This window comes from Magnolia sinica, chromosome 4 (genome assembly GCF_029962835.1).
Source record: "Magnolia sinica isolate HGM2019 chromosome 4, MsV1, whole genome shotgun sequence".
Lineage (NCBI taxonomy): Eukaryota > Viridiplantae > Streptophyta > Magnoliopsida > Magnoliales > Magnoliaceae > Magnolia > Magnolia sinica.
Window position 1 is genome coordinate 25,377,563 of NC_080576.1, and position 72,089 is coordinate 25,449,651.

Sequence of the window (72,089 nt, forward strand, 5' to 3'; positions counted from 1 at the left end):
GTACTGACCGGCTTCGCTACATTCATATTGAACCGCTTTAGGACTTTCTCAATATACCGTTCTTGTGACAGCCAAAGCTTCCTGCTGCTTCTGTCACGGGTTGTTCCATTCCTAAGATCTGTTTAGCCGGGCCCAAGTCTTTCATCACAAACGACTTGCCCAGCTCTTGTTTTAGCCTGTCGATCTTCTTGATGTCTTTTCCCATGATGAGCATGTCATCAACGTATAACAACAGAACTAAGAAATCACCATATGAGAACTTATACATGAACACACAGTGGTCCGACTCCGTTTTGTCATACCCATGCTATAACATGAATGAGTCGAACTTCTTGTACCATTGTCGTAGAGCTTATTTCAGCCCATACGAGCTCTTCCTCAGCCTACACACCATATGCTCCTTGCCTTTGACTTCGAACCCCTCTAGTTGATGCGTGTAGATCTCTTCTTCCAGGTCACCATGAAAAAAGGTAATTTTAACATCTAACTGCTCTATCTTCATATCCATGCTAGCCACACACCCAAGCAACACCCGTATGGATGTCATGTTTACCACTGGTGAGAATATCTCCTCGAAGTCTATACCTTTTCTCTGACTAAACCCTTTCACCACAAGTCTGGCTTAAACCTCGTCTGTGAATTCTTCTGCTCAACCTTCTTTCTAAATACTCACTTGTTGCTCAAAGTTTTCTTGCCCTTAGGCAATTTCACTATATTATAGGTATGGTTCTTATGCAAGGATTCCATCTCCTTTTGCATAGTTTTCAACCACTCCCCCTTATGCTGGTTAGCTAGGGCCTCAGAATAATTTTTTGGCTCTCCCCCATCAGTCAACATAATGTACTCATGCAACGAGTACCTCTTGGACAACTATATGTCCCTAGATGACCTCCTCACCTGTGGCTCAACAGGTGGATGAAGTGGGGGCTGCTTCCTTGGTCCATCTTCTAAAGGAACTCCCTCGTCCTCTGCACCTTACTGTACTCCCCCGTCATTAGGCACTAGGGAGGAATAATCAGATACATGTCCTCTAGCTCACTTGAACTAGGTTGGTTCTTCTCTGGCTTACCAATGTCTTTTATACACTGATCTTCAAAGAAAACCGCATCTCTGCTCCTGACAAGCTTCTTCTCGGTCGAATCCCACAATCTGTAACCGAACTTTTCATCACTATACCGCAAGAACACACACTGCCTGATCTTCATATCGAGCTTGGACTTCTCGTCCGTTAGTACATGAACGGATGCCCTGCATCTAAACACCCTAAGATGATTGTACGATGGATCCTTTCCAGTCCACACCTTCTCAGGCACTTCTCCATTTAATGGGGCTGATGGAGACCTGTTTATTAAATACACTGCTATATGCATTGCTTCTCCCCAGAACATCTTAGGTAATTTCGCATAGGATAACATGCATATAATTCTCTCAACAATGGTACGATTCATTCGCTCAGCTACACTATTATGCTGGGGGTCTTGGGAACCGTCTGTTCATGCCATATACCCAGGGACTTACAATACTCGTGGAAATCACCGATGTATTCACCACCATTGTCAGTGTGGATGCACTTCAATGATCTACCCGTCTCTCTCGAACATAGCATGAAATAATTTAAACACACCAAAGACCATGTCCTTGGATTTCAAAGCATAAACCCAAACCCTCCTAGATGCATCATCTATAAAAATAACAAAATACAATACCCCACCCAAGATTTTTGTCCTCATAGGACCACAAACATCAAAATAAACCAAATCTAATGCATGCACTTTATTAACGTGAGAAACAGATTTAACAAATGAAACTCTATGTTGTTTCCCTGATAAACAATCAATACAGGTTTTTCACTCATGTGACCTAAACACCTGTGCCACATGTCAATAGCTGAATCTTCCACTGCGTTCAACCCATCCTTGCACACATTGACACTTACCTTGTAAAGGGTGCAACACTTCTTTCCTCTGGCTGCGATCAACAAACCCTTGATGAGCTTCCAGCGCCCACCAGCAAACCGGCTTTTATAGCCATCATCATCCAACCTTCCCGTCGACATCAAGTTGAGGTGAAGGTCTGGAATGTGCCTCACATCCCTGAGAACCAATGTGCAGCCCACATCGGTCTTCACACAAATATCACCGACCCCTACGATCTTTAATACACCAAAATTTTCCATCTTCACGGTCCCAAAGTCACCTGACTTGTAGCTTGTGAAGAAGTCTTTACGTAGAGTCGCATAAAATGAAGCTCCCAAGTCTATCACCCAATCGGTGTCCTGACTCGTAGCCATGAGACAAACATTATGATTTACTGAAAGAATAATTACAATGTTACTATTTGAAGCAACCGCAGTGGAGTTTGATTAATCTTCATTCTCCTTTCCTTTTCCTTTCTTATCATTCTTCTTCTAATGACATTCATGCTTATAGTGGCCTTCTTGCAACAATTTTAACATTTAATATCCTTCCTGGTACTCGACTTGTCTCTTAATTTATCTCGGGCCTTGCTGTCCTTTCTGTTCTTTCCTCTCCCTCGATCTTGTATCACAAGGGCCTCTTGTTGAGTAGACCCTTGAGACTTCCTCCTTATCTCCTCATTGAAGAGACAACTAGTTACCTATTTCATGGACACATTTCCATTTAGCGCGAAGTTACTCAGAGACATTACCAATGTCTCCCAACTGTCAGGCAATGAGCTAAGCAATAGCAAACCCTGTAATTTATCGTCTAAGACCATCTTTATAGCGGAGAGCTGGTTCAATATATTGCTGGCCTCATTCATGTGCTTACCCACAGAACTACCTTCTTTGAACTTGAGATTCACAGGTCATCTCATTAGAAATATCTTATTATCGGCTGTCTTCCTCTCATACAACCCTTGCAATTTCAATTATAGGCTAGCAGCTGTGGTCTCCGTAGACACATGGTGGAATACGGAATCGTTCAGCCATTATCTAATAAACCTCACCGCCTTTCGGTCCAACTTCTTCCAATCATCATCAGACATATCTTTGGATTTTGCTAATATGCCTAAAATTGAAGAATATAAGTCCTTGCAATAAAGCAAGTCCTCCATCTTAGCCTCCCATATGGTCCATTTAGAACCATTGAGGCTGATCATCCTTGATGAGCCACCTTCCATAATTCAAAACTTATCCCACTCTGTTCAATGAACCTGGCGTTTTGATACCACTTTGTTGGGGGCCTTGCACAAAACCTTAGGATCTAGCCTCCCAAAACAAACTAAAATTATGGGATAATAAAGCAATGAAATAAATCAAAGCATAAACCACACCACACAAGAGATTTTTACATGAAAAACCCTTAAAAGAGGTAAAAACCACGGGACCTCATCCAGATCAACAATCCACTATCAAGTAGAATGTTACAACCGATCACAAGCACACACCGCTTGGATCAAACCTTCTTCACTTACGCAGGAGTGGATAAACAATAAGAGAATAAAAGAAAAACGGAGAGATCTCACCAATCACGAGGACGTAGAAGCGCTGAGATTGTTAATTGCACAGTAGATCACCTCCACGAGCATAACCTCTCTTCTACAAGCTCCTCTATCTTTCTCTCTCTCTCTCTCTCTCACATTTAATAGCCCTAAACTCTTTAGTAAACCCCTGCAAAGCTTTAGGAAACCCTCTTGCATTCCCTCTTGCATTGCCTAGAAAGGCCCTAGGCACCCATATTTATAAATTTGGAAACCGCCTCTAATTTCCGTAGACTGCACAAGATCCGGACTCAAATTTGCGTAAGCTCGACTAGTCGAGCAGTGTCCTCGACTGGTCGAGTGGCCCACTCGATTGGTCGAGCACCACAGGAAATAATAACTCAAAGTCGCTGGACTTTGAGTCAAGTCAGGGCTCAACTGGTCGAACACCACCCTCGACCGGTCGAGCCTGGGAGGAAATCCCATCACTAAAACCTTAAAAGCCTCATGAAAATAGGAGCTTCTTTCTTCTCTCCACCAGAGTTGACTTCGAAGGAAAAATAAAATGGTTCGCAGTCTAAAAAACGTTAAGAAGATGAAGTGTAAGAACTGAGTACGTCCTCTGCAATTTACTCTTCCCTACTCTCGCTTTCCTCATTTGCCCCTCTCTTACGCCCTTTTTTTCATCTTTGTTATTCCTTACCCATCTTATTTTGTACAGGCCCCGAAGATGGAAGAAAGTCCCTCCAACCCTGCCAAGGTATACAAATTTCAAAAAAGCCCATATCTTCCTTTTTTATTTCCGATTTTACCATTTTAGGTCTTTTATTTTTATTGAGAATTTTGGCAAGATAGGTATGGCAATTGAGCATAGACAAATTAGAAGAGGGTGAAGTGCTTCAATTTGATACTTTGGCTTAGAATTCTCTCCATGGCTTCCATATCGAGTGGCCCTGCTTAAGGTAGAATTTTCTCATTCTCTTTTTTAATATTTAACTTCCTGCCATTTCATTGATTTTTTTTTTTTTTTAAATTTTTTGCCTTTTGTTGTGTATGTAATTCGATTCTACAGCTTCGACATAGCTAATGATTCACTGGGATTAGTACAGACGGAGTTCCCATATTCGGTGTACTGCATCACTAGGACTCGGGTAGGAGAGGTTGAATTGTATTTGTTTCTTATTAGTATTAGAAGATCCAATTTCTGGTGTGATTTTGATTGACTGGATTTTTTTTTTGAGTGGGCCTCCTAATTAGGATCGTTAGTTGATTTTTAATTTCAGGTATGGATGTTTGTCAACTAGTGGATTGGAATTCATTTGATTGACATGCAAGGAACAAACTTCTGCATGGCGGATGTGGATTACCTGCAAGCGGGGGTTGTAGGGGATTCCTGCATCCCCAAGCACTGTGGGCCCCATGGTGATATTTGTGTTGTATCCATGCTATCTATCCGTTTTGCCAGCTCATTTTACGACATGGTCACAAACATGAGGGAGATCTATAACTCAAGTGGGCCACACCACAAGGAACATCGGGGAATGATTGCCCACCATTAAAACCTTATTGAGGGCCACAAAAGTTTTGGATCAGGCTGATATTTGTGTTTTCCATAGTTCATGAGGTGATTCCCACCTGCATGAAAGGAAAACACAAATATCAGGCTGATAGGTAGTTATCCCACCAACCTTTAAGCTGACCAGTAAATCCGAGTACAAGGAGTCGGGCAGCAGTAAAATCATCATTACTTGATTTGGTTTTATAGGCAGAGGCTATCATAGTCATTTCCTGAGCTTGGTTGAGAATCTGCTATTCAAACATACCATAAATGTTCCATTTATAAATTGATCCACCACTATATGTACATTATATAAATTGTCCGCGTTCTTCGAATTGTAGATCAATAGGAGTAAGTCTAGGATAATAATTTCTGGTTGTAGTTAAATGGGTATATTTTTTTATTTAAATTATTTAATGTAGTAGTATTTTCAACACATTGGTGCGTTACAAGCACCCCCACATGCATGCATGCCCATACATACATGCATGGTTATTTAGACTCACATGACACCATGTCATAGGTGCAAGAGATCTGCTGATACGTGGCAAATAGAACTTTTAGGTTTGCAAATGGGCCGAGTTAGCTTGCCGAGAACGAAGATCAGAAAAAATACCGGACCATCATCAAATAGGCTAGATTTGGAACCTCTTGAAGTTGTTTAAAACAAGCCCACCTTGGACTAACCCATCTTTAAAATCCCTCGATTTAGGGCATCTTGTTGCACTTAATCAGTCTAATTTGGTTCAAAATGACATGAAATGGATAGTTCGTGTACAAGAAAAGGATCAATCATTGAGCTGGACCACAGTTTGATTGGCTCAATCTCTCAAGAAACTATTCTGACCACATGCTAGGAAATAGATGTTCCAGATTAATTGTATTAGAAAATGTCCATTCACTACTCAAGACCATTCATCATAAAGTTCCCACAATCGATTGACCATCATGACTTGCAACACCTTGATCCAATAATTTTAACCATCCAATATGCGAGCAGGATAATAGATAAATTGGATAGATTATACTTGAAAATATGTAATACATGGCCTTAATTGGGTGATTGCTAATTAGAAGTTTATGATAAGTAGAGAATTAGAAATTAAGAGTCTGAATCCTCCTATGCCAGACCTGACCCATGCTTGACCTAGATCCAACTTGGTTGGACCAAGACCCAACCTAAAATCTAGACTTAATTATTGAACGCCCGGTTTGGAACTTCTCCGACTCACCCAACCTAGATGCACCACACACACACACACACACACACACACACACAAACTATATCATGACAGGCGATCTTCAGTGGGTCCTACAGTTTGCATGGTATGGATGCCTGACGTAGAGATGAACGTGATGAGGTTGATCACCGTCTTGATAACTACTCTGAATCCAAGGAGCTTCTCTAGACTCCTCATAGAGACTTCTCGAATCCACTGGAAAATAAAGCAAGAAAATAGAGATAAATGCTAATAAATTCGTAACTTGATTGATGAATGAATTAAACGAGTTCACAACCCTTTAAATAGGGATACCAAGCAATGGGAGAGAAATCAGAATAAAACTACAACTAAAACTCCTAGAATTCATAACTTACTATAAATAGTAAACTTATTATTTATAGATGGTCGTGATGTCTACTAGTGCGCAAGGTTTTCAGCCAAAAATAGTAATTGTCCTATTTGGCTTCACCAAGATGTTCTCCTAATTAGTCTAAGCACTTCTCGCGTTGTTCACAACTCCTAAAGCCTAATGGATGAAGAGTTATAATCAAACTAAAACTTACTATTTATAGCAAAAATGAAATTAAAATAGGGAAACAACCATCGATCTGGTGGTATTTCACAAATCCGGCTTACCCAACCCAAGGTTGGGTGGCTAAAGTAGCTTGTTCTACCCCAAAATCATATATTTTACGTCCGATAATTCATTCCGGATTACGATATACGCCTAATTTAGGGTCCGACGGTCCGGATCATTTCTGTCGTCGACCGAGCCTTTTTTGATCCATCTTGGCCATGAAATTGTCCACGACTCACTCTACATCAATGCCCTACCCCTGTTGGTGGGAAAGATGTTCTCGACTCAACTAGATTTTACCAAGGCTAGAGAAAAAAAATCAAACTGGTCCTAACTTGATCAAAACTAGAGAAAAACCTGACTCAACGAGAGTCAGGGAAAAAAAATGATAAATAACAACTTAACACTTCTTGACATTATTTATACTTTTAAATATTTAATAATATTGGAAAAATGGAGAAAAACTCATGTGAGTTTTTTAGCTGAGTTGGCTCAACTAGGTTTTGAGTTTAGTTTGAGTTTTCGTGTACTGCATGACGAGTTATTGTGCATGCAGCTGTAGGAGATAAGTTCTCCAAAATGTATTATGGTCCATTGTAATTGGATTAATGTGTACTCAATGTACTTCAAACATGTATTAGGTATTCACACAACCAATTGTCACCTCCTATGAGAAGTGTTGTTTGTACCAAAATCCATATGGATGAGATAAACAGAACAAATTTAGCCATGTGGCACATAAGATATTGGAGAAGCATGCATTGGGGAGATTAGCTCATCTTTTCAATGGTATTTTTGGTATTTTGGTTTTCTCCGAATAAAGACAAGCAATTGTTTCAGCCACATTAGCCCTAAAGCATGTTATAAGCATACAACGAAGATAAGATCATGGTTAATAAAATATAATCGCTCTTTCTCTAGCTGGTAACACACAAAGGCGCCACATAGACAAACGATTGTTCTCCTATCATTCTTGAAATACTATAAATAAGAAAAACATATACGTAGAAGAGGCCGGTCAAATAACTCCCACACCTGAATAATAAACTAGTCCGTCAAAGCCTCTATCCAGTGCAATGCTATGTATCTAGGTTTACACATCCAATACTATTTATAAGAAGCGGACCCTTAGGATAAGTGTAATTACAATAAGTCCATGCGCTTATGCCGAACCGACTTTTAATTGTAGCCAGTAACTGTAATTCTCTTTTATCTACATTTGTGAACCGGATCTAAAGGAGGAGCTTCGCTTAGGAACCCGTACACTTATGTTCATACGTTGAGCCGACCGTAGTTGTAATTCTTGGCATTTCTATTACCTCGCTCATCAACATGCTACTCATTGAAGCATCCTATTGCTCTCAGCGAGGCCAGTGATCCCGCTATAGTTGTAAGTCATATACAATTTTCTGTCAGCCAATTTTCTACACTTTTTTCATTCAACTAGTTTTGAAAGTTTTTCAATTTTCAAGGTAAACAAGCGCTCATTTAAAGGACGAACTATTACCTTTGCTGGTCACCTAAGTGAAACAAGCGAGTGATAGTTGGCTAAGTAGATGAATGGTCGAGCCACGACCGAGCATCACTCTTCCCATACGTCAGGGTCGGTGGTTTTAACATGCCGACAAGCCTTGCACATATTCCGCGGAGCAGGATTCGAGACCAACTAGTGACTACTGTCGAAATGGCATAGCCCGCTTCTTTCACAGTGTATACACGTTACGGTTCACGTTTCCCAAGCCTACTGCTTATCAGTTCACGCTCTGTCAACTTCTTCTACGAGTGGTTCTAGTCACATTCACGACTATGGTGGCAATGATGGTCCCATTCTTCAACTCGATCGTGGGTTTGAACGGTTCGATCTCCTTCTGGCCACTCTAAATATCCCATGCGCATGTACATGTTCCAAATGAATTAGGTCAACAAAATGAGCCAAAAATGGTTGTCTTTGCAGTGTCTGAGCATGCATGGTTTCTTCGTCAGTTACAGCGGTTGCAGCTGTTGGGTCGGTTGCAGACATATGTAAGAATCTTACGAATGTTAAGTTCTTTTAAAAGATGTAATTCTATGAGGATTATTAACTGCACGTGGTCATCAGATCGTGTGGCATCCAAGCACCATAAATCACTACACTATGAAACTGGGACACTCAAAAAATCAGGCCGATCCAATCATCAAGTGGTCCACACAATAGATACTAGAGAACCATCTGATGTGCGACAAACATTAATTTAGAACTTGTTGGATGGCTTCCTATTGTTTTATATGGTGTGGTCCACTTGATGATTAGATCCACCTAATTTTTAGGTTGTCCCATTTTTATGGTAGGGCAATCCTACTGAATCAGTCGGATGCCATACACACTCCAAGGTGGGCCCCACTAACAGCTAATTGCACAAAATTCTCATTTACAAAAGTTGCAGGAGAAATACTCCATTGGTAGGTAGTCTAAATTGACTATTTAGTGGCCCGGTTTTAGTGTTCATTTGTAAGCACAAAAAATGTAAGGTAGAAATTTGTTCGTACTAGATGTAAGGGAAGATCTGAGCCGTGCAAATGACACGCTCGAAGCTTAGATGGCACTTTATTCATAGTCCGATGATATCGTTGGACTTTAAATGATGGTTTTGAATGAGAATTTTGATCATGATCTGCATTCAACCGGTGGCGGCAATGGATCGGTGCAGGGCTGGCAAAAGGACAGGGCCTAACGGCCCGACTCTTTTCCCTGCATTCAACAGATAGAAGTCCATGTATGCATTGGCTATGATACTGCAGTCTGATCAGTTCCAAGGTGGCCACAAATTGGATGGTCTTGATCAACAGATTTTGCTAATTGTACGATGGAGATGGAGCTGGGAAGCAGATTGGCTGGTGTACCACACACCAGCTATATAGCTGGTGTAGATACGTGTCGTGCGAAGACGAGCGCCGACGCTCCTCCAGCTCCGAGTTGTACGAATGGTTCAAAGGAGATCAAAGTTATATGGGCCCCACAATGATGTATTTATTATATCCACACCGTTCATCCATTTTTCGAGATCATTTTGGAGCATTAAATAAAAAAATGAATCATATCCAAATCTCAAATGGACCACACCAAAAATAGCAGCGAGGATAATGATTTTCACCGTTAAAAATTTGTATGGCCCACCATAACGTTTATTTTCCATCCAATCTGTTAATAAGGTCACAAATACATGGATGAAGAGGAAAAACAAATTTCATATTGATCCGAAACTTTTGTGACCCTAAAAGGCTTTCAATGGTAGACGTTCAATCCCCCACTGCTTTTTAAAGTGTGGTCCACTTGATCTTTATATCTGTCTTATTTTTCGGCTCAAGCCTTAAGACGCCAAATGGATGGAGGGTTTAGATATAACACATACCTTATGATGGGACCCACAGACCTTGCTGACCTTAATGCACCAGCTATATATATAGCTGGTGTGTGGTACACCAGCCAATCCGCTTCCATGGAAATGAGTATCCACCTTTTGGTTTTGGACTCTATCATCAACTAAGATGATGAGCGGTTACTTTTGCCACACGATCTCTGCATGTGGGCCACACATTCTTGCAATCTAAGTTGTGACACAGGCAAAACAAACTCCAACAGCCCGGATTTCCTGCGGAAGCCTTTGTCATAAAGTTTCTGCACTATCAACCTAGATAAGGCCCACCATAATGTTTGTTAGAAATCCGCCCCGTCCATCCATTTTGTGAGCTTATTTTAGGATAAAATATCAAAATGGGAAAGGATCAAAGACTCAAGTGGGCGGTACTAGAAGAAAAGGTGGTCAGGGAAATCTCGACTGTTGAAACCTCCCTAAGGTCGACATTGATGTTTACATGCCATCCGTACCGTTCATAGCATCATTACTACTTGGATGAATTGAAAACACAAATATTAGTATGATTCAAAACTTCTATGGCCCCACGAATATTTCAACTGTGTACATTCAATCCTCACGTTTACAACCCACTCGAGTATTGGATCCGTTTCAATTTTGGCCTCATGTCCTAACATGAACTCACAGAACGGATGAACGCAGTGGATTTCTCAGCGCATGAACTTCACGCAAAAGTCTTTTCGCAGGAAATCCGCGTCCTTCCAAGGCTACCCCCACTAACAAGCGTTGGAATCAGCAACGTTCCGTTTCGGGACTCCACCCAGTTTCCGTTTACTGGAAACGGATTGGCTACTCCCCCTGACACCTGCCCCGGAGCTGATGGTCAGTGCCTTGTGGGCCCATCATGATGTATGTCTTTCATCCATTCCGTCCATCTATTTTTCTAGATCAATTTATAGTAATATAAAATAAAAGAGATATATCCCAGTCTCAAGTGGACCACATTACAGGAAACTGTGTTGAATGAACTTCGACCGTTAAAAATTTTTTGGAGGCCACAAAAGTATTGGATCAAGTTGATCTTTGTTTCCTACCTTCATCTGGGTCTTTATGACCTAATCAACGGATTGGATTTCAAATAAACAGTACATCGGGGCTTAGGGGCATTTAAAAGATGGATATCCAATCACTATTGTTTTCCTGTGGTGTTATCCACTTGAGAATTATATCCCTCTCGTTTTGGGAGAAAGATATAAAATAATATTTAACAATGGATGAACTGAATGGATGAAACACATACATCATGGTGGGGCCCACAGAGCACCGACCATCAGCTCCGAGGCTGGTGTCAGGGGGAGTAGCCAATCCGTTTCCCAGTTTACTGAGTGCGGAAACGGTGAGCGGCTGAATCCAGCTATAAGTGCCACGTCATCAGTCTCTTTTATCAAATATATTAAAATAGCTACATTTCACGGAAAGTCTAACGGTAACTGTAGACAGTTTCCGTTTGGAAATCGGATTACGTACCGTGTTCAGTACGCTCTTATTGTGCTGAGTAAACACAGTTGAGCCCACCTTGTATGTATGTGGTCTATCCACGCCGTCCATCCGTTTTTCCATCTAATTTAAGGGTTTGAGCCCAAAATTGAAGTATATCCAAATATCAAGTGGATCATACCACAGTAAATAGTTGGGATAATTATTTCCACCATTGAAACCTTGCTAGGCCCCACAGTGATGTTTATTTGTCATCCAACCTGTTCATAAGATCATACAAACATGGATGAAGGGAAAACACAATTATAGGATTGATCCAGAACTTTTGTAGTGCCCGTGAAAGTTTCGACGGTAAACGTTCAATTCAACTGTTTCATATGGTGTGGTCCATTTGAACATTGTATATGCTTCAATTTTTTATCTCAAGCCTTAAAATTATCTGGTAAAATTAATGGACAGACTAGATAAAATACATAAATCATGGTGCACCCCACATAGTTTACTCGGTACACTAAATTACTCACCACGCAGGCCGCTTCCTTCCATTTGAGGATTCAGCACGTCAGTTGAGTAGCGAGACTTGCTACTAAAGTGATGTCACCTAGTTATGTGGGTCTCACTATGATATATGTTTTGTATCCACCCCGTCCATCCATTTAGAGAGATCATTTTGCGGCATGAGCCAAAGAATGAATCAGATCCAAAACTCGAGTGGATCCCACCATAGAAAATAGTGGAGAGAGTCATGCCCACCATTAAAAACTTCCAAGGGTCACAAGCATTTTCGATCAAGCTTACGTTTGTGTTTCCCTTCTTTAATATCTATGTTAACTTATGAACAGGTTGTATTTCAAATAAAAATCACAGTGGACCTTAGGAAGGCTTCGACGGTGGACGTCACCCTCCTCACTATTTTCTGTGGCGGGGTCCATTCCAGCTTTGGATCTGCCTCATTCTTTTGATCATGTCCTAAATGATCTCTCCAAATGGATGGACAGTGTGGATACAACACATACATCATGGTGGGCCCCACATAACTTGGTGACGTCACTTCAGTAGCGAGGCTAGCTACTCAACCTCATGTTGGTAGCTAAGTAGCTAATCCGCCTCCAAGTTCTTTCTTTTAAAATTTAATTAGGTCACATCATATCATGTCAATTTTATAAGAAAAAAAATATTTACAAAATCTACATGATTAAAAAGGAATATTAGCTGCGACCCAGGATGAGTGATGTCTGTAGGATCCTCACTATGTGCTCACCTTGATCTAGGTTAACACATGTGTAATCATTTAGGCCCGAATCCAAAAATAAAAATAAAAATTAGTTAACATAAGATTCATGTGAGCCACACCAAATAAAATATTTGGAACAGAGATATCCATCCTTGAAACTTATAGGACGTACCATGATGATTATATAAAATGGACACATTAGGTTATCTAATGAAGCCCTATCATTTCATCTAATGGAACCCTATCACATTGTCAAATGAACCTGCCACTTTGTCTATTGAAACTCTGTCATTTTATTTGACTAGCCGCCACTTTATCTAGTGAAATCTTGTCACATTGCGGAATAACATCGTCACTTTGTCTAGTGGAACCAAGTTACTTTATTCGAAAACTCGTTATTTTATCAAGCAAAACCCTATCAATCTGCCTAGCAACCCCATCACTTTATTTGGTGGAATATCATCACTTTATCTAATGGAATCCTGTTACTTTGACAAATTAGATTACGTATAATATCGATAGCACATGCATATCTAAAGCGTTCATTTAAAACCATAATAGATGTATTAATTTCATCGCATGTTCAAATATTTGAATTTAAATCCAATCCATCAATCATTTATAAAGAATCAAAATCAATAAGAGAAATCAACCATATTAAGCAATCAATGAGATAATGAACGAAGATAAATAAACAAAGATAGCAATCAAGATGTAGGAAAGCTTGAAGGGTGATCCTCACCTTAGAGTTGAATTATCTCTTAATGTTGTTAGAGTTGAATGTTCGCACTTTAAGATTGACATCTCTCCTTCTTCATTTTTCTTCCTTCCTCTTCTAGATTAAAATTCCTTTGCCTAAACAATCCAATAACAATGCTGGAAATTCGGCGCCAAAATGGATGATTGAGTCGACTTGGTAGACTGGAAATCCCTTTCATCTTCTCTCTCTCTCTCTCTCTCTCTCTCTCTCTCTCTCTCTCTCTCTTCTCTCTTCTATTTCCAAACTTCTTGGGCCACATTAGAAGTAGTGGTAATAATGATTGTCATTATCACTACTACTTCTAGTGTGACCTATTTGAGCTTTAGATCTACTTATTTTTGGGCTAAAACCCTAAAATGATTTGAAAAAATTGAATGGGCGGCATGGATAAAACCCATACATTACGGTGGGCCCAACATAGCCCTTGCCTAGAGGGAATATGGTATATGTGGGGGCAAGATGTAATCTACTTTTCCGTAGAGTTTACTCAGCACATTATACTAGTTAGCAATACAATGTCCATGATTTAGAGCCCCAACCTCTATTTATGTGAGGGCAACCTTTGATGTAGACCCTACATTATATAGGGCACAATTCAACGTGAGCCTTAAATCATGTGGAGCCACTGACAATATAAACCATCCATTGTTGATAATTTTTTTCTTAGTCATTAAACAAAGTGATGGGGTTTAGTGGACAAAGTGACAGGGTTATTAGACGAAGTGACAGAGTTATACTAAACGTAGTGACAAGGTTGCCCGACAAAGTAACATAATTCCACTAAACAAAGTAATAAGGTTAAATGAGACAAAACAAATAGGGTTCCAGTAAACAAAGTTACAGATTGTCGGAAAAAGTGACGAGGCTGAAAGACAGTGACTGGGTTCCACTAAACAAATTGATAAGCTTGCTGGACAAAGTGATGAGGCTGTTGGACGAAGTGATGAGGTTTACTAGATAAAGTGATAAGGTTCTAGACAAAGAGACTATGTAGTAGGATAAAGTGATAAAGCTCTATTATATCAAGTGACGGGGTTCTGCTAGACAAAGAGTGATGAGGTTGTTGGACAAAGTGATGGGATTTCACTAAATAAAGTGAAAGGGGTGCTAGACAAAGTAACAAGGTTCTACTAGACAAAGTGACATAATTATTGGACAGAGTAACATGGTTCCATTAGAGAAAGTGACGATGTTCCACTAAATAAAGTAATGGGGTTGCCAGCCAAATTGATAGGGTTTTGCTTGATAAAATGACGAGTTTTTGAATAAAGTGACTTAATTCCACTAGACAAAGTGACGATGTTACTGTGCAAAGTGATATAATTTCACTAGATAAAGTAGCGACTTGTCAAATTAAATGACAAGGTTTCAATAGACGAAGTGACGAGTTCATTTGACAAAGTGATAGGGTTCCATTAGACAAAATGATGGGATTCCATTAGATATACTAATGTGTCCATTTTATATAATCATCATAGTGGGTCCTATAAATTTCAAGGGTGGATGTCTCTCTTCCAAATATTTTCTTTGGTGTGGCTCACATGAATCTTATGTTAACCTTTTTTTTTTTCTTTTTTTTTTAAAATAAATTCGGGCTTAAATGATTACGTATTTAATTGTCAGAATGGATTTTGCATACATATCTATAACATCCTGGATTTTCACTATTTTGGATTCCAAAAATCTTTAAAATTTATTTTTGTGTAATTAAATTATAATGTCACTTACTGACCATTAGCACTCAATGTTAGTTTAAACACGGGTGGAACCAGTAAAGAACTGCACAAGTCTGTTTAATTAACCGTAGGAAGCCAATGAATCCGTCGATCATTTGAACATCAAGTTTAGCCCCATGATTTACTTATATAGGGCCCAAATCTAATTGACCCATCGCTAACTAATCAAGACAAGCATAACTAAATTAAAGATCTAACCGAAGCTGAGTCAGATATGGTCCAGATCTTAACTAATAGACCAAATCAATCATGTTACTCTTTTGGCGTAAAACCGACGGTTTAGAGTAATCATGATCAAATCTCCACTTTCACTAGTTATAAATAGGCCACACTATGAACATAGTTAATCTAAACCCTAATCATTGTCCACGAGAAATCTCACTACCAAATTCATTCCAAAAATGTCCCGATTTTTCAAATAATCTCTAGACCGCTTGTTAGTGGGCCACTAATTCCAAAACTATAGAATAATGTCCTTCTTACTGGGCTTGGCGTCCATCACGGGAGTCGGACCTGGGTACTGTCCAGAACCGCTTAACTTGAGCCAAAGGATGAGTGAATGTGAAGTGAAAATACCCCAAGAGAAGAAGCTGAAACTTAAGTGAATTGGGTCGTCCACTCTTATGCAAAGTTGTGGATTTCGGACCGTCGGTTTATGACCAAACTTCACACATGGAGTAAGGATATTTCCCTGCTCATATCCATATAGCCGCGGCCCCGATCGACCATCGGTAACCGTTGAATAGACTTCTAATCATATATGTCGATCAACGCATCCAAATGGCGGGCCGAACATGTCCATACGTAGATCATCATTAGGGCTAACTATTTTACAGTGCATATCAATATGTACACCCCGTAGTGGGCTCTAAAGATTAAAAAGACCCTCCCATAGGGCTAATATAGTAAAAACCTAACCCATGAGGCCATTTACACCAAATCTGGCATTATAAAAGGGCTTCATTTGGGCACCCCCTTCTCCCATACGAATTTCATGCCCTACTTTAGGGGAGGAGAAGAGAAAGAAAAAGAGAGATGGAAAGAAGATGAAGAGAAAGATAAGCGAGAGAGTGTTTGTGTGGGTGAGGAAAATCTTAATGCTTGTAGGGTTGGTATTTCCTCAACCAAACTGTTGGCTACTACAAAACCTCCACCAAACCCACCCATGCCAAGAAGCGGAGGTAAGAGTGATATATTTTCCCTTCAATAGAGCAACCTAGTGTAGATTTATAGGAATTAATGTTGTCTTTCTTGATTTGATTTAGGAATCGGCAGTTTTACCCAAATCTCCAAACCCTAAGATCTCAAAGAATGGAAATCTCCTCTTAAGGTGCGGACTATTATCCTTAGGTGGCCTAACACCAATTTTAGTATGAGTCTAATGATTTTGATTGCGTGGATGATGTATTTAGAGGATCTAGAGAGAATCTAGGAAAGACCTTACCTTGATCCATTCAATCAACATGGAATAGTTATGGAATGTTTTTTGTTACTCACATGATTGGGTATAAATTATTGATTGCATGTCCATATCTTGTTTGATTCATATATCCTCTCAATCAACATAGAATAGTTATGGAATGTTTGTTGTCTCTCACATGATTGGGTATAAATTTGATGTTTGCATGTTCATGACTTGTTGATTCGTGTATGGTGTTACAGTATAGCATGTATGATTCATTAACCCTTATGTATTTTGTTGCTATGACACATATATGAAATGCTTAGCTTCCTCACTAACCCACACAACACACATGCACCTTTATTTCATAACATTGTTAGCTTTGCTGGGTAGAAAAATCTGAGTTTTATGTTGAGGAGTATGAATGCATGATAATGTATATGCTAGTTGATAACCCTGATTGTTGGCATGTTACAGATTACCACCAGGACCCTTGGGTTGGTCAGAAATATGAGGAGGGTGAAGATAGTCCCATCGGTAGGACTATCCTGAGACTAAACCTGTGGATTTGGGCGGGTGCGTGTGGGCGATAGTAGTTAAACTACATGGGTCGCTTGTACCCGATGTCGTTCATTACGTGCTCGCCCGAACTCGTACGGTCTAGCCTACTTACTGACCAACCTTGTTTGTTAACTCTGTCTGCTCACACATGTATGAAACCTGAAACACTCTTCAACCGTTGTAGCCCATTGATAACTAATTGAGGCTGATCCATCGACTTGTGAGCTGGACATGGTGGAATGGGACATTATGCCCGAGTTGTCGGCCTACGCTGAGGTGACGAGCCTCCCCGTAGTGACTGCGAACCATCCCTTTTCTTAGCACTCCCCATGTGTTTGAAGTCGGAGATGGGAAACTTGACGGGATCAAGGATCGCGGAACCCTGGCCTTGTATGTTGAGGGGCCTAGGCATCGCAACTAGTTGAGGGCATTGATACATGGGGTGTACCAGTTTTCTCAACTTGCTGGATGAATGGAATTAACTAAATACTCTGTTAACATTACCCATGCATTGCATTAGTTAAGTTGGCGACTCGGCAGTTGATGTCGCAATGAGGGAGTGCTGGTCATGTGCGATCGTTAGACAGAGTCGCTCGAGGAAGTGTTATGGCGAGGTCATGCATCATATCATTTATTATGCAGCTGCATTAACAAGATTAGTTAGGAGTTTATGAATGCTTGTCTTTCATTAAATTCGTAATATAATTGATATTTGTTACAACTTAAGACTAATAGCACCCACTAAGTTGATCACTCACTCCCACTCTGGGACGGTATTTTAAAACACCAACCAGACTCTCCCTTAGATGCAGGTGATGCTGAGTACGATGAACCTGATAGCGCGAGTCTCGAGGAGAAGGACAAGTTGTCCTATTTCCAGTTGATGGGCGGTTCGCTGTTGACTTCGCGGGCGGACTTGGATCGCTGAGTAGGGGACTTAGCACATTATTCTTTTGGACATAAAAATTTGTATTTTTGTTGGGCAACGCCTTGTGCGACCCATCGACATTATTTTGGACTTGCATACATTTTGCCACTTTCAATTCAGTAGAGTAGTTGTGATTGTAATTCATGTTTCGAGTAATTCCATACCGCTCTTCAAACTGGATTACACTCAAAATATGTAAAATTTGTTATAAGTGATACCCGGGAACTTGGGAGTCGAGTACATATACGACCCCCAATTTTCAGGGTGTTACAATATCATGGTGGGCCCCTGTAAAAAATTCAATCAACATACTTCTCAAATTGTAAAGAGAGTATATATATATATATATATATATATATATATATATATATATATATATATATATATATATTTGTAATGTATATATATTATATACATCCATTTCTATATATTATATATAATGTATTTATATATTTAAAATAAATTTTATATTTTATTATAATATAATATATTAAATATTATAATATATAATAAATTATATATATTATAATATTATAAACACTAAAATCCCTAAATAATTTCAAGTATATTATATATTTATATATATTATTATTGTATAATATATATAATTATAAGGGAAACAATTTGGAAGGCGATGATTGTCTACACACTGTCTACAATCATGTGGTCAACATGAATTATAGATAGAACTGATTTTTTTCGGCATGTGGTCTAAAATGGCATGAGGCATCTTGTGGTCCAGGTTAATTTTTCAGAAAAAATTATAGTATGGCCCACCTGAGCCACTGACTATTTGCTCATACAAGTGGTTTTGATAAAGGGGACACTGGTAGGATATACCACCAACTGCAGTACCATGTGTTATTGGAAAAACTTTATTGGTTCCACCATGATGTATGTATTTTATCCATGTCATCTATCCATTTTTAGAGATCATTGTAGTTCATGAGCACAAAATTGAGAAAGATCCAAATCTCAGGTCGACCACACCACAAGAAACATGGATAACTAGAAGATTAAAAACTTATTGGGGGCTACAAAAGTTTTGCATCAAGCTGATATTTGTATTTTCTCTTCATCCATATCTTTGTGACGTTATCAGTTGGTTGGATGTAAAATAAACATTACATTGGGCTTTACAAAGTTTATAATGATATGTGTTCAATCACCACTTTTCTTTTGGTGCGGCCCACTTGAGATATCGATCTATCTATTTTAGACTCATGCCTTGATGTAAGTGAGAAAAATGGATAAACAATGTGAATAAAATAATAACCATCATGTTTAGAGGTAGGCATCGAGTTGATTCAAACCAAGTTAGGGCGACTCGATTCAGTTTTGAAAGAGGTTTGACCCGAACTCGACCTGACTCGGTACCGAGTCTAGCATGCCTAACCCGATCCGAGTCCGAGTCTAGCCTGGACTAATCTAGACTGAGTCTGACCCGATCACAAGTACCGATTTGGGTCGAGTCTTAAAATAATATGAGAAAATGGATGGATGGAGTAGATATACAACGCATAGATCAAGGTGGGCCCACGGTGAGGATCCTACAAACATCACTCATCCTGGGTCACAGCTAATATTCCTTGCTAATTAAGAAAATTTTGTAAATATATTTTTTTAATCTTATAAAATTATCGTGAAATGACATGGCCTAATTAAATTTTAGAAGAAAGAAATTAGAGGTGGATTGGCTACCGACAGGAGGTTGAGTAGCTAGACTCACTACTGAAGTGAAGCCACCAAGTCCGTGGGGCCCACCATGATGTATGTGTTGTTTCCACATTGTCCATCCATTTGGAGAGATAATTTTAGGGTATGATCCAAAGAATGAGGCAAGTCCAAAGCTGGGGTGGACCCCACCACAGAAAATAGTGAGGAGAGTGACATCCACTATTGAAGCCTTCCTAAGGTCCACTGTGATTTTTATTTGAGATCCAACCTGTTCATAAGTTAACATAGACATTAAAGAAGCGGAAACACAAATATCTGCTTGATCAAAAACCTTTGTGGCCCTTAGAAGTTTTTAATGATGGGCATACTCTCTTCACCGTTTTCTGTGGTGGGGTCCACTCGAGTTTTGGATCTGATTCATTCTTTGGCTCATGCCCTAAAATGATCTCTCCAAATGGATGGATGGTGTGGATACAAAACATACATCGTGGTGGGACCCACATAACTAAGTGACATCACTTTAGTAGTGAGTCTCGCCACTCAACCAGTCAACCTGTGCGCTAAATCCCCAAATGGAAACTTAAATAAAAATCATAGTGAACCTTAAGTTAACACAAACATTAAAGAAGGGAAAACACAAATATCAACTTGATCGAAAACTTTTGTGACCCTTAGAAGTTTTTAATGGTGGGCGTGACTTTGTCCATTATTTTCTGTGGTGGGGTCCACTCGAGTTTTGGATCTGATTCATTCTTTGGCTCATGCCCTAAAATAATGGTGTGATACGAAACATACATCATGGTGGGACCCACATAACTAGGTGAGGTCACATTAGTAGCGAGCCTTGTTGCTCAACCCATGCGCTAAATTCTCAAATGGAAGGAAGCGGATTGCCCCGTGAGTAAGTCACTGCCCTTAGCGTACTGTGTAAACTCTGTGTGGGTCCACCATGATTTATGTATTTTATCCGCTTTGTCCATCAATTTTACCAGATAATTTTAGGGCTTGAGACCAAAAATGAAGCATATATAATGTTCAAATGGACCACACCATAGGAAACAGTTGAATTGAACGTTAACCGTTACAAAAATTTTCAATCAATCTTATATTTGTGTTTTCACTTCATCCATGTCCGTATGATCTTATGAACAGGTTGGATGACAAATAAACATCACTGTGGGGCCTAGCAAGGTTTCAACTTAGGAAATCATTATCCCCGCTGTTTACTGTGGTATGATCCACTTATATTTGGATATACTTCAATTTTGGGCTCAACCCATTAAATTAGATAGAAAAACGGATGGATGGCATGGATAGACCCCCTACATACAAGGTGGGCCAACTGAGTTTACTCTCGTACTGTACACAGTACGCAATGGGATTTCCAAATGGAAACCGTGTACCGTTTCCGTTATACTTTCCGTGAAATGTAATTTTTAAAATATATTTAATAAAATGGTGACGTGGCATTTACGGTGACGTGGACTAATAATAAAGCTGGATTCAGCCGCTCACTGTTTCCACGAAACAGAGGCCACTTTATTACATCAGTCGGCCATGAGAAATGATCCAGTGCTCCATTACCGTATTAAGCTATGGTGCTCCCAGGTGAATGTGGAAACTTGTACAGTCCGATCAATCGATCTGGAACGTATAATGATATTTAAATCACACTGATCGGATGATCCGATCCACAAATAATTTCCCTTCATTTTTATAGCCGTCCGTTTCTCAAGCCATGATGGGATGGTTAGGATTCTCCGAAAAACTGATTTCTTTAGAACCATAGCGAATACGTTATGGACCCCATCCAACAATTAGAGCACTGGATTATCACTCTTTTGCGATTCAGTTGCAGGAAAAAGCATATTCTACAGCACCATGTGTGGGGCCCACCATGATGTAAGGTCCAAATCAAACCGTCCATTAGGTGCACCCCTTCGTGTTCACCATGTGTCCCAAAAATCAGCTTGACCCAAAACCGAGATGGGTCACACCAAAGGGAACAGTTGGGCTGGGAATGGAGGACGCCCACCATTTAAACCTTTCGAATCCATTCAAGAGATAAAATCAGGGCCTTCCAAAACTCAGGTGGGCCACACCAATCTGATTTAGAGGTTTTGGGCATGATTCACATGGAGTGGTACTGACGGATTGATGTCCACGGTGGGCCCCACATCCGAAGTTGTGGAATAAGCTGATTCAACAAACCTGTTAGTCAGTTACGTAAAGATCCATGCTATTGAACAAATTGATGGGTAGCTCCACAAAGTGCCCTTGTGCCCGTAACAGACGAGTTCTTAATCAGGACCGTTGATCTTGGGAGCCATCATGTCAATGTGATGGAATTATGACAGCCATCTGATCAGAGAGCTATAATTGGACGGCTGACACAAAGCTGGGCAGAAATAAGTACCGGACCGAACTCAACAGGCAAAAAATCACAATTATCTGATGTTCAAAATGGCACAGTCATTGGGTTTCTGCACTAATAGCCCATCCAAGCTGGCCCAGCAGATTAGCATCACAAACAGTTGCCACGTGCATGGTGGGCCCCTTCCCTAGACTCCAGACCTCCTATAAGGTACCTGTGTTATATGAGAGAGAGAGAGAGAGAGAGAGAGAGAGAGAGAGAGAATGGAAGAGAAGGAAGCAGATGATCATGAAAGAGGAGACAGAATGCAAGAGAAGGAAGAAGAAAGCCATGAAAGAGAAGGTATGTATTAAGAAGCCATGCACCAAATTCTAAGGACCTGTTTGGATGACACTTAAAAAAAGAGTTCATCTCATGTTAGTTAATAGTAATAATGGCCATAATTCAATTTCTGACATGGGTGTGTACTAACAAGCTAACCCAAAAAAATAAAAAATAAAAAATAAAAAAATGGCCATAATTCAATTTCTGATTTTAAGTCATTTATAATTAATTTTGAAAAGTTGGTTTGCAAATTCATTGGATTCGGATTCCAGTTTCTTTAGAATTGAATTCCTCAGTAACTTTCAAAATCCAAGTTTCCAAACAACCCCTAATAGATATTGTGTGGGCCCCACCATGATGTGTCTCAGACCTCAAACCGTGCACTTGATGGGTCCCTTTTAGGTTATGGGATATACCAAAAATCAGCCGTATATGGTACTCAGGTAGGGCATACCATCTAAAACCATGCGAAGACATGCCTAAAACATATAAAATTACTTGGTGGGGTCCACATGAGTTTTAAATGCATCTGAAACATGGTATGACCCCTCATCCAAGTGGGACACACACAATGGATGAGCTGGATTTGTGAACCACGTATAGGTGGACACAATAAATGATTATGAATGTTTTAATGGGAGAGTAACTCCTCTCGACTATTGCATGTGGTGTGGTTCACCCTAGTCATGGATTGACTTTATTTTTAAGCTTATGGCCTACCATTGAATGGTGTATCTGATTAATGGGTTTGATGTTCGACGGACATCATGGTGGGGCCCACACAACTCATAGTACTATATATATATATATATATATATATATATATATATATATATATATATATATATATATATATATATATATATATATATATATATATGAGGAAAGTTGACAGCAACGTGCCGTGCAATCACACGTTGTAAATATCTCATCTAAACCTCCTTTAGTTGCGGAACATAAGTCCATCAGTCAGATGTATCATTCCATGGTGGACCCAAGGCTTAAAAATCAAGTCAATCCACGACTTTTATGGGCCACACCACGTGCAGAAGTTGAGAGGGGCTACCCTCCATTAAAACATTCATAATCATTTTTTGAGCCCACCGAGATGTTTTTCACAAATCCAGCCCATACATTATGAGTGTCCCACTTGGATGAGGGGTCAGACCAAGTTTCAGACGCATCCAAATTTCAGGTGGGCCCCACCAAGTGCTTTTATATGTTTTTGGTATGTCTTCACATGATTTTAGACGCTATGGCCCTCCTGAAAAACTCTAAAATTGTAATCAAAATTACTAATGTGATTTTCCTAATTTATTTTTAATTATGTGACACATATAGGAAATGTGTGGTCGGCAACAGCCCACGTCGTCACTGCAGTAATCGGGTCAGGGGTGCTGGCACTGGCATGGAGCGTTGCTCAGTTGGGTTGGGTGGTGGGGCCCACTGTTCTGATGGGCTTTGCATGGGTCACCTATTACACTTCTACTCTCTTGGCTGATTGCTACAGGTGCCCTCATCCAATCACGGGCACAAGAAATCGCACCTACATGGATGCCGTTAGATCATACCTAGGTATCATTCTCAACGGCCCAGATCTTCTCTACTTATTTTTTTAATTGATTTTTAATTTTGATTGATTAATAGTTTCGTTAGCAATTAGAAAAAGAAAATTTTCTTGCTTAATATTACTTGGGACCTTTTTGGATTCATAGCTAGGACTCGTTTGGATTCATATATAGAAAGGAAAGGAATTACCATTTCCAATAAAATTATGTTTCTTTTGATTGCGAAATCCTTTTTTGTGAGAATTCGTGATAAAAGCAATTTTCTATTTACTCTTTTTGTTGAAAATTTATTAAAATAGTTTTCCTAACTTCATCTTAAGAAAATCATTTTCTCATGATGGAAGAAAAATGAGTTTTTAAAAGTTAAACCCATACCACCATGGACTTTTGATGGTGTGATATGTGTCGCATTTGCCAATGTAACCCTAACATGATATAATCCATGTGATTTGGACAATGTCATTACAAAGTCATGTGCACCAAACGTGCCATATAGTCCATATAATCCTTCACTTGACAATCCTTAAAATGGCACAAAATGGACAATGCCATTGCAAATTGCATGATTTGGACAACGATTATTTTTACAGTGTCACATGCACCAACATGTTATTGATTCATGAATTCTACATTTAGGGCGTGTTTGGGCAGTGGGATTAGAAGGGATTAGGTGGGATGGGATTCATCTGATCCTGTGCCAATTCCACTCCATGTTTGGGAAGGATGGAAAAGCTTGGAATTTGATTAGATGGAATTGCATTGGTCCCGTGCCAATTTCACTCAATGTTAGCAAGTTGTGTAGGTCTCAGCATGATGTGTGGGCTATATCCACACCGTCCACCCATTTTTCGAGATTATTTTAGAGCATGGGCAAAAAAATCAGGTAAATCTAAAGCTCAAGTGGACCCCACCATAGAAAGCAACGGGGATTGAATACTTACTGTTGAAAACTTCTTTGGGGCCACATAAGTTTTGGATCTACCTCATTTTTAGGCCCATGCCATAAAATGAGGTTACAAAACAAATAAACGGTTTAGATATTACACATGTATGTTATTCTAAGTCATTTCAAATGATGGTGGGTATATACATTCAATGTACCACTATATTACCATCAAAGCATGACATTAATCTTATCACATGGCAACATGGAACAATCCCTACCATGGGTAATAATTATGTTTTTTGTATCCCATCCCACCTAATCCCTTCTAATCCCACTGCCCAAACATGCCCTTAGCAATTCTTATAATGGCACCAAGATGAACATAGTCATTATAAGTTACATGATTTGAACAATTCCATTACAATATCACATGCAAGGACATGCTATTTGGTCCTAACTTCCGTATTTGGTAACCTTGCAATGTTTCAAAGATGGATAATGACATTACAAGTCATGTGATTCGAAAAATGCTATTACAACATCACATCTAGATCTTTGCATTGACAGTCCTTATAATGACACAAAGATGAACACTGCCATTACAAGTTACATGATTTGGACAAGCCCATTACAAGCTCATGTGCACGCAACAAATGCAAGCCTCACAATGTAAAGGGTACCTAATATCATCATCTCACATGAAAAAATCTTTACTTTTCACTACAGACCCCACATCTAGTACACATGCATGATACTTTTGTTGGGGATTTGAGCTGCGAAATCATACAGATCTAAATCTAGGATAGCAATTCAATAGTAATAAGCAATCACAGAAGGACACAAAGTTTTAACGTGGAAAACCCTTTCGGGAAAAAATCACGGCACAAAGCGACAGAAATCCACTATGAAATAGAAATTACAAGAGAGAGGACTTACTCGATTTGAACAACCTCGAATCTCACCCTTACTACACCTTTGATAACCATAGAACCCTTTTAGAAAGCTTTAGAATTATTTCTCATACCGTAGAAAAGCCCTAGGGACACCTACTTATAGTTTAGGCAACTTTCCTTTCGCACCCTTGCGAAAACCGACTCAAATTTCCGCAGTCTGCTCGACTGGTCGAGGGACCCCCACGACCGGTTGAGCTATCCCCACGACCGGTCGAGCTATCCCCACGACCGGTCGAGCGGCCCGGACACCAAATGGTGAGCTCGCTGGACTTTGAGTCAAGCACTGCTCGACTAGTCGTGCAGCTCCCACGATCGGTCGAGGTTGACCCACGACCAGTCGAGCAACCTAAAAAATTACAGATTTAAGACTTCTGACAACAATCTCCACCAAGTCTTCAATCTTTAACCATATAGCTCTTTGACCTCTTCTCTTATCTCTTCATTACATCATAGCTTCAATCAACGCTTCTCGTGCACAATCCGTCCTTTTTTTACGTTATCGCCAAGCCTAGAAAAGTTGCACAAAACTTGAACTTCTCAGTAGGAACGACCTTGGTAAGCGTGTCTGCTGGATTCACGTTGGTGTGAATCTTTTCCAATGTGACGCCTCCTTCCTTAGGCACCTGTCAGATAAAGTGGTGACGAACATTAATGTGTTTATTACGTGAGTGATAAACTGAATTTTTAGCCAAATTGATAACTCTCTCACTATCACAGTTAACCGGCACGACCTTTTGTTGAAGTCCCAACTGATTTATTATACCTCTGAGTTAAACACATTCTTTAAACGCTTCCGTCACTGCGATATTCTGCTTCGGTCGTGGAAAGAGCTACCACGGACTGAAGCTTCAACATCCAACTGATTGCTCCACCCGCTAGTACAAACGAGTATCTTGAAGTATACTTCTTGAAATCTATACTGCCTGCGTAATTAGAATCCACATATCCTACCAACTTTGTCCCTGTCTTTTCAAAAGTTAAGATGTAGTCTTTCGTACATCGAATGTATCGAAGTAGCCATTTCATCGCTTCCCAATGTTGCTTGCCAGGGTTTGACATGTATCTGCTCACAACACCGACTGCCTGTGAAATATCTGGTCTTCTACAGACCATGACATATATTAAACTGCCAAACACATTTGAATAAGGTAGATGAGATATAACTTGTTTTTCTTCTTTTGATTTAGGATATTGTTCTGAGGAAAATTTGAAGTGAGCCGCGTGAGGAACGCTCACCAGCTTTGCTTGGTCCATCCCATACTCGATCAACACCTTTTTAAGGTACTCTGCCTGCGATAACTAAAGCCTCCTCTTCTTCTCGTCTCTATGAATATCTATGCCGAGAACTCTCTTTGCAGCCCCTAAATCTTTCATCTCGAATGTCTCTGATAACTGAGTCTTTAGTACGTTAATTTCATACATATCATGATAGGCGATCAACATATCATCAATATACAGTACTAGGATGATGAATTTTCCATCACTTAACATCTTGTAATAGACACAGTGTTCGTATTCACTCCGAGTAAATTTCTGTTTCATCATGAAAGAATCAAATTTTTTATACCACTGCTTAGGCGACTGTTTCAGGCTGTACGATGACCTCATTAAGCTGCAAACCTTTTTCTCTGTCCCTTTAACTTCGTAGCCCTCTGGTTGCTTCATGTAGATCTGCTCTTCTAATTTCCCGTGCAGGAATGCAGTCTTCACATCCATCTGTTCCAACTCGAGATCGTATTGGGCAACCAATGCCAACACGAATCTGATAGATACCTACTTAACCACTGGTGCGAATATCTCTGTGAAGTCGATTCTTTCTTTCCGCGCATAACCCTTTGCTACCAACCTTATTTTGTATCTATCTTATTTCCTTTTAAATAACCACTTACATCCAATTGTTTTTCGGCCCACAGGAAGCTCCACCAGCTCCCATGTGTGATTTTTGCGCAATAAGTCCATCTTATCGTCCATTGCCACCTTCTACTTTTCTGTATCAGGCTCATCAAGAGCCTCTTGAATAGTAGACGGATCCCCCTCATCTGTAATGAGGGCATATGCAATATTAAAGTCATCCTTGTATCTTGTTGGTAACCTGTAATCACGTGGTGAGTTCCTTCTCACAGGTGGCTACTCCACCTGATCCTGTACCTTGATCTTCGCATCTGTCTGCTAAGTATTATCGTGTCAATCCGGATGTCTACGATAAACCTTTTCGGTTCCTCTTACTTTTTTTTATCATTCTTGCGAAATAGAGAGCTTTCATCGAATCGACGTCACGGCTAGTAATGACCTTGTGTGTGACCTTGTCGAATAATTTGTAACCTTTCACACCAATGCCATAGCTAACAAATATATACTTTTTGGCCCTATGGTGTCACGCCCCAAACTTCGAAACCGGGCTCACAAAATTTCCGATCGCCGAATCCGGCGCCGACAACCTCCATAGAACCCCATTCTCGGATCCCAGCTCCCATTCGCCAGGTTTTGATCCTGAGATGCTATGAGGATGATTTTCAATATCAGTTTGATTCGTAATAAGCATAACCAAAGGCATAACCCACAAACAACAACCAAAAAGTCCATCACATTTCCACTATGATAAAAAACTTTACAAGTACAATGAGTATAAAGAAAAATACAATGATAATGGACAAAAGCTCCAAGATGATTTGCTATGCGCTCCTGCCTCAGCGCTGCTGTGGTCCAACATCACCTGCACGCAACGGTCATGCATAAGCTTATAGGAAGCTTAGAGGGTGGTGTAAGTGTGTGCGTAAGGTAGTAATACAATTATGCAGTATCAGAGTAATACGAAATATGCTGATGAATCCATGAATACCATTAGCCGTACCAAGGCTATACGATGCGAGGCATGGATGATGTCGGCCGTACCGAGGCCATGCGATGCGAGATGCAACTGAAGCATACAAATCCTCATCTATGTCCACATATCAATACAGCTCAAATCTGGAATATCACCGGGGTCTAGTACACTTCAAACCAGATTGCCGCCCCATCGCGCTCAATAAGGTGAGTGGAAGAGACCTCACTATCAGCCTGCTAATATCGGGCTCGACTCGTCGATAGCGGACCCATTCCTCGAGCTGGTCAAACTCAACCTAACTTTGCCCCCTCCTCTCGGGCGGGTAAGGCCGCACCCCCTTCCAACCGACCACGACACAGTGGAAAGCGCGGCCTTCTGGTAATCGGCACTCAGCGCTCATGTACCCACTCGGTCTAGACGTTGGAGCAACCTCTTGGTACCATAAGGGTTTAAGGACTTTCACCCAGGGATATCTATAGCACCCCATGTAGAACAAGATTTTCGGTATCCAATCCTGCCAACCACGATACGCCTGTGGAGGCTATGGCCTTGATGTCGCTAGGGCGTACAGTAACCATGTCACACAATGCGAAATGCATGAATCATACTATCCAGTCATGCAGCAGTCCTGCGCGTATCGTGCGCTCATGTAGGGCAATACCGCTTATCTGGCAGCCCATAAACAATCTACCTGAAGACATATGCTATGATCAGTCACTTCGCATATCAAGCACACATATGATGCGTATGATCATGATTATGGAACTATACTAACATGTTATATAGTGATGGATTATGTTCATCACGTAGATGGGCCTAGGCGGCCTACAAGTATGGGCCTAACAATAGGCCCTAAGGAGAATTATAATGCGGACATTTAACCAACATTATTCTTACAATGTGGACGTCAAACCATCATTGCTCCCAAGGCACGGCCGCCACAAACATGATTACTCAAACCATGGTAGGGTCACACATTGTAATGGACTTGTGTACATCCAATTGGGCCTCGACCCATGGGCCTTAGATACAACAAATGGGCCGCATAACATGGGCCTTATGTATATTAGGTGGGCCTTAATGGATGGGCCATAACTACATCAAGATGGGTCTAATCATATGGGCCTCATATATATTAAGGTGGGCCAAATTAAATGGGCCAATTTAAATGGGCCGAGTCAAATGGGCCAAGTCAAATGGACCGATTTAAATGGGCCGAGTCAAATGGGCCGATCCAATGGGCCTCAGGTATATCAATCGGGCCCACCCTTATGTACGTTGAGATCCGACCCATTCACAAGTTAATATAGGGATGGAGGAAATAAAAACGAATATCAACTAAATAGGAAACTACTGCTGCCCTTAGAAGTTGAACGGTGGATGATACGGTCCATTATTTAGATGGTGGGTCCACTTGAACTTTAGATCTGATTCACTCATTCTCCCATGCCATAAAATGATCTCATAAATGGTTGGGCGGTATGGATGCAACACATGCATCATGGTGGGCCCCACCATCCAAACCGTGGACGGTGCAGATAAGACACGTACATCATGTGGGGCCTGCAAGCTAGCTGCTGATAAGAGGAGCAACTACATAGCTGCCGTGCATGCAGCTTGCTGCACTCCAAATGGCAGAGGTGGGTCCCACGTAGGGCTCACCAGCACACACACACACACACATATATAATATAATAATATATTTAAAAAATAAATAAATAACGTCCAGGCCCTGGACGGCCTAGACAGTACATTCATCAAGGAGGCCCCACACGTGGGGTGAGTCCCACGTAGCACGCATTATGGTGGGCCCATCTAAATGGAAGGATGGTGTAGATGGGTCTCATGGACCCCACGCCAGCTGACACTTCACTGTTGCCACCGCCACTAGGGATGGATGCCAAGACCTCAGCGTTGAAATGAGGTATCTTTCACACAGTCTACCACGTGAGCTATGGGGGCCCACCGTTGAAACGAGGTACCTCCATTCAGTCTGCCAGTGAGCTATGGATTTGGGAGGAGGGCCCCACCTGGACGTGGCCCCACCGTTAAAGGTGGTGGATGGTTTGGATGAAACACACATCAAGGTGTGGTCCATTAACAGGGTGGAGGATGTGGATGGGTCATATGGACCCTACTGTCAGCACACTCCACTGTTAGCATGCCCCCTGACAGTTGACACTTCAATGTCAGCCACACCCTCCATTTGCGTCCAGCGCCCTTGGACGGACGGTGTGGATGAACACTTCATCAAGGTGGGTCCCACATGGCCCACCTGTTTTGGATTAGCCTGATTTTTGGTGTTTCGCCCATGGCACGTACCAGCCATGAGAACAGTGGGGTCCACATCAATGGATGGCGTGGATCATGCATCAAGTGGGCCATAGGCCATCATACACAAGATAGAGAGAGAGTCATCGGCGGGGATGGAGGGGCCCCGCCACTATGGGCCCCTCTTTGATACAAAGCCTACATCAAGGTGGGTCCCACCACAAGTGGGCCCTTAAATCACAAAACAAATAAATAAGTGGAGATCCAAGATCACCCACCGCCTTCTTCTTGCTCCCTTGGCTTCCTTTGCTCCTTAGCTTCGATCCTAACGGAGGAGATGGAGTTTGGATGGTTGAGATGGGAGATGAGGGGGGTAGGAAGTGGGCCACACTTGTAGCTTGGGAGAGATGGGAGAGGCTTGGACGTGGGATTGTCTTTGGGTTACTTGGAATGAGTTGAAAAAAATGGGAGAGTGGATTGTAAAGGGAGAGGGATGGGTGATGGATGTGGTGGTGATGGGTGTGTAAGAGCTTTTTAACTTTAGGGGTAAATGTTGTAAGAAAAGTATGGGCTTGTAAGAAACTTTTTGACTTTGGGGATTGCTTGGGGATGGGTGAGAGGTGATGTATACTTGACATGTACTTGACATGATGGGATTGATTGATTGATTGATTGATGTGACATCTCGTAGAGATTCTCTCGTAATTCATACGTGCGGCGTTTTCCTCGCACCGAACGCTGGCCCACATCTCCTGGCCAGAGTATCGCATCAGCGCGCGAGTCGCGGCATCGGAACCGCGGCGACGGCGCAGTCGCTAGGGTACAAGTCTTGGGTTGAGTCGACTCGGGTTAACGGCATATGACTCAGGGTCGTGCGTGATGACCTTGCGTGTAACCTTGTCGAATAACTTGTAATCTTTCACACTAATGCCATAGCCAACAAAGATATACTTTTTGGCTCTATGGTCTAGCTTATCTCTCTTAACTGATGGTACATGAGAGTAAGCTTCACAATATCATATGCGTAGATCTGAGTAGTCGATTTTTTTAACCACTCCATACTTTCTCTGAAATTTTACATTCAATTGCCGTTGAAGGAGATCGGTTCACCAAATAACAAGCCGTGTTAATGGCCTCTGTCCATAAGTCCTTACCTAACGTAACATTACTTAACATGCATCTGACCATCTCCATGAGAGTCTGATTCATTCGCTCAACTACACCGTTTTGCTCAGGCGTGTGGCGCACTATGTTGTACCTGATGATCCCTTCATCCTTGTAATAATCATTAAATTCAGTAAAAATAAATTCTTCACCATTGTCAGTCCTTAAAATCTTTATTTTTCACCCTGATTGTTTTTCCACCATTGTCTTCTATTGTTTGAATATGGTGAAAACTTCGGATTTACGTTTCATGAAGTAAACCCAAACTTTCCTGGAGTAGTCGTCAATGAATGAAACAAACCATGACGACCCCCCAATGGAAACTTCTGGCGATGACCCCCATACGTCAGAGTGCACATAATCAAGCACTCCCTTACAAACATGTTTTCTAGATTTAAAAGACAATTTAGATTGTTTACCATATATACAATGCTCGCATATATCTAAATTAGAATTTTTAAAAGCTGGAATCAAATATCGATCAGAAAGTACCTTCATGCCCCACTCGCTCATGTGACCCAGACGAGCATGCCACATACGTAGAGACGTGGAGTTTGCAATAGCTACTGCCGCTCCACCTGCTGAAGTGCTCCCAATCAACCTGTAAAGGTTTCCGTGCCTCTGCGCTCTCATAACCACGAGTGCCCCTTTTGAAACTTTAAGGACACCATCAATACCGGTGAACTTGCACCCTATAGCCTCGAGTGCACCGAGAGAAATCAAACTTTTCTTCATATCAGGAACGTGCCTGACGTCAGTCAAAGTACGCTCCATTTCATCAAACATCCTGATGCTCACCGTGTTAATAGCCATAACATTACAGGCATTATCATTGCCCATAAAAACCTGTCCACCATCGCATTCCTTGTAACTGGTGAACCAATTCCGATGAGGAGTCGTGTGATATGACGCCCCTGTGTCAAGTATTCACTCGTCTTTATGATTGTTGTGTAAGTGACCAATCATGAAAATAGATAGAACATCACCACCAATTGTTTCTTCATCAAATGTGACAACATTAGCCTCCTTAGAAGAAGCCGCTGAATTTTCTTTCTTCGCTGTAGAACTTCTACAATCCTTCTTCATGTGTCCAAACATCCTACAGTTTCAATACTTTAATTTTCATTTGCCCTTACCATTGGATTTGGATCTAGGTCTTCAAGATCTTATATCTCGCTCAAAATCTTTACCCCTTGTAATCAGTGCATCGGAAGATGCCCCCATGTCGCCGTTTAGCTTTCTCATAGCCTTCCCTTGAAGGGCTGAGATAACGATGTCGACATTCAGAGTTTTATTTCCAGTGCACATTGTGTCCCTTAATGACTCATACAATGCAGGAAGAGAATTCAACAATATACATATTTGTTCCTCATCTTTAACTACTTCCTCCAATCCAACAGCTTATGCATAAATTTATTAAAGTTGTTGATATGAGCTTCTAGATCTCTACCCCTGCCATCTTAAAGGTATAACATTGTAGTTTCAAGTGTAGGCGATTTTCAGATGACTTCTTTGCGTAGATGTTCTCTAACTTCATCCACAAATTAGCCGCAGTTTTCTCCCTCAAAACATTATAGAGAACCTCAATCGTGAGATATAAACAGATAGAGGCTAAAGCATTACTATCAAGATTTTCCTATTCATCATCTTTCATGGTAGATTTTCGCTCCTCAAGAGCCTTAATCTTGCATTGTTTGGTTAACAGGCTAATCATCTTAACCTTCCATAACTTAAAATTATTTTTGCCTAAGTACTTCTCAATATCAAACTTGTCGTTTCCCATTATTACTAATCCTGCAAATTCAGATTTGTGCCCCAACGATTGATTTGATACCACTTGTTGGGGATTTGTGCTGCGGAATCACACAGATCTAGATCTAAGATAGCAATTCAATAATAATAAGTAATCACAGAAGAACACAAAAATTTAATGTAGAAAACCCTTGCGGGAAAAAACCACGGCACAAAGCGACAAAAATTCACTATGAAAAGAAAATTACAAGAGAGAGGACTTATCCGATTCGAACAACCTCGAATCTCACCCTTGCTATACCCTTTGATAACCTTAGAACCCTTTAGAACCCTTGGAAAACTTTTATAAAGCTTTAGAATACATTAGAATAGCTCTAGGGACCCCTATTTATAGTTTAGGAAACTCCACTTACGTACCTAGTCTGGAAAAGTTCGGAAACCGCCTCAAATTTACGCAGTCCGCATCAAATCCAAAAACGAAATTGCATAACCTCGACTGGTCGAGGAACCCCTACGACCGGTCGAGCTATCCCCATGACCGGTCGAGTGGCCCGGACACTAAAAGGTGAACTCGTTGGACTTTGAGTTGAGTAGTGCTCGACTAGTCGAGCAACTCCCTCGACTGGTCGAGGCTAACCCACGACCGGTCGAGCAATTCAAAAAAGACAGATTTAAAACTTCTGACAACAACTTTTACAATGGCAAGGTTATAGGGTGCCCCTTTAAGTGTGGGTTGCAAGGAATTCACAGTACAATTGCTCAACATATGTCAATGTGCCAATGTGCACAAGTGCTACCCTTTAGCTTCAAGTGCTCACATTCCAACTCCACATACGTCGATGTGCCAATGTGCACAAGTGATACCCTTTATCTTCAAGTGCTCACATTCCAACTGTGCTGAAGTGTCTCTTGTGCCTTATGTGTTACCACACATACTTCTTTAAGCACTTTACATGTGCCATATGTACCACAATTCAATTTCAAGTGCCCCACATTTGTTGTGTACGCCAAATGTTTATGTGTTTATTTTTTAGAGATCTATTTGTGCTCAATGTGCTAAGCTAAACACATTAGAATAAATGTTAGAATATATTTTCAATAATAAAAATCTATTAGCAAATAAAAAGTTTGAAAATAGATATTCCAAATTTTCTTAAAAGATAGCGTGTAAACAAGCAAGGAAAATATATTCCCATTCTCACGGTTTCTAAAAATAAGATTTCATGAGAGACTATTACCTTTCTTGTGTTTTTTACCAATCAAAAAAGGCCTTTAATTTCTACTAAGAATCTAATGATAAGGTGTAATGCGTGGGTGAAACACATGCAAGATTTTTTTCTGTCAACGTGTCTTGCGTAGAATACCTGAGGGTGCAAAACGTGGGCCACACCATAAAAATCACCTGAAGCAAAGCCACATTATTTTCAGGAAACCTATAAATAGCGAAGGAGCTCAACAAAACAAAATGTCTCATACAAACTTAATCAAACAAATCAACTAAATCAAACCTATCCTAGCGGTCCTATTAATTATTCTTTATATTTCTTAGCATAATATATCTTTTACATTCCTTAGCGTAACTAGTAGCTTAATCGTACATTAGGAGTAATTGTAATCCATAGCGGTAATCCTAGTCTAGGGTCATATGCTAGACGAATCCTATTTCAATACAAGCGGTTCTTCTTTTAGATATGTGCTTTGCAGTTACTCCCTGTAGTCGACGGTAAAAGTTTCTTGTTTACCCATGAATCTAAAAGTCATTTCGTACATCATGCATTTCATACATCATGCAAGATGCAATCCATTTTTGGAGGACGAACTGTACCCTACAATAATAGCTTGATTATCTTAAACAGCTTATAAGTGGCTAAATAGGGGTCGATCACCTCAGATATCGATTATATATAGTCGAGTTTAACGTATCTGCCTATTTTCGCGCTTTGGGTCAAAAGTGTTTAGTTAGGATTGAGTGGTGAAGCCAATTTTAGCACGCCACATGTATTACACGTGTATAAATTTGAAACCAGGAGGCAACAGAAGTTACTTTCAATATTCGTTCATTTTTCAAGTCATGTCTCATAAAAGTGATTCCCAGGACCGAACCATAAGTAATTTCAAATTATTCATTGGATTTCCTTTTAATAAGTCATCATGACCTTCCATTTTATGGCCATTGATTGGATGTTTTAGAATTGTCCGATTGGTGTGATTTCTACATGAGAACTACATCTAATGGACATTTCAGACCAATCTATTAAAGTGTCCACGTATCCTCCACGATCACTGAATCATTTCTCATATGCATAAGGAAAAACCAATGATATCTATCAAAGTATGCCCATCCATTTTCATGAACACAGCCACTGTATTTGGGGCATACTTATAGGTAAATCCAAACCGTTCCCCATTAATTAATCAATCCTAACCTTCAATTAATGGACATCAGTTTGTTGAATCTGAACAGCTAATTAGTTTCCATATTAACTGTCCATTTGATCCCACCACTCAGCATCACCCTTTTACTTTAATTTTTTTTGGTTCTGATCGACCTCATAATGCGGCTCACGTTTTGAACGGTTTGGATTGAGGATATGCAGCTATATATAGAGATGGCCATACTCTGCCACAATATCAACTTTGATACTCAGCAGAGCGTGATGGATGATAACACAAAGGCACTTTGTAATTGCATACGTGTCATACAAGTAATTCAAATTAAACTGTCTGAACTGTGGGTCCCACTATATATGTATTATAAGAAAAACATCACTTTCGTTTGATTATTCCATTATTGGATTGGTGGACGGTCAAAAATGAAAATATCCAATGATCCTATCTCAGCCAAGAAGGGTCCATGAATCAGCGGTTAGGATTATTCAACCAATCTGATGTTGGGCCTATGACTAATGGACGGTGGATTCCATAATTTGTTCGCTTCAATTTGAGTTGACGTATGCCACGTGTACAATATCTGAGTGCCAGTGTATCAAGCCCTATACACTGCAGAACTCCTCTATGTTTGTATGGTAACGTATGGATGTTTGAATGCATGTGATGTAGGGCCCACAGAAGTCCTCATGTGTGGGATCGCACAGTATGCAAATCTTTGGGGAGCGATGCTGGGCTACACCATAACTGCTGCCGCTAGTATGATGTAAGTGCCTCCGTTTTTTTATTAACTGTGGAATGTGGACAAACTAAAATTCCGTGCTCATGCACCATGGTTTGCTACTCATGACACGTGCCTTCATCAGGGCCGTTGATCTGATGGGATGTGGAGAGAGGATCTTCCAATCTGGGCCATTGATGTTGGGGGCCATCAGATCGATCATTTGGATCACCAAACTATGGGCCAAAGATGTACGGAATCCAATGAACCATACCCAACAACAACTTCGATTGAAGAGATACTGTCTTTCGGAAACGAGCGCGGGTTCGGTGGATCCTTGACAGTGGGGCTCACTTTGATTTATGTGACTTACATCCACGCCGTCCATCCATTTCGAAAGCTCATTTCAGTGTTTGATCCCAAAAATGAATTAAATCCGAATCTAAAGTGGACCACACCTCATGAAACAGTGGTGACTGAATATTCACCATTAAAAAACTTCTTGGGGGACACTGGAATGTTTATTTACCATCCAATCTGTTGATAAGGTCACAAAGACTTGTATGAAGGGACCACACAAATATCAGCTTGATTCAAAACTTCCGTAAGCCACAAGAAGTTTGTAATTGGCAATCACCACTGTTTCCTTTAGTGTAGTCCCCCTACGATTTGGGTCAGGTATATTTCAAAACCGGGTTGAGTCGGGTCAGTCCTAACTGTGTCCGACTCGACTCGATGCCCAGCTCTAAAAATTTCTTTCCACCCTTTAATTCCAACATTCAAACAACCCTCCCGTGTATCTTTTTATAAACAGGGCAGTGAAGCGATCGAACTGCTTCCATAGAAACGGGCACAGTGCGAAATGCAATGCTTCTGGAAATCTATTCATGATGGTATTTGGGGCATCAGAGATCTTCCTATCTCAGCTCCCAAGCTTAGAGAAGATAACATGGCTCTCTGTGGCAGCAGCCGTGATGTCATTCGCATACTCTTTCATTGGACTTTGCCTTTCTGTAGTAAAATTGGCTTCTCATGGTGAATTTAAAGGGAGTTTAGCAGGTGCTGGAACTGGTATTAATGGAGTAACTGCATCTACAAAAACATGGCATGTTCTACAAGCTCTTGGAAACATCGCTTTCGCTTACACTTTCGCAGAGGTCTTAATTGAAATCCAGGTTAGCCATACATTGCTAATGTCTCATTCCACTAGTAAATTGCAGGATATCGACAAAATGAGCGACTCACATGCAGAGTTGGTTATATCCAAACATGACTATTATGCAGGACACCTTGAAATCGCCTCCTCCTGAAAACAAAACAATGAAGAAGGCGTCTATGTGTGGAATTGGGCTTACAACGGCATTCTATCTATCGCTCGGTTGCATAGGCTACGCGGCTTTCGGAGACAATGCTCCTGGCAACATCCTTACTGGTTTTGGATTCTATGAACCCTTTTGGCTCGTGGACATTGCAAACTTATGCATCGTTCTCCATCTATTAGGTGCTTATCAGGTAAATTCTACATTTTGTGAAGTGAACTACACTTAAAAAGAGTTATTCGATCTGTCGACAACAGAGTATGAACACCCATCTTCATGCTCATAGTTGCTATATTCGCCTCGCATACCTTGATCTAAGCCATTCAAATAGGTTGGCCACTCCACCTATGGTGTCTCTACAACTTAAATGAAGAGTTCCATGCATCCAAACAACCCCTCATGTAGGCTACTCGACGTTTCCCGAGACTGATCCATCAGATTTCATTGATTCTCAGGTTTACGCGCAGCCCATTTTCGCCTCTGCTGAGAAATGCATTGCCTCAAAGTGGCCTCAAGCTGAGTTCATCCACACCATCTACACATTTCGGCTCCCATTTGCCAAAGCAACTTCCTTGAGCTTAACACTATCTACGCTTATATTAAGATCAATCTTCATTGCTTTCGCGACATTGGTGGCGATGTTGTTCCCCTTCTTTAATGCCATCTTGGGCCTTCTTGGCGCACTGTCGTTTTGGCCGTTGACGGTGTATTTCCCAGTGAGCATGTACATGGTTCAAGCAAAGATTACAAGGGGAATGCCCAAATGGGTTTTGTTGCAGGGCTTGAGTTTTATTTGTTTAGCTGTTTCTCTTCTAGCCAGCATTGGATCTGTGACAGATATTGTAGAAAGTCTCAAACATGCCACACCTTTCCAGACACATTACTAAGGGTGAGCATTAGATTGGTATTTTCATTACTAATCATATGATCATTGATTTCTGTTATGGCCCACTTGTAGTGATAGCATAGGTTGCAGCAAATCATGACTGTTGATGTAGAAAAGAGAACTAGAGTTATGGGGTCACAATCTAGTGGGACCCCATGACTGATCAAGATTCAAGAGGCCCAAATAACTGCTTGCTATATTCCAATATCAGATAATCCCACTAAAAAATAAAAAAAAACAATCTAAGAACAGACCTTTTTATTCATAAAACACCATTCCACTAACAGAAACTCGAGTTCAATATCTCATTACACTATAATGGTGTACAATGTACATCATTTATTATGATACAATCATTACAGCATAGTTCTTATCATCATACAACACACAACACTCACTATGGCGAAGATCTAGAAATGTAAGAAAAATCATTACTTATCAGAACAGTCATTGGGCGGTTGAGAACCGGTAAGAAGCATAAGAAAGTGACCCAGATTCCCAGTTATGATGGATGAGTTCTGCTTTCGCTCTTTCACCAGCGGCCCCAAGAGCTACATGCAAAGGGTAGAAATGATCTGGCCATGGGTGTGCCATCTTTGCGTAAGGTGCCTTCTCATCATAATGGTTCACCTCTTCATGTCTGTCATAACCACAAGAAACAATTATAAAAGTGTGTTTTTTAATCAGTAATTCAAAACTGTAAAGTATCTTTATTGCTGTTGTAATGACAGGGCGTCACATTTTGGTTCCAGATTTGCCCCTGGGTGGAGTTACCGATGTACAATGTACAAAGATGGGCAGATTTGGAACATGAGGTTTGCTCAGCTGTGAGAGTTTCAGGCATGGTCGAGTGGCGTTTTCATACTACCCGCATTTTGTAACTCACATGTAACACAAGTGGCATATACATACCTCACTCAGGTCTATCCAAATAATGGCCCCATTGTGGATGGAGTGATCCTGAAAATCGCACAGATGGGCTGATGTTAACTATCTGACCGCTTTCTTTCAGACCATCCATTTGATGGTCAACAAAGAAATGGTCCCCATCATCCCATCAATGGGATATTCAGGCAATGTGCTATCCATATTTTGTGGTCCAGATTGGGGTGAATGCATAGCTCATAAACAGAGGTTGAGCTGAAGCCTGGAGCACCAGAAGCACCACTTGCTCAATTTCAACTCCTCTTTTTTTTAAATTGTGTGGGAGATGGGAAGTATCCATAAAATCTCATCATGAAACAAGAAAAACACAAACAGTTTGTGTGTATGCATACATGCACATGTAAATGTGAGAGCATACGTGCAAATGCGAGCTTGGAACACGCTTACCTTCCATTTAGAAGTGATTCTTTGAGCCATGTATCAAAGTCGAGGGCCCATGGAATGACGCTGCCATTGTTGGGTCCAATGGCCCTCAAGTTATGTGTAGCACTCCCTGACCCGACTATAAGGACGCCTTCCTCTCTGAGTGGGGCCAATGCCTTCCCCATGTTATAGTGGTGTGTCCCGTCCAACTCAGATTGAATAGAAAGCTGACACACCGGGATGTCAGCCTCCGGGTACATGAGCATGAGTGGGACCCATGCACCATGGTCCAGCCCACGGGTTTTGTCTTCCTTTACACGCTTGAAGCCAGCTCCTGTCAGCAATTCCTTCACCCTCTTTGCCAGTTGGGGTGCACCAGGTGCTGGATATTTGAGCTGGCGAAGTGAACAACATTCAAGTTAGTTTATAAAGGCCATCTCTCTCTCTCTCTCTCTCTCTCTCTCTCTCTCTCTCTCTCATTTTATGAATGCTAACGTCTAAAACATTCCAAACCTAATCCAGGAGTTGCAGTTATTATAACAGATCAAATTGCAATAAGCTAGATATATAACAAGTTCAATTTACAAAATCTATAATCTAAAAGAGCAAGTCAGTGCCTTTCAGAAAAAAAAGAAGTACAAGTCAGCATCTAGATAAATAAGATTTCTCAGGCACCACTCAAAAATAAATTCATGAAGGAAAGTGGAATGTCAAGGAAGAAGTACACGTTATATAGAATGAGATGGCTGAAAGAATTAGGAAAAGGGCATAACATGTTTTAGGATTAGAAGGAAAAGCCAATCATATGAGGAAAGTTGGTGGTGGAATGAAGATATACAAAAAGCTATTAACGAGAAACATTCATGTTTCAAAGCCTAGCAAGGGACTAGAGAATGAAAATCTTGAACAACATAGAAATACCAAAAAGATTGCTAAGAAAGTAGTAAGTGGTGCTAAACTTAAGGTTTATGATGATCTTTACAATATAATAAATAAATAAATAATTTGAAGACATAGGGTGTCCACCCCCCCTTTGAGGCAAGACTATTCCATGCAGATTCACGCAATCACCCACACCCACATGTATCGAGTAATGCCGAGGAGGGAAGTTGAACCCACACCTGTAGGAAGCAAACCCATGGTGATGGCTGCTCACCCGAACCTCATTGGGTCTTTACAATAAATTTGGATGCGAATCTGAGAAATATGTCTTCATACTTGCAAAAAGGAGAGAGATGAAGAGTAGGGGCTTGGATCATGCTAAGTGCATTAAGAAAGATGACTGGAGGGGGAGAAGACAATGTAAGAAATATGTTTTCGAACATGCAGAAATAAGAGAGGAAGAGTTGGGACCTAAATGGCTAAATCATGTTAGGTGCATTAAGAGAGATGACCAAAGGATACAAGTTGAGCACAAGATCAATGAAAGGTGGAGAGGCTATTTTCAAAACTTATTAAATGACAATCACTCTGAGAGCATAGCAATAAAAGTAACCATAAACTCAAAGAACATTTGAGTCCATATATACATTCATAGAATTAAGATTTGAAGTGGAAGAAGCTTTGAGAAAGATGAAAAATGAAGTAAAAGAAGCTCTACGAAAGATGAAAACAGGGAAGACCCTTAGACCAAATGGAAGATTAATAGAGGTTTGGAAGTGTATGGGAGATATTAGGTAATTTTGGTTGAAAACGTTGTTCAATAAGATTGTAAGATTGAATAAAATGAAAGGCGATAGTGTGATGTAAGAATAAAGGAGACATACAGAGCTGCACCAACTATTGGGGGATTAAACATAAGAGTCATACTACGAAACTTTCGAAAAGAGTGATTGAGCAAAGGCTAAGGTATGAGAATGTATCAGAAAATCAATTTGGTTTTATGCAATGGAGGTCTACATACTACAATTGAAGTTTTTTTTCCTACAAAGGGACACAGCAGAATCAGGTGGACTACCACGTGAATAAATATGTTTTGGGTGTGATTGTACATCTGCTCCCTGTAGCGTGCCACACACCTGAGATTTCGATCGAGACAATTCTTCATACATAGACAGTAAAAATGAAGAGGCGCTCCAGATCCATGGTCTGGATTGGCCATACCAACCATGGGTGGGCCCCAAACAGCTCGCCCACATGGTAATCACCGTACATCTGAAAGTATGTGATCATTCCCAGGGATGGAATCCATTAATTAAAACGGATACAGATTGCGTCCTGCCCATACCAGGACGAACTCGGTCCAGGCAGGGGCTCTGTGGGGCTCACCGTGATGTATGTGTTTCATCCACACCGTCCATCCATTTTGCCATAACATTTTAACCACACCAATGGAAACAGTGGTGATAATGAAGGAAAAACACATCAACCTGTTCATAGCGTCAATAAACGTGGATGAAGGGAAAACACAAATATCAGATTGATTAAAACTTCTACATCTCCCAAGAAGTTTTCAACGGCAAGCGTTCAATCCCCTCAGTGTGGTCAACCTGAGCCTTGGATCTGGGCAGTACGCAATCCGTACTCGACCCGACAGATCTATATCACGGTGGACCCCGCAGATCCCATGGGCAGGACGGAATCCGTTCTCAACCAAAAAGAAGATAACAACGCAAGTTTCCGATACCGTACAAATTAATGACAAAACTATCCTCCATTTTTCTCTCACCAAGTGCCCGAATGAAGGGCTTTTTGGGAAAAGAAACTTTCAAAATGAAAACAAAAACGAATGGATATGCAGACAAAGAGAGAGATAATAAAGATGGTGAGACCGACCTCGTACATACGCTTTGGGAAGCCATAGAAGTCGTGGATGGTTCCGTTGCGTTGGACAACGTTGACGGTTGGATCGGACGTTTCCCAGTGCCCGGATATTATCAGAATCGCTTTAGGTATGTCCGGGAAAACCTTATCCTTCCACGATTTCAAGAAATGCCTCGCTGGTAGTGACTCGTCTATGGAGAGAGTCGGCGATCCGTGAGATAAGAAAAACGTATCCATCTTACAATCTTGAGAGAGTTTTGCAAGAAGAAGCTGCGGGAGGAACGGCAACTTATAGGGTTATTTTCGTTAAACCCAAATATAGTCTCGCGAGTTAGATGGAGAAGGACCCATCGCGTTACATATGCTGATTTGATGCTCCTGTGAAGCATCAGATCCATACATAAGATGGGATTCTCGTGAAGATTTTTTAATCCATGATCAAAAGATAAATTTCAATTCATTCGAATCTTGGATTTGGACGACCATGTTTCTCGCCATTCGTGTGATATTTGGAAGCCTTATTTTCTGTATAGACTGTTTACACGGTTGTTTCGGTCTGATGAGTGGTTCAGATACCATCACATGCTGCGTATCCGTATTTTAGAAGTAGAAGCTTCGTCCCATCTCACTCGCGCGATTCCCTTTGGAGATTAATTAGGCCTGAAGGAAAGAGAAACGCGTGAATACAGCCTAGCGTTTGACACGGCCACGTTTTTCCGAATCGGACGGTGATATGCATTCTGGAAGCGGATTGGGTGCTGACGCCAACACTACCGACATACATGGTGACTGGACTCCGTGGGGCCTGCAGTGATTTATATATTTTATCCACGCCGTCCATCCGTTTTTCCAGATCATTTTAGTGCATGAGTATAAAATGAAATCACATTCAAAGCTCAAGTGGGCCACACCACAGAAAACAGTGGGGACTGATCATCTTCCGTTGAAAACTTCTAGGTGGCCACAAAAGTTTTGGATTATATTTGTGTTTTATCTTCGTCCAAGCCTACGTGACCTTACGAAGATGTTGGATGGTAAATAAACATCAGTGGGCGCTAGGAAGTTTTCAAATTTGAGCGTTATTTTTCCTGCTGTTTCTTATGGTGCGGTAAACCTGAGATTTAGATATCCTTCAATTTCGATCTCATGATCTAGAATTAGAAAGACGGATGAACAGCATGGATTAAAAAAACATACATTAAAATGGGCCGGATAGATGCGTGGATAAAACACATACATCACGTTGGACCGACAGAGTCCTACGTTGTAGAGTTCATTAGGGAAACGGATTGGCTAATCCCCCTTACACCAGCCCGGTGGCTGGTGGTCGGTACTATGTGGGCTCCACCAGGATGTATATGTTTCATCCATTCAGTTCTTCCATTTTTACCCATCATTTTAGGCTTAAGTAAAAAATGAGAAAGATATATATATCAGGTGGACCACACCACAGGAAAACAATAGCGATTGGATATCCACCATTAAAATACTCGTAAGGTCCACTGTACTGTTTATTTGACATCTAATCTGTTGATTAGGTCATACAGACCCATATGAACGGAAAAAAAACAAATATAAACTTGATCCAAAACTTTTATGGCCCCCAAAAAGTTTTTAATGGTCGACGTTCATTCAACACTGTTTCCTATAATGTGATCCACTTGAGATTGGGATATATCTAATTTTTGTTCTCACATCCTAAAATGATTTAGAAACATAGATGGACGGCATGGATGAAATATATACATCATGGTGGGGCCCACAGAGCACCGACCATCAGCCATTGGCCGGTGGCAGGGGTAGTAGCCAATCCGTTTCCGCTCATCAGGCATTCCGCTTATAGTGAAAACACCTGGTACCTCGGGCAACTACCGGACATACTTTCACGTGGGAGAAACGACTTAAACGTGCATGAAATCCAAGCCGTCCATCACGTTCACGACCTCTTGTTTCGTCCTGATCCCAAAAAATGCCAGGTGGGCCACAAAAAAGTTTAACCTAAAACCTAAATTCACGTGGTATGACCCACTTGCATATTAGAATACCGTAATTTTGGGTAATTCTTTTCGCCCTGACCAGACACATCATATGAATGGATGACATATGAACAACGTGATGGGTCCTACGCAAAACTAATGTTTGGCGGTCCATTCTGTTTAAGTTTTGTATGATCATGATTTTTAGGTTCAATGGTTAAAATGAGGCTGAGTATCTGATGGACGGGGTGGATCTCATAACAATTTCACTCAGGCTCTCCAGTTTGCGAAAGTAATCCCAGCGCGTTACCGTAGAGGCCGACTGGCGAATGTATTAGATATATTACCACGTGTGAAGCGAATGGCCTTTCTGATATATCCTCACACGCGACCGCCACCTTTTGGATATTTTTTTAATCTTGGCATACGTCAGCAGATACGTATTCCTGCATTTGTTTGCTAAGCTTCTATCGTCCACCGTTTGGTTTGAATCCGTCCTCGAGGCCGGTGAGCTTTATTCTACAAAAGTTGCCGGTGGGGGCCACAGCGGTGTATCTATGGTATCGAACCGTCCAGAACGGTAACCCAGCCATGAAAGTGGGACGCACGAAAAATAAGACGAATCCAACCATCAAGTGAGCCATTGCATGAATTTGGAGGTTTTTCGATGGTAATCCATTGTTTTCTAAGGTGTGGCCCATACGTTAATTTTATAAGCCTGATTCTTTTTGGAAATCCATCATCAGGTGTAGAGTTGTATACGAATCGAGTTACCTCGGTTAACTCGCTTGACTCGGCTCGAAAAAGGTCGGTTCGACTTGGTTCAAAACTCGTTTCGAGTCTAGCAAAGCTGATGTTTGGAGCTCAAAAAAATTTCGAGCTAGAGTTTGAGCTCGAACCGACTTGGATTGAATCTCAACTTGAATCAAACTTGAATTAAACCGGGTCTCGAATCAAACTTGAATTAAACCAGTTTGGTGACATGGTTATTTTGATATTGATGTCGCTCCCAGGCATTTGATGAACTGACTTAACAAAGTGTTATTTCAGGTACATACACTCTTTGCGTGGTCTGCTGGTTTCAAGGAATATATGGATACCAAGCAAGTCACTTATAAAAATATTATATGATAAAAGTGCCCTTTATATTGATTTTGATGCTGCCGGCTAAACCTTCGATGAAATTCCTATAAAATGTTGTTGTTATTGTTTTGCATATAATGAGAAATTGAAAGTGTGCTTTATATGTTTGAGAAGATTGTACACAAACTCAAAGTTAGCTTGAATTGGCCCGAGCTGCTGACTGAATTGAGCCAGCCAGTCAAACTCAAGGATTGAGCTGAGTTCAAGATCGGGTCAACTAGTAGCCAAGTTGAGTCGAGCTGTGTCAAGCTCAACTTGGTTTGACCGTGTTCAGCTCTAATCAGGTGAAACACACTCTATTCTCATGTTGGATCACATAAAAACAACATGTTGGGCCATACCTTACAAAACATTTGCAAAACCACCCAAAAACCTCCTATTAACGAGGTGGCCCATATAATGGTTGGATCATCAAGATGTTTGATGTGTCCCAATCCCATGGTAGTTAGACCTTTCTAAACGGATTGGATTCTAAGAAAAAAAATCAAGGTAATGTGTATGATTCCATGCATTTTTAAAAAAAATCATTTCAGGGCATGAACTAAACAACGAGGTAAATCTAAAGCTCATGTGAACCACATGGCAGGAAATGTTATTGATTGAACGCCCACCATTAAAACCTTCTTGGGGGCCATAAGGTTTTTAGATCAAGCTGATATTTTTTTCCTCCATGACAAGTTGGATGTCAAATAAGCATTACAGTGGAACTTAGGAGGGTTTTAAATGGTAGACATTTAATCACTATTATTTTCCTTTGATGTGGTCTACCTGAGATTTAGATCTACCTATTTTTTGGGATCAAGCACTGAAAATGATATATAAAAATGGATGGATGGAGTAGATAATACACATACATCATGGTAGGGCCCACAGAGCACCTACCATCATCCACCTTGCTGTTGTCAGCGTCACTGGCCAAACTTCGTCCGGTCAGAGTGGCCTCTTGCGTTGCATAACCTTTTATTAATTCACGCAATTTGAAAAAAGATTTTTTTTTTTTTTTTTTTGTTTTTTTTGTTTTGTTCTTTAAATTTTAAAATGGAGACAATTGTAAGAGAAATACTTTGATAATCTGGCAAGGTGTGCTGGATGATACGCAGGCACTTAGAAATTGAAGAGATTGAAGAGACGGCATATCAAGTACTCAAATTAAATGGTCTAAATTACGTATAGTTCCCAGTGTAGATGTATCACAAATGAATAAGTAAGCAGACTAGATTGACTTTAGGATAGGTTGACATTTATCTTAGGCGGCCCTTACCGGCCGTCTGGATGCATGTATTATATTTTCTTTAAATTTTAAAAAGGAGACGATTGTAAGAGAAATACTTTGATAATCTGGCAGAGTGTGCTGGATGATATGCAAGCACTTAGAAATTGAAGAGACGGCATATTAGTACTCAAATTAAACGGTCTAAATTATGTACGGTTTCAGTGTAGATGTATCACAAACGAATAAGTAAGCAGACAAGATTGACTCTAGGATAGGTTGACATTTATCTTAGGTGGCCCTTGCTAGGCCGTCTGGATGCATGTATTATGTTTTCTTTAAATTTTAAAAAGGAGACAATTGTAAGAGAAATACTTTGATAATCTGGCAGAGTGTGCTAGATGATACGCAGGCACTTAGAAATTGAAGAGACGGCATATCAGTACTCAAATTAAATGGTCTAAATTACGTACGGTTCCCAGTGTAGATGAATCACAAATGAATAAGTAAGCAGATTGGATTGATTTTAGGATAGGTTGACATTTATCTTAGGTGGCCCTTGCCGGGCCGTTTGGATGCATGTATTATGTTTTCTTTAAATTTTAAAAATGAGATAATTGTAAGAGAAATACTTTGATAATTTGGCAAAGTGTGCTGGATGATATGCAGGCACTTAGAAATTGAAGAGACGGCATATCAATACTCAAATTAAATGGTCTAAATTACGTACGGTTCCAACGTAGATGTATCACAAACGAATAAGTAAGCAGACTGGATTGACTTTAGGACAGTTGACATTTATCTTAGGCGGCCCTTACCGGGCCGTCTGGATGCATGTATTATGTATCCACACTATCCATCTATTTTATTAGATTATTTCATCGCGTGATTCCAAAAATGAAGCAGATCCAATTATCAGGTGAACCATACCGTAAGAAACAGTGGTGATTGACCATTAATGGGCCATAAGATTTTTGGATCGAGCGTTTTTTCCTTCATCGGCTTATGTGACATTATCAATAGATTGGATGGTAAATAAACACTACGGAGGTATTTAGGTAGGCCGTAAGAAGTTTTTAATGGTAGGACAACCCTAAGAAGTTTTTAATGGTAGGACAGTTAATCACTAGTGTTTCTCATGGTATGGTTTGCCTGATAATTGGATCTTCTCCATTTTTGGAATAATGCCTTAAAATGAAATTGAAAAATGGATGGACAGTATGGATGCATAATACATGCATCAAGGTGGGCCCTGGGGTAACCCCAGGGCAAGGGCTACATAGTCTTGAGTGGGGCTGGGTCTCACCTAATCCACTCTCTTTTTCGGGAGCCTGACTTGACTAGATATACCATGCATATATTAAGGTAGGGCCTACGGTCAGGGTCTCAATGCAACATTCAGCTCTCCAATACTCGATTATTGAAATATCCTCGAGTGCTATTAAAGAAATTTTGACTGAAAATAGGAAGCCGCCCGTGCATACACACGTGTATACTCACAGACCCTAAGGATTACAGGTCAGATCTCATGTCCCAATTAGATAAACCCCATTGGTAGAGCTGTATACGAGCAGAGTTAGCTAGGTAGCTCGCTCGACTCGACTCGAAAATACTGGACTTGACCTAGCTCGAAATGTGTTCGAGCCAAGCATGAGCTGATTTTTGGTGCTTGAATTGAGTTCGACCCTAGCACAAGCTTGACTCTACTCGGCTCGGCTCGCTCGATACTGGACCAGGGATATATATACCCAATCAATGTGCAGCACCCCACTCAATGAGCGGATCAGCCTAATTTCTGCAGCAACTAATCCTCACAACATGGCTCATTTTTCACAGAAATCAGGTGTCGGACGAAAAGACAGCTTATGTGATCATTTCTAGAGAGAGAGAGAGAGAGAGAGAGATCAAACCAACATTAATATCCAGCGGGAACAGCAGCTCAAGATTCCAAAGGGGAGGGGACGGAGAGATCGAGAGAGACCATAGGGACGTATACCGAATTGGAAATGAATGGGAGGTGTTTGATTTTTTGCCAGAAAGGGAATGAGAATGCGGAGAAAATGGGGAATTACCGTTCCCTGCGATTCTTCTTCTGAGATTTGTAGTGGTTCTCGATGAACTCCCTCTCCTCCGCCTCAATCTCTCATCTGGTGCTCAGTGTGCGTGTGTGAATAATCAGCATGACACACCAGGTAAAACCCGTAAAACTCCAAGAGAAGTGAACTACACCGATCAGGGGCCAATCTAGCCCATGTCGGATGAACCTACTGAGGCAACACCGCTTGTCGGTCCAATCGACCTATCATCAATTCCCGTCAGTTCGATCGGCACTGTCGTCGGTCCAACCTACAACCTCTGAATATTGAAAGCACTTGCAATCATCGAATTTTCACGTGGAGGTATGAATATGGTCATGTGTCTTTTTCTTTCATTTGGTAGGTGGGGAGGAGGGAGAGTTATGGCGAATGAGAATGAAAGAGAAAGAGAGCTTATGTGGGAGATTGGGAAGCGGGTGCGAATCGCCACATTTGGTCGACCTTCACCAAATTCAAAATCTTCAAAGCTATCATACGTCTATTCCGGCTGTAGAATCATCCGATTAGCCGGGAAGGAGCTGTTCCTACCGTGCATGAGCGTCCTTCCTCAATTCATAGAAACTCCAGGGTGATTTGGGTGAGAAATTGTTTTTTCGTTTCCACCTGAATCTTATGGTTGTGATGTTATAGTTTGTGCATGATATGTTTCGACGTCCGGCCATCGATTTGCCGCAGTTTATTCTTGTTCGCGATCCATTTTAGAGTGCGACTTCGTGTGGGCGTCGATCGTGCGCCGGTTGCGGCCCCGATGCGTCGAATCGTGTTAACTAGGGTTTAGGGCATGTTTGGGCGGTGGGATTAGAAGGGATTGGGTGGGATGGGTTTCATCTGGTCCTGTGCGAATTCCACCCCATGTTTGGGAAGAGTGGAAAAGCTTGGAATTAGAATTTATTGGAATTGCATTAGGTTCCGTGCCAATTTCACTCAATGTTAGCAAGTTGCGTAGGTCCCACCATGATGTGTGGGCTATATCCACACCGTCCACCCATTTTTCGAGATTATTTTAGAGCATGGGTTAAAAAATCAGGTAAATCTAAAGCTCAAGTGGACCCCACCATAGAAAGCAACGGGGATTGAATACTTACCGTTGAAAACTTCTTTAAGGCCATTAAGTTTTGAATCTACCTCATTTTTAGGCCCATGCCATAAAATAAGGTTACAAAACAAATGAACAGTTTAGATATAACACATGTGTTACTCTCAATAATTTCAAATGATGTTGGGTATATCCATTCAATGTACCACTGTATTACCAACAAAGCATGGCATTAATCTTATCCCATGGCAACGGGTACAATTCCTACCGTGGGTAATAATTATGTTTTTTGAATCCCATCCCACCTAATCCCTTCTAATCCCACCGCCCAAACATGCCCTAAACCCTAGTTAAATGCTTAATTAGGATAGAAACGTGGTTGTTAATAATGGAATCGTCATTGATTTAAGGTATGAAGCATTGTCGATTTATGCCTCTCTTTTTACTAAAACAGGACAATCCTATCCTTACAATTTGCGGCCAACGGATGGACGACTAATAAGGGAATTACACCAACAGTCCAGCTTCAACTGAAAAATGTCCCAACATTTGGGACTGCTACATCCACGGTGGCAATTAACAGACCAATGGCCTGGATTGCCAAATCATGGCCCCCACTTATCAGAATTTAAAACCATGTGTTATGCACGAAGATGTGGGCCCGGAGGATATACTTCCTCCTGCAGATCCTGTCCGGACCATATCTCCTTGTGAACAAAACCATTGATCTGATGGGCCCGAATGTGGATAAGGTATGCCATGAAAATCATCTACATCGGATGGTAGTTACCGTTAGATCAATGGTTTTGTTTACAAGTATACAGTTAAGAAGACAACAAACCAATTGTATACATGTAAGTGCTGGAATCTTCCAATTTGTGCAATCTCTCGGGAATAGCCCATCACGAAGGTGGGCCATCAGATTGACGATTTGGATCACTGAACAACAGGGCCATATGTACCGTAAAGTCATTGTCCTGGTAGTATCCGATGGGTACTGAGAATCGCAATTCGAAAAAGATACATCTTCATTCCTCATCAAATCCACGTTTAGAAGTTGCCATCTCCATATATGAGCTATTAACCATTGGTCGAAACTGGGCCTAATCGAACTGAGTCAAACCATATCCGGCTCCAGCCCATATTAAGGACCCGATTCAGGTCCAGGCCGGCCCGAGACTTGGGTCACTTATATTACATAAGCGAGGTGCAGTAAGTAGGGCTGAAAGTTGGGTGGGTTGGATGGGGTTGGTGCTCAACCCTAGCCCAACCAAGGTTCCTATACCTCAACCCAAACCCAACCCAACCCAACCTCGGTTTGAAAATTCTTAACCCAAGCCCAACCCAAGCGAGCTCGGTCGGGTTGGGCAGGTTGGTCAGGCGGATACATGCTAATATTTTCATTATTACACTAGTCTATTATATTTCAATATACTTCTTTTTTCTTGTACTTATGATTTTTTTAACCATATATGTAGTTATTTATGGTAAAGAACTTTAATTTTTCTAAACAAACAAGTTAAAATATAAGACTACTCATTTAAAAGTCGTGTTATGTAGTACGCAATCTATTTGTGAGAGAGAAACATGGCATATCTTATTAGCCTGAGTCATTGAAAATGGCGTTGACCAATGAGACCCAACGGCATTGGAATTTCCTATGCCTTCAACACATATGATACACACTCAATTATTATTTATAACTTATATAAGGTTCAGGTTCGGGTTGAGTCGGGCAACCCGGACCTCAACTCAAGCCCAACCCAACCTTTATCAGGTTGGTGTTTATATAGCCCAAGCTTCAGACCAAACCCGGTACATCTTGCCTGAGCCCAACCCAATGTTGGGTCAGTCATGGGTTGGTCGAGTTGAACCCGCCGGACTTTCAGCCCTAGCAGTAACTAGTCCGAATTCAGGCCTTTAAGCAGACAAAAGCCCAGATTTATTAGGCTTTGAAGCACACACAAGCCCACGTGTGGTCTGAACTTGGCCCAGGTCCATTCCAAAATAAGCCAATCGGATGGCATCTGGGCGAGCCCAGTCTAGCTGCAACCAAACAAATACGGCTGGCAATTGTCTGTAAGCCGGCTGGGCTAACCCACTTGTTAGATTCAACCTAAAGTCATCATGGGTTAGATTTAAGAGAGAAAATCGGGCCCATTGAACAAATGGCTCAGATTAAATCAAATCTAATTTTCTCACTAAAAGCTTTAGGGACCGTTTGGACGAATTTTCTCACAATTTTTTCAGTCAACTTGTGGAGAACTAATCCATTTTATAAATAAATAAAAACAAGTGGGCTCTTGTGAACTCTTTAGTGCCTGTTTGCAAAAGTATTGCAAATGCACGATGTGAATAGGGTTTGGCATCAAATACATCTTTTGTTGATGCGTCCAAACAGGCCCTCATAGACTATAATAGAAAGGTCAACTAGAACATTTAAATAGTAATCTCAAAAACTTAACCCACTAAGTAAACTGGTGGAGTTCAGTCTCAAATTCCTACATTTGAGAAAGGAAAAGAAAACATAATCAATTCATCTCTGCAAAGAACATGCTCCATCTCTATGGTCTATTGTCCTTTTTTTTCTCTCATCTTTTTCCCTTCTTTAAGTTGGGCTTGGCGGGCAGTGGTTGTTGTGGGCCTTCGTTTTTTGGTGATGTTTGTTATCTCTAATTAGTGGTCCAAAAGTCGATTATAACTAGGCTTTGCACTTGCTTAGTTGATTGTATTTGGGCTTTTGTACCCCTTTGGATAGAAATACAAGTGCTCTTACCTTCCTGAAAACGTAAGAAAGGGCGTGTTTGGTTGCCCCAAATATCATGACATTTTTTGCACTGAAGTAGATTGATTAATCATAAATTTTCATAATATTTCTTGCAACAGAAATGCACTCAAAACCATACAAATCTATGCTACATCTTGTCAATCCAACCAAGTTTGAGAACCAATAAAATCTTTCACATTAAAAAGGAAAGCGTTTGTATATCCTAAGTGTGCACCGGAAGACTTTCTCATACTGAATGTTGACAGTTAACTATTTTTGTTGGCGATGGTTATTTTGAAGGCCACTGATTGAACGGCTAGGATCACCGTATGGATGTATGTTACTAAACCATAAAAGATAGAGGACAACACTTTCGTACTTTTGGCACATTAATTGGCACATGTATCACATGTATGGAGCAATTGAAGGTGGGTGAAGGCACATGTGTCACATTAAAACTTGTAAGTTATTTTGCACAAGTGGTTTGCAAGGGATGCAAATTGCCACCAACTCTAGTTAAAAGCCCTCTGTAATCTCCTGATGTGGCCTAATGAAAAAGCATCATTTGATTGTATTAAATGTGAATCCAATAATAAAAAATAAAAACTCCCCTATATGAAATAACGATGTTTCATTTGATGTGTAATGGAAACGTCCGAATCTCATGCCCTGTAATGACAAGGTCCACTTTCATACCATTATAGGGATCACCATATGCAAGAGTTATAATGGGAACTTGGCAAGTGTGATGCTATAATGATATTTTCCAAATCACATAAGACTAAATCATGTGCCAGTTACATTGGCAAATGTGGCACGTATCAAGCTATCAGATGTAGATGAAAATACATTTGAGTTTAACTCTTAAAAGACTCATTTTTCTTCTAACGATAGAAAATGCATTTCTTAAGAATGGTGATGAGAAAATAAATTTATTAATTTTGTAAGAAAAATATAAGTAGAAAATTGTATTTCCACTAATTTACATACAAAAAAGCTATAATAGAAAGGTTAACCAGAACATTGTGGAGAACCAATCCAATTTTTATTTTATTTGTGGAGAAAATTGTAACAAAAAGGACCGTTTGGACGGTAATACGGAGTTTTCTCACAATTTTGTCAGTTAATTTGTGGAGAACCAATCCAATTTTTATTTTATTTTTTCACCAAGTGGGCTCTTGTGAACTCTTTGGTGCTCATTTCAACGGTGGGAGATCAAACCATGTTTGTAATAGTATTCCAAACACACAATGTGAACTAGAGTTCGACAATAAATATATCTTTTGTTGATGCGTCGGACCAGGCCCTCATAGACAATAATAGAAAGGTCAATCAGAACATTTAAATACTACTCTCGGAAACTTGACCCATTAAGTAAACTGGTGGAGTTCAGTCTCAAATTCCTACATTTGAGAAAGGAAAAGAAAACATAATTCAATTCATTTCGGTAAAGAACATGCTCCATCTCTATGGTCTATTGTCCTTTTTTTTTTTTCCTCTCATCTTTGTCCCTTCTTTAAGTTGGGCTCGGCGGGCTGTGCTTGTCGTGGGCCTTCGGTATTATTGGTCCAATAGTCGATTATAATTAGGCTTTGCACTTGCTTAGTTGAATGTTTTTGGCTTTTGTACCGCCTTTGGATAGAAATAAAAGTGCTCTTACCTTCCTAAAAAGGGAAATAAACTTAAAGAAAGGGGGTGTTTGGTTGCCCCAAATATCATGACATTTTTTGCACGGAAGTAGATTGATTAATCATAAATTTTCATAATATTTCTTGCAACAGAAATGCACTCAAAACCAGACAAATCTATGCCACATCTTGTCAATCCAACAAATTTGAGAACCAATAAATTCTTTCACATTAAGAAGGAAAGCGTTTGTATATCATTAAGTGTGCACCGGAAGACTTTCTCAGACTGAATGCTGACAGTTAACTATTTTTGTTGGTGATGGTTATTTTGAAGGCCACTGGTTGGGCGGCTAGGGATCACCATATGGATGTATGTTACTAAACCATTTTTGGTCCAATCCATGGAAAACTAGATAGATGGGCACTTAAATGATAGAGGACAACACTTTTGTACTTTTGGTACATTGGCACATATATCACTTGTATGGAGCAATTGAAGGTGGGTGAAGGCACATGCATCACATTGAAACTTATTAGTTATTTTGCACAAGTGACTAGCAAGGGATGCAAATTGCGACTAACCCTGATTAAAAGCCCCCTGTAATTTTCTGACGTGGCCTAATAAAAAAACGTATTAGATATGAATCTAATAATAAAAATTAAGAACTTTCCCATATGAAATAACAATGTTTTCTATCTAATATAATGCCCACATTTGATGTGTAATGGAATTGTCCCAATATCATAACTTGTAATGACAAGGTCTACTTTCATGCCATTACAGGGACCACCACATACAAGAGTTATAATGAGAACTTGGCAAGTGTGATGCTATAATGATATTTTCTAAATCACATAAAACTAAATCATGTGCCAATTACATTGGCAAATGTGGCACGTATCAAGCTATCAGATGTAGATGAAAATACATTTGAGTTTAACTTTCCAAAGACTCATTTTTCTTCCGACGAAAGAAAATGCATTTCTTAAGAATGGTGACCAGAAAATAAATTCATAAAATTTGTAAGAAAAATGTAAGTAAAAAATTGTATTTCCATTGATTTACGTACAAAAAGGCTATACAAACAATGAAAGGTGAGCCATACCATAGGAAAAAATTGGGAGAGGTGACTCCTACTCTTAATATTTGACATGGTCCATTGTTTGTACACGTGAAATCCACTCCAACCACTACATGTGTTATCTCAGGTTAGGCCTAATGGTCAAAAAATTCAAGCTAACCTGTGATTCAGGTGGCTACCACACCAGGCGAAAATTTTACAAAGAGACTATCACTGTTGATTTTTTAAGGGCCCACCATGATAATTATGTAAAACTCACACCAACCATTAGATGTGACACGAAAAGTTACCCTTGGAGTTCAAAAATCAAACCCAAATGTGATTCAAGTGGCCCCTACTAAGAGAGAGTTTGAAAGATGAGAGTCACATGTTCACCTTTTCTAATTGTCTGGTCCACTTGAATTAGAATATGGTTGATTTGTTTTTATGTTTTTATTTGCCATGGGCCCAATACGGGGTGATGCACTTGATGGTCCAATGAGTTTGACATAGTGGGGCCCACTTGAATCACCGACTTCTTTACTTCCACGGCCGACACTGCTCGTATGATACATGCGTATGTGGTCCTTTGGATCGGGTCAGATCGGATCGGAACGGGTCGGATCCACCGGATCGGGTCAGGATTGCCCAGCTCTATGTGAATATGGTGGAAAGCTGGTATCTAGATTTTACACGTGTTCCACAGTGGCACGCCTGCTTGTGTGTGGATAGATAGGTTCCCACACGTGTGTTTGAAAGGAGCAAACCACATTAAAATATCCCTGAGCCCAAACACATCTCGAGAAGCTCATCACATGCATGGCACGTGATGGCTGCAAGAGTCCGATGGATCTATGCTTTACATGTGATAGAATCTCACTACCACAAGAATATTTTTGTCTTTTGAGTGTTACGGGTCATTCGGACTTTGTGGGGTTTACATCACGTATCTAGACCGTCCATTAAGTCCAGTCCTTCCTTCTTTTACTATACCAAAATCCCAGCAATAGTTTTCTACAAACAATTTTATCCATCCAATTCTGGCAGTTTGGATCATTGACCGTTAAGTTAAATTTATTTATTTTTTCTAAGGTGGCCTATGAACAGTATATTGGAACTAATGGACGGTCCAGATGATGTTGTGGATGTCAACAAATCCAAATTCGAATATGTACATTAGAAAGTTCCCATATGCCACATGCATCCCACTGGAATATTACTCCTCACGCATTACCGTCGCGCTTCCACGTTACGCTGGGACGGTGTTTAGGTGAGTCCGTGGTAACAGATTAGTGGGTGAGTCCCTGAGCTTGGGGCCCACTTTGATGTACGTGATGTATGTCCACTCCGTCCATCAGGTTTTTCAGCTCAATTTATGAAATTTTTTAAAAAATGAAGCAGATCCAAATGTCAAGTGGACCACACCACAGGAAACAGTGGTCATTCAATGGCCACCATTAAAAAATTCCCAGGCCCCAATGTAATGGTTATTTTCCATCGAACCTATTGATAAGGTAAGCACACCGGATGAAGGTAAAACAAAAATATCAGCACGATCCAAAGCCCTTTTGGTCTGCAGGATGCTTTTAATGGTCAATGAGTACTGTTTACTGAGTTGTGGTCCAATTAAGATTTTTATATATTTCATTTCTTGAAATATTCCCTGAAATGATCTGAAAAAACTGATGGATGGAGTGGATATATAACACATACATCAAGGTGGGCCCCATGGTCAGAGAAATGCACATATTCTGCTCTCCATGAGATGGTTCTCATCCACACTATTTCTCTTTCTCATACATCATGCTGACCTGCAACGCTTTGTGGGATAAATGAATTAAACTTCTTTAAATCCAATCCGTCCATCCTGTACAGCATCCCTTGTTTGGCCTTAAACCCAAGAATCAGTCTGATTAAACCTTTAGATGTGCCAAACCAAAAAATACATACCTAAAGCCTCTAAATTCATGTAATAGGGCTAATCTAATTTTTGGAATACTGTAATTCTTGGTGAATTCTTTCATCTTCATTTTCATGAGTCATATCAGATTAATGGATTGGGTACCATATAAACACCATGATGGGCCCTACGCAAAACTAATGATGAGTGTTCCATCCCAAATGTTTCCTTCTGTTGTGGCCCACTTGAGTTTTGGATTTTCTTGAATTTTTTATTTTAATTGTTAACATGAATCAGAACACCTGATGGACAGTGTGGATCATATGAAAGTTCTACCCACGTATTCATTTCGAACTTCAAAAGAGAAATGATCCAGTGCTTTGAAAGCACTGGAAGTTGTACGGACTCAAAATCTGAGGTCCAGATCATGGTTGACAGACTCAGTGACTCGGTCGTACTTGTTCAGTCCTGAGTCAGGTTGGGACTTGACCCAGTTGGCTGAATTGGCCTGACTCCCCTAGGTCAGGGGTGACTCAGAATGGTGAGTTACAATGTCAAAGACAGATAGGGTCCAACCAAGTCCGAGTTGACTCAGACGAGTAGCATCAGACTCGTTTGAGTCTGAAAACCATGGTTCGGATTTAACCCTTCACAAGGAAGGGGACAAATCTCCTTTCCAGATATTGATTGACAAGGAATTTTATGATATGTCCAAATTTTGGGGTTTCCCTCAGATATTTTTTTAAAAAATAATCTTGGTTTTAATCAATCTAATTTTGCAAATTTCAAGATAAATCATGATATTTGGGGCAACCAAATAACCATCATTAGCCCAAGCAAAACCCAAATTTGATATATACATTAATATAAATCAAGCTAGCTTATATGACAATTATCAACGGTTGTTCTTTTATTTTTTAGTAGAACGAATTTCATATTTGGGTCAAACAAGGAGCTCTCCCGTTGCGTATGGAGACCTTACAAAGTTTGCACATGCGGGCCTCATGGTTGGTTTAACAAAGCTATTAACCTGATTATTGTGGAAAAACGTTTGCATGTGATTAATATAGGTGAAGTTAATACACAAAAGAAAATCACCAAACTAAAGTCAAAATAATGGAATAAAATAAGAGATAAAAGGCACCATGTTTTACATAATTTGATAATATTATTACTTCACCAGACATCAATATAAAACTTTTTCTTTGTTTATAAACAAGAAAAATACAAATACAAGACTTATATCTCTCACACCTATAAGAGGAATTCTACATCAAAAAATACTGTTAAAAGATTAAATAAAATAAGAAACTAGGCTTCATCCATTCCACATGTGCATGTATGTACACAATATGAGAGAGAGAGAGAGAGAGAGAGGGGGGGGGGGGGGGTGATGACGTTTCTAATCAAGAAACGCCCTGCCACAGGACAATGGGTGTTTCCACCTTTCCACCGCGACAACATTGATGGCCATCATCATGGATGGACCAATACATGACCTAAAATCTCAAATTGGAAGATTCTAACCATCAAATCTTTTGAATTTTCTCCATTGAATGTGGCCTGTTGATGCATTTCTTCTTCACTGTGTATTTACATGCCAACAGTTGAAAGGTTAAAGTGGACTCGCTGGGTTTATCCATGATGGGCCATTAGACACAATGGCTTGGATAAAACCAACTCACATATACTTCTCACGTTTAGCTATTCCTTGGGCGCAGAGCAGCTTAAGGTTAAGCTAAGCTCGATTTTCAGGGCCGGATTTGGATCCAGCACTCATGCTAAGCATACTTGAATAGGGAAATGGATGCATGTCTTATTGGGTCAGGAGAGAGCACCAACCATGTTGGAGGACTAAGATCTGAACCTGAATGGGTTTGGGTGTCAAATTGGGTCCTATCAATTCTAATGTCGAGAGAAAATTAGAAGTTGGAACCACAGCTGGTTGTACGTGTGGATTTGAATTTGGGATAGGGTTCAGGTTTATATTAGAATCATGTAACTAGAAGATAATCATACATCTAAATAATCAACAGTTATACACTCCAACCTGATTTTTAATTGGATACTTGGTTATCTACTTATCTAGATGCCCGTTAACATACTCAAGGAAAAAGGAGAAGTTTTTGAAGTGTTTATGAAGTTTTCTTTAAAAAAGAGTCAAAAAATTAACTAACTGAGCATATGCGTGTAGGGAAAAATGAACCCAGCCCTAACTAAAATTGTTTTGTTTTAGTTAATTGGTTTGTTTTCGTCCATTGGGTATGGATCATGATGTAGAGCGGGTGGCGGACAGTTTCATGGCCATGATGGATCAGAAGAGGCCCGGTCGATGACAGAAGTGATCTGGACCGTCGGACCTTAGATCGGGCGTATCTTACAATCCAGAATGAGTTATCTGACGTAAAATATATGATTTTGGGGTAGAACGAGCTACTTTAGCCAACCAACCCTGCTATGTTGGGTTGCGCAGCCCAAAATTGCGAAAAACCCCTGGATCGACGGTCGTTTTCCTATTTTAATTTCGTTTTTACTATAAATAGTAAGTTTTAGTTTGATTATAACTCTTCATCTATCGGGCTTTAGGAGTTGCGCCCAATGTGAAAAGAGCTTAGAATAATTAGGAGAACGGTTTGGTGAAGCCAAATGGGACACTATTTTTGGCCGAAAACCTTGCGCACTAGTAGACATCACGACCATCTATAAATAGTAAGTTTACTATTTATAATAAGTCGTGTATTCTAGGAATTTTAGTTGTAGTTTGATTCTGATTTCTTTCCCATTACTTGGTACCCCTATTTAAAGGGTTGTGAACCCGTTTTTATTCATTCATTAATCAAATTAGAATTTATTAGAATTTATTAGAATTTATTTCTAATTCCTGCTTTCTTTCCTCGTGGATTCAAGAAGTCTCTGTGAGGAGTCCAGAGAAGTTCCGTGGATTCGGAATAGTTATCCTCTTGAGGAAGACGGTGCTTGACCTCACGTCCTCCCCTGCGTCAGATCATTTTCTAAGACTGTAGCATTATATGAAATGTCTCTTTAGGTTTTCAAAATTTAAAAAAAAAATAAAATCTTCTCTTTTGAAATCTAATTTTTCCTCCTTTTCTGTAAAGGAAAAGTGTGGTGGTACTATTGGTGTTTGGGTTTTAGGCCGTCCATGCACACGTTATTGAAGCTGTATGCTGAACGATTGTGTCTTAAGGATTACACACTAGCAGACATGTCAATCATGTGTGTATATGACCGAGACTGAGAAGATCAGTTACTTATTCAGCCACTTGCAATATGGTTGTAAGATGATCATGCGATTTTTGGAGGACAAAGTTCTTCCTCTGAAAATGGGTTACACCTTACCTTTCGTATGAAAGGACTTTTTAACTATGAAATCGATCAAACACAAATGAAAGGACTTTTTAACTATGAAATCCGTTAAACACAAAAAAATTACTCGCAGCTGATCACAGTGAGCAATTGCAAGATGCCTTTCTAAAAGTGCAACTACCTGTCTTGGAACCGTGAATAATCCAGCGTAAAAGCATAGACTCGAATTACAACTATAAATATTATTGTTATTAGATTATGACTAAGGATTACTGTTACTTTTAGGATAGAGCTAAGATATGAAAAAAAAATATAATTTGTTTCATTGGTTTGGTATGAAATAATTTGTCACTACAACAACATAGTGAAAAAATGACACAAAAATACTTGGTTTTATGACCTCGTCCGTCAAAAAACTTTGGTTGAGAATGGCAGGATTTTTATGACGGACCAGATCCGTCGCAAATTGTTATTTTGCAATTACTCACAAAAGTAACCACCCTATTTGAGAGTAATCACCAAATCCCCAGCCTCATTCATTAGTTCAGAGGAGGGTCCAATAACTATAAGTCCAACGAGACGTAATACAACCAACTCTTTTATTCAAAATATATGAAATATTGATTTTGAAAGCCTATAAAATAATGGCCCCGCTAGTGGAATTTTGCGATGGAATATGTTCATCGCAAAATTATTTTTCTAACATTTAGCAATGGACTTCAATATTGTGCGATGGATCATCGTCCATTGCAAATCTTGTCAAATTTCTAATTTTTGCCCAAACCTCATTATTATTAATTTTTTTGTAGAATTTGATGGAAATTTGTACTTATATTTTAATCAAAGATGTGATTTTTAATAAAATTAGTAACTTTTGCCCCAAATGCCAATTGAGTGGAATTTATGTTTGTTTTTTCATGAAAATTGATTTTTTTTAAATGCTTGGCAATATCACATGGAGAATTCCTCAAGTTGTAGTTTTTGAAAAAAAAAAAAATGGGATTTTTAAAAAAGAAGTAAATTCGATTTAAAAAAATAAGATTAAAAATAAATCAAAATTTTACAAAAACTGCACCTTGTAAAAGAAAATTCAGAAGTTTAAAAGAATTATGATTCTGAAACAGAGTGCTCAGAAGTTTAAGAAAATTGGGATTTTGAAAAGAATTTTGATTCAATAAAAATTGGGATTTAAAAAAAAAAATGACATTTTCAAAAAATTTGAGAAGTTTGAAGGAAGTCGATAATTTTGAAAAAAAAAAAAAAAGATTTTGGTAAATATTAACATTTTTGATTTTTTTTTTTTTAAATAGTGATTTTAAAAAAAAGTTTCAAAGTTTGAACAAAATTTTACAATGTGTGAGAACAATTAAGATTTTGTAAAGAATTGATATTTAAAAATAACCGAAATGTTGATAAATTTTGACATTAGAAAAAAATATGGCGCTTTGAAAAATGACTTATAACTTCAAAAAATGAGCTTTTGAAAAAATATGGCATCTTAAAAAAATTGAGAAGTTTGAATAGATTGATAAGTTTGAAAAAAAAAAAAAAAGGAAATTGAGAGAGAGATTTTATATTTCTAACAAATTTAAAAGTTTGAAAAAATTTTGTTATTTTGAAAAAAAAAAATGGTATCTTGAAATTTTTGAGAAGTTTGAATAAATTGATAAGTTTGAAAAAGAAAATAGATTTTAGAAAAGAAAATCAATATTTTTAAAAAGAAATTGAGATTTTGTATTTTGTAAAAAAAAAAATTGAAAAGTTTGATGACAAAAATGAGATTTTGAAAAAAAATATATATTAGAATTTGAAAATTGAAATTGAGAACTTTGAAAAAAAAAAAATATTCTTTAAAGAAGAAAATGCAGAAGTTCAAGAAAAAATAAAAATTTTAAAGAAAAACAAGATTAGAAAATTGAGATTTTGACAAAAAAACTAACATTTTGAAAAGGAAAATTAAGAAGTTTAAAAAAATTGAGATTTTGAAAAAAAAAAAAAAAAAAGTTTAAAAATTTTAATTTTTTTTAAAAAAAACACCGATATTTTGACCAAAAAAATTGTCAATTTGAAAAAGAAAATTGAGAATTTGAAAAAAAGTTATGATTTTGATATATAAAAAAATGGCATCTTGAAAATTTTGAGAAGTTTCAAAAAAAAAAAAAAAAAAAAAAAGATTTTGGAGAAAAATTAAGATTTTAAAAGGGAAATTGAGAATTTATATTTTGAAAAAAATTGGAAAGTTTGATAACAAAAATGAGATTTTGTTAAAAATTTAAATTTTGAAAAAGAAAATGAGGAAGTTTGTAAAAATAGAAATTTGAAAGAAAACTTGAGATTAAGAATGAAGATTTTGTCAAAAAATTGACATTATGAAAAGGAAAATTAAGAAGTTTTAAGAAAAATTGTGATTTTGAAAACAAATTAAAATTGTCTGAAAAAAAATTGAGATTTTGAGAAAAAAAAAAAAAAAAACGACATTTAAAAAAACAACAAGATTTTGACAACATTTGACATTTTGAAAAAGAAAATTGAGAAATTTGAAATGAGTATATTAGATTTATTGGTGGACATTTGTTGGACAGTTGAAAATGAAAAATTACACTCATTCGATTAGCTGGATATCAGATTGGTTAACATTTATTGGTCGATTGAAAATGAAAAAGTCCGATTGAGACATAAAAGCTACCCTATTAGCTAGGACTTAGCTAAAGATTGATGGTACTGTAGAGTTTGTGACCGTCCATCAAACAGTCTGTTAAGCAGAGGATTTCCTAAATGTGGCCCCCATAGTTTATAGATTCAAACCATTGATCTTATGGCCTTTATTCCATTGAATATGGTTCGTGACCGTTGTCTATTTGTTTGCCGTCACCTAATATGGAGTATTCGTTATTACTTGAAACTTAAAACCTGGTTGCCTCTTTATTTGTTATTGTTTTGCAGGATGCTCAGATGCTAGCAATGACTTGACTGATAAGGCACGGTGTTTTAAAGTTTGAGTTTGTCAAAATGCTTGTACGTGCTATTTTTCTTTGATTTTACTATGCTCCTGCCAGGCAAATGGCTTAGAAATAGACAAACATGATGTAATTGGGCTTCTAAGGGAGCTGGTTTTACTGAAGTAAAACTCCAAAATGAAAACCAAAACCAAAACCAAAACATGGTGGTCCTGATAAATGGAAGGTCATGGTAGTATGGGTATGGGATCCTCTATCTTCTCCTTTCTAAAAAAAGTTGTCAAACAACCTTTTACTCCAAAAGCTTAAGCTGTCATAGTGTGGTGTATTAATGTATATCAAGGGACTTTATCACTTCAACACCCCCCTGCACGGGAACATACTGATAAGGGTGGAGGGACACTCACATCATAAATAGGCTGGGCTAGATTTCTCGGTCCTTGGACCGGACCTGATTTTCCAGACCCCTGTAGGAGACTAATATATTGTCAAGCAACCATTTACTCCAAAAGCTTAAACTATCCGAGTGTGGTGTATCAATGTATATCAAGGACTTTATCACTTCAACAAAAGTTAGGTCCATTATTTCAATCGCAATGACAAATGACAAACCAGACTTCATCTTCTTTCCATCGGTTGGTGGACCCACCAAACTGTCAATTCCACTGGTATTGATTTGACTGGGTACTGAATTATGTTTAAAATGACGAGTACTTATGAATGTTTATGTATTTCTTTCCATATTCATTTTTCACTAAGCTCTACTCCCTTTCACTAGTTCCACTGGAAGTGCTGCTCGTCTGTTTTTTACCTACTACGATATCTCATCGTTGGTTTCTTTGTCGTTTTGGAGCAAAGCAGAAGAGTACTTCAAACGTGTTGCTCGAGTCCAACTGCCCAATGCGGAGTCATTGGGTCTAACACATTGGCATTGCAGCGCATGGCTTAGACATCATTGATATGCAGTTGATTATTCAGGTTTGCATTTACTTTGAAATGGATTTGCTATAAAGCATGAATTAAATTGGGATACCTTCTATTAACTTAATTGCTTATGTGCCAGCTGATGTATTTAATAATTTTCCTTAATAATTAGAGGGCATGAAATTAAGTATGCAGATGTCATGTCCACTTGTCTATTTATTGAAGAGTTTAAACGTGTGCAAGGTATTAGACTCTTATGTTAGTTTTGCATGATAGTAAAATGGTGGTTTTTCATATTCTTTCCTGTTCTTCTTAACACGTGTTCTTAAAACTATTTCTTTTTCACTGCTTTCTGTCTCTTGGACTTTTCTCAAGCCATTTCATTCTCTCTCAATCACCTAAAGTATCTTCTTTTCCATGCTATATCTTTTCATATAATAATACATATTTATTCTTGATTGGTTGTTCTAGGAATGATCTGAAATATGATACAACATTAACCCATGTTCTTCCCATTAAATTAAGAGCATTATCTATTTTACTTTTAACCATCCATTTTCTAACCATTAAGGGACTGTTTGGCAAGGTGCGCTTGGTGGTATTAGATGGGATAGTATTTATAATCTCATCTAATACATCTTGTTGGCATGTTTGGAACTGAGGATGAAAATCATTTTGGGTTTGATGCCCAAACATGGTGGCTGTGGGTGTGATTTCCCCGTCCCTAGTTGATTCTCCAAATCCCACTTCAAGAGTTGTAGGGGAAGGGCGGGGCCTCCACTCGTGGGTCCTAACTTAACATGTATGTCCATCCGATTTTCCATTCTATTTTAGCCTCAAAACCCAAAAATCAAGCTGATCCAACCATCAAGTGGACCACACTATAGGTGACGGTGGGTTGGGAAGACCCACTCACGTCACTGCTTGCCAAGGTGGGGTGGGGTGTCCCACTCGTGACCTTGCCTTGATGTATATGATATATCCACGCCGTACACCGGTTTCTCTAGATCATTTTAGGCTATGGGCTGAAAAATGAGGCAGATCCGAGTTTCAAGTGGTCGCATCGAGGGAAATAAACTTCTGTTGTTGAAACTTTCCTGCTATAGAAACCTTCCAAGGCTCTCTGTGGGGTCCCTGATAATCCAAACTAGTCCAAGTCAGGGCGCGTAAGACCCTCTCGAGCTGACCTACGCGGTGAATGGGTCAGATTGTCCAAATAAGGCCCACCTCGATAGCAACACAAAAAATACATAAAAATGATTTATACATTTGCAGTCACCGGGTTTGAGTTCAATTCGGTGGGAGTAGACATACTCATTTTACATGACTGTAAAATGGTGGTTTTTCATATTCTTCTCTTTCAACACATGTTCTTAAAATTGTTTCTTTCTCACTGCTCTGTCTCTTGGACTTTTTTAAACCGCTCGTTTCTCTCTATGTCACCTCAAGTATCTTTTTTTCCATACTACATCTTTTCAAACAATAATACACATCTATTCTTGGCTGATTGTTCTAGAAATATTCTGAAATATGATACAACATTAACCTATGTTGTTCTCCTTAAATTAAGAGCACTACCTATTTTACTTCTAACTATCCATTTTCTAGCCATTAATTGAATGGTCGGGAATGCCCGCTTTGAAGGATTTTAGATGTATGCTCCGTCCACCACCCAACCCACAGTTTGGATGTCTTGATATCTGTACGTCCACTGCTACCAGTAAAAAGGACGAGTGACCACCATTTTAGGGGGCTTTTGGTGCAGGCTATTAGATGGGATTAGGTGGGATAGAGTTGTATTTGGTCCATGGAATTCCATTCAGCATTGGGAGAGGATGGAAAAGATTGGGATTAGGTGGGATGGAATTGCATTTGGTCCCATGGAATTGAATTTTGTCTCCTGCAGGATTTCCATGGATTTTGAAATCCATTACACATGTAGGCCCCACATTGATGCATGTGTTTATTCCTATCGTTCATCTATATACACTGTTTATACGTGATATTTTAGTTATATATGTGTACAAGTAAACAACATCTGTTGTGAAATTGGTTCATTAATAATGTCTAGCAAATATGATTTTGCTTAATCCAATGTGTTTTCCTCGGGCAAAAATTTTATACCAAACATGAGATTGGTTAGCCACACTACCATACGTATTTCTAGACATACAATCATTGTGCAATAATGCTGCTAACCTCATCTAATACCATTCAATTCCATGGACCAAATAGCCCTTACAATCATGCAAAACTAATGTAAGAGTACGGTACACACCCTGATCCATGGCTTAAGTGGTAGACGGAGTGAAAGATACCTCGTTTCTATGGATCCCCAGTGGGGGTGGCTAACGGTGAAGTGTGAACCGACGGTGGGGTGTACTAACAAACTTACAGAAAAGAAAACGTCAAAAAAAAAAAAAAAAAACGTAAGATTATGTACCTTGCACACGTTTAAACCCTTCAATAATTAGACAAGATGGACATGACATCTACATACTTAATTTCATGCCCACTAATTATTAAGGAAAATTATTAAATACATCAGCTGGTACCAGAAGTTATGATGCAGCAATCTTAAACTTCAAAACCTCATTCTTGAAATCCAGTCCGTGGAAAAGGTGGCCCCCATGTGACTATCATCTAACATAAAAGTGAGGTGGATCGGCTCACCAGGTGGTGCATACTAGTACATTGAGTCATACCAGTGGCTGTAAATGTTTTTCGATTTTCTGTCTTCACAATGACTTTCTCTTCCTAATTTCCATGTAACATGCTTATCATAGTTCGATGAACCTTATTAAGGGATTGGATTATATATGAATTTAAAAAATGATACAAATAAAAAAGTGTTGTATCATAACTTCTGACACGGCAATATATCTGATCTTTATTTCTCAATTATTAAGCATTCTACGGCAAGAGATCCAATGCGTCCTCCTGAACGGAGCCGATTGGGTACTCCCCAGCCCGTCACGGAAACGGATTGTCTACTCCCCTGCCACCAGCCAATGGCTGATGGTCGGTGCTCTGTAGGCCCTACCATGATTTATGTGTTTCATCCATGCCGTCTATCTATTTTTTCTAGATCATTTTATGGTAGAATACCAAAAATGAAGTATATACCAATCTCAATTGGATCACATTACAGGAAACAGTCTTGATTGAAGGACCACCATTAAAAACTTTTTGGGGTCATAAAAGTTTTGGATCAAGCTGATCTTTGTTTTTTCCCTTCATCTAGATCTGTATGACCTAATCAACATATTGGATTTCAAATAAACACTACAGTGGGCCTTAGGAGGATTTTAATGGGGATATCCAATCACTTTTGTTTTCCTATGGTGTGGTCCACCTGAGATTTATATCCCTCTCATTTTTTGGATGAAGTCCTAAAATGATCTTTAAAAATGTATGAACGGCTTGGATGAAGTACATACATCATGGTGGGCCCACATAGCACCAACCATCAGCCACGGGGCTGGTCGCCCGTCCCAAGCTTGGCAGGACGCGGATTTCCTGCCAAAGCCTTTCGTTGGAAGTTCCTACGCTGTAAACTTAGGTTGGCCCACCGTGATGTTTTTGAGGAATCCACTGTGTCCATCCATTTTTTTTTAGCTCATTTTAGGAGATTATACAAAAATTGAGCGGACCCAAGATTCAAGTGGGCCATCATAAAATGTAGTTAGGAAAATTTCTACCATTGAAACTTCATTCATTCAACATTGATGTTTACATGCCATCCATACCGTTAATAACGTCATTCTTACTTGAATGAACTAAAAACGCAAATATTACCATGATTCAAAACTTCTGTTGCCCCATGAATATTTCAACCGTGGACGTTCAATTATCACATTTTCGGCCCACTTGAGCATTGGATAAGGTTCATGTTTTACCAAATGTCTTAAATGATCACACAAAACGGATACACTGTAAGGATTTCTCACAAACATGATAGTGGGTCCCACCTGCATTCCCAACGCAGGAACAACTTTCGCCAGAAATCCGCATCCAGCTCAGCACAGGCAGGGGCTCTGAGTGACCCCATGATATATGCGTTTTATCTCCACCGTCCATCCATTTTTGCCATGTTATTTAAGGGTGTAATCCCAAACGGAGGTAGATCAAGTGGACCACACCATAGGAAGCAGCAGCAATAATGACACCCACCCTTGAAACCTTCTCGAGGGACATCGTGATGTTTATTTGCCCTCCAATCCCTCTGTAAGGTCACGTAGACCTGGATGAAGAGGGAAAACACTAATATCAGCTTGATTCAAAACACCTGTGACCTTGAGAAGTTTTCAACAGTAAGCAGTTAAGTTAATCCCCACTGTTTGGTCCATTTGATACTTAGATCTACCTAAATGATATGAAAAAAATGAATGGACAGTGAGGATAAAACCCATGCATCACGATGGCCAGTCAGACTCTTACACGTGCAGAGCTATGAGGATAGTGCCTAATCCGCCAGACCGACGCGAATAGATCACTAGTTACTACACAGTCATTCTCGACATGGCGGTGACTCTCAGTGGCCACCAATATGTATGGGTTTTTTCCACATCATCTGTTCGTTTTGCCATCTAATTTTTAGAACAGAAGCCCAAAAAAATAGCAGATCTATTTGTTGGAGCTTTGATTTGTTTTTTTGTCACGTGTAACATGTGCGGGTGTTCCAGAATCGATACAGCAGCTCCATCCAAATTGATCAACTTTGACCCCAAGCACCAAAATAATTAGATACATCCAGTGTAAACATATATGATTAGATTCTAAGAAAATTGGTTGTTTGCCCAACCACTTGCGGAATTTTATAATAATCATGTAATAATTTGAAGGTGAAATTCTTCCTCCGAACATGGGTTGCTTTTTTATTTCCACAAGAAAGGACTTTCAGAATATCAACGCAATCAAATAAAAGAAAAAACTCATAATGAATCACTGAAGTGACAACAAGAATTCGTCTTTTGAAAAATCTCCCTGATATTGGATAGAAAATAAATCCAACGTATGAGTATAGATTTGGATTACAACAAAAGATTATAGATAAGAATTATCGTTACTCATAGGATGAGCTGAGATATAGGTAAATTGATAGATTAGTCTTTTTTATTGGATTGTGTTGTAATTTTTTTTTTAAAGATTTTGCTCTGCTATTTGTAGAGTTTTGCTATGTAGCTTATTTTTCCAGACCCTTCTTCCATTACTGCAACAGTTACAATAGCAAAAAAAGTCTTTCTTTAGATCCTTCTTTACGTTTCTCTTTTGCGATTGTTACTCATCTGTCACCCAAGCTTTACTCCTCTCGGTCACCTTTTATACCTCGAACTGCTCAACCGTATTTCTCTCTTCGCTCATTAAACTTTTGTGTAACTCAACCACATCACCCTGTCCACCATTCGCTGACATGCGCCAAATATGATTCTGTAAAAAGCGCTCCATGTATCTTGAAGATCTTTTCATCTATCTCATATTTCTTATACAATATCATATGTCGTTCTCCTGTTGACTTTTTTCATAATAGCTAGAACATAGGGTACAATATTGCCCCCCACGTTGCTTCACCTTTGGGAAAAAGGTGAAAGCGACGTCGTTTCATTGCCCATTGCAATAAATGCATTCAACTGCTATTCCACCTATTCTCTCTCCATTGATTCTATCTGACCGAAACCGTACCAAAAGATATCCTTTACCTCACCCTTTCGAGCTATCCATGGACACGTCGCATAGAATCGTATTGTACGAGGAATCATGATTATCATTTCATTAATGCCTATATATATATATATATATATGTGTGTGTGTGTGTGTGTGTGTGTGTGTGTGTAAACACAACTCCAAGTCGGTGCACTCATTCCTTTACTTTTACTTCTTTTCTCTAACATCAAAACCCTTCTTTCCAAATTTTTTGCTCTCAATGGTTGCGTCTTCTTCTTCATATGACCTAACTTTCTATCTAGAATCATTTATCAAATATTTGGACGTACTGTCGTCGATAGTAGTTAATGACTGCATGTTCAACACTTCGATCGAACCTAACAAGGCACTGTTGACACTCGGTCTAGCCTTTCACCCTGCAGTCACTCACGAACAACTGCATTTGATCAAACCAGAATTCTCAAAGTGTCTTGATGAAGTCCTTCTAGTTCAATCCAATAACTTTTTAGATCCCTCCAATGTGTTTTAATCTCCGAGGTTATGGCCGAAACTGATGAATGGTTGGGTCGAATGATTCACACGTACGCGTCGAAGCACAACATGGTGATATATGGAAGCAGGCATGAATCTACCAATGTATCAAACTCTCCTTGCATGAATATTTGGCTAACACCTTCGTTCTCACAGCGATGTCTACTTTCTGGAGTCGATTGACCAATACATTCTATTTTGGATGCGGCTCTATGCATCCGACAATCATAGATGTATGTACATTCACTCACATTTTGCCCTTTGGTGAGCCTATCTATCTGGTCATCGCTTTAAAGAATCAACACCCTTCACTCTTCCAGAAAAAGACCAACAAGGCATATTCCACTTTCATAGTTACAACAAAAGTCTTGGGATGAAGTGGATGAGTAAGAATATACAATGTTTCTTCTGATGTGGATTTGTC

General features: G+C 39.6%; 2 protein-coding genes across 2 annotated transcripts; one reads left to right on the top strand and one right to left on the bottom strand.

Annotated features, from left to right (window-relative positions):
• Positions 1-22,312: 22,312 nt before the first annotated feature.
• LOC131242830 (amino acid permease 4-like) lies at positions 22,313-39,435 on the top strand. Its single transcript, XM_058241732.1, has 6 exons — positions 22,313-22,663; positions 23,987-24,220; positions 37,124-37,217; positions 37,987-38,347; positions 38,457-38,684; positions 38,947-39,435. The coding sequence occupies exons 1-6, from the start codon at positions 22,585-22,587 to the stop codon at positions 39,376-39,378; spliced, it is 1,428 nt and encodes a 475-aa protein (XP_058097715.1). The 5' UTR covers positions 22,313-22,584; the 3' UTR covers positions 39,379-39,435.
• Positions 39,436-39,620: 185 nt separating this feature from the next.
• On the bottom strand, positions 39,621-43,742 carry LOC131242831 (4,5-DOPA dioxygenase extradiol-like; the record flags this gene model as incomplete). The annotated part of the gene is made up of 3 exons (XM_058241733.1): positions 39,621-40,017; positions 40,710-41,080; positions 43,461-43,742. Coding segments are annotated over 3 exons (846 nt in total), but the record flags the coding sequence as incomplete, so codon positions are not given.
• Between the last annotated feature and the right edge of the window lie 28,347 nt (positions 43,743-72,089).

What these genes read in the sequence shown, in the direction of transcription:
- LOC131242830 (XM_058241732.1), top strand. Translation starts at nt 22,585, where the DNA reads ATGGAAGAGAAGGAAGCAGATGATCATGAAAGAGGAGACAGAATGCAA. An exon ending in TGCCGTTAGATCATACCTAG is followed by an intron (nt 24,221 to 37,123) that starts GTATCATTCTCA and finishes CATGTGATGTAG; the next exon opens with GGCCCACAGAAGTCCTCATG. An exon ending in AGGTCTTAATTGAAATCCAG is followed by an intron (nt 38,348 to 38,456) that starts GTTAGCCATACA and finishes ACTATTATGCAG; the next exon opens with GACACCTTGAAATCGCCTCC.